General features: G+C 41.8%; 4 protein-coding genes across 9 annotated transcripts in view; 1 reads left to right on the top strand and 3 right to left on the bottom strand.

The window, feature by feature from the left end:
• The window catches only part of kank3 (KN motif and ankyrin repeat domains 3), a 68,871-nt gene extending 67,125 nt beyond the window's left edge, over positions 1 to 1,746 (bottom strand). The window contains exon 1 of the mRNA XM_080733153.1: positions 1,634 to 1,746. The gene's annotated coding sequence lies outside the window, so the exon portion shown is untranslated. The remainder of the gene's footprint in view (positions 1 to 1,633) is intronic.
• A 25,521-nt stretch (positions 1,747 to 27,267) lies between these two features.
• LOC308292524 (angiopoietin-related protein 4-like) lies at positions 27,268 to 33,688 on the top strand. Its single transcript, XM_080734879.1, has 7 exons — positions 27,268 to 27,803; positions 28,348 to 28,458; positions 28,591 to 28,684; positions 31,373 to 31,486; positions 31,683 to 31,778; positions 32,127 to 32,402; positions 32,867 to 33,688. The coding sequence occupies exons 1-7, from the start codon at positions 27,315 to 27,317 to the stop codon at positions 33,037 to 33,039; spliced, it is 1,353 nt and encodes a 450-aa protein (XP_080591005.1). The 5' UTR covers positions 27,268 to 27,314; the 3' UTR covers positions 33,040 to 33,688.
• A 3,265-nt stretch (positions 33,689 to 36,953) lies between these two features.
• Positions 36,954 to 67,955, bottom strand: LOC308282803 (dipeptidyl peptidase 9-like). Its single transcript, XM_080723190.1, has 21 exons — positions 67,833 to 67,955; positions 61,779 to 61,872; positions 58,665 to 58,927; positions 56,491 to 56,603; positions 56,004 to 56,180; positions 54,851 to 55,019; positions 53,620 to 53,730; positions 53,301 to 53,429; positions 52,619 to 52,680; positions 51,578 to 51,678; positions 50,300 to 50,477; positions 49,114 to 49,273; positions 48,349 to 48,428; positions 47,973 to 48,143; positions 45,055 to 45,190; positions 44,267 to 44,412; positions 43,666 to 43,812; positions 42,133 to 42,285; positions 40,382 to 40,524; positions 39,476 to 39,587; positions 36,954 to 38,650 (listed from the first exon to the last, which is right to left on the bottom strand). The coding sequence occupies exons 2-21, from the start codon at positions 61,835 to 61,837 to the stop codon at positions 38,558 to 38,560; spliced, it is 2,703 nt and encodes a 900-aa protein (XP_080579316.1). The 5' UTR covers positions 61,838 to 61,872; positions 67,833 to 67,955; the 3' UTR covers positions 36,954 to 38,557.
• A 2,336-nt stretch (positions 67,956 to 70,291) lies between these two features.
• The window catches only part of dazap1 (DAZ associated protein 1), a 34,819-nt gene continuing 33,021 nt past the window's right edge, over positions 70,292 to 72,089 (bottom strand). For all 6 annotated transcript variants that reach the window (XM_080735532.1, XM_080735534.1, XM_080735535.1 and 3 more), the window contains exon 12: positions 70,292 to 71,284. In XM_080735532.1, coding sequence (XP_080591658.1) covers positions 71,109 to 71,284 — 176 coding nt within the window. In that variant the 3' untranslated portion in view covers positions 70,292 to 71,108. The remainder of the gene's footprint in view (positions 71,285 to 72,089) is intronic.

Here is a 72,089-nt window from a genome sequence, read left to right as displayed (position 1 = left end):
ACATGACATGACAGGGCAACGCAGGGTCAGTGTGCAGTCCACTGGCTCTGCATTACAGTATGATCAACAACAATAAACTCTCAAACCTTTTAATTTAACGCTCTCCCAATTCCTGAACGCATCCTCAGTCAAACTATGCCTAACCCTAACCTTATTCCTGATCTTATAACCCCAGTAAAACTATTCCTAAACCTAACCTTATATTCCTAAAACCTCTGTAAAACTGTGCCTGCTTAAGACAAACCTTATTCCTAATCTTAACCTCAGTAAAACTATGCCAAAACCTAACCTTATTCCTAAACTTAACCTCAGTAAAAGAATACAAGAACTGCTGGGGGGAGCGTCCGAGAAAAAAAGGGTGTTTTGGGGCTAGCCTTCCGGTTACCATCAGCATGAAATGAATTAGACCACGGACGCCCATGCATTTCAGTTCTCAATAAGTGTAAACCAGCTGAACACAATTTTGTTCAAGGTGCATGTATTGTTGAATGCCAAAGAAGTCATCTAGGCTATAGATATTTATTCAATAAGATTTTCATCTGTGGGAAGTGGGAACCAAATCTACAGTGCAAAATCCAAAATGGAACCAATATGGCTCCTAACCATCAACCATTATAGCTGGGGGCCTCCTGGAACCACCTTAAGGACCACTGGGCGGGGGGCAGGGGGGGGGCACACAACACATTGAGAATTCTATAACTCTACAAATGTGCGAGTCACTCTCTTGAATGACACAGAGCCCGCAGATTACAGTATGGTTTAAATTAAGCTAAATAAAATAGAGCTGAGATAAATTTGCCTGCATAATGAAAGACAGGCTTGACCATACAGATGGGATGTCAGCGGTCAGAGAGACAATGGGAGGAGGGGGCATTCCCATCCTTCTATTGTTTTACAGGGGACTTGTTTACTTTGTGAATACAGTCAATACACACACACACGCACGCACGCACGCACCACAACCACTCTGCTGTGCTGCTGTCCCACATCCAACAATGTCATGTTACTTTTAAAATCTGCTTTTGGTCATTTATATAGGCTACTGCTGTTACATGCATGTAGGCCTACTATGCCAAAACGTGACACAAATGTATAAATATGCGTTCCTTAAGCAATCAAAGATTAGGTTAAACAGCTGTTTGACATGTTCTGAGTAAAAAAACGGCATGCAAGGAGTTTAATTAAGTCAAAGAAACCAGCTGTAGGTTGTTATGAATAGGCCTAACTGACACTTCTAAAGAGGTTTACAAACTGGAAACTGCATTAGACAAATGATACACTGTAGGCTGAACGGATACAAACTATGACTGGCTTATACCGGGGGCTCCGAGCCGACCCACCCGCGACACGAATAGCCTGACAAATCAAATGCATCTAATAAAAAACAAAGACATGCTAATGAATAAATAGTTTCTAAAAACACACCATAGTTTACCTACGATACAGCACCAAACAACAACACAAATAACTCAGTCATTCATGAACGCATTCATCTATTTCAATTCATAGCCAAAGACAGAGTTGAGAATCTACTTTCCTCAAATAAGTCTGGTAGAATGTGTGGATGTTAAAAATAAAAAACGTGTTCATTGCATTTGGGAGCAGTGATCAATAGATGAGAGCAGTGTCTTACCTTGCGTCAGTCAGATGTGCGCTGACATTCTTGGGCTCAGCGGTAATAAGGAGGTAATGATACATTTGGGAGGAGGACGGAAAAACACAGTCCTTCTTAACTTAATGCGCGACTTCTCTGCCTCAAGTCTCTTCAAAACTTCACCGATTGGATGACTGACAGCAAAGCCGTCCAATGAGGAGCAAGGGGGCGGCACCGCTGCGTCTCTGACGTCAGAAGAGGCGAGGACTATCCCCCTATTCAGTCAGATGGCGCCAAAATGACGTGTATTTGCCTTCTGTTTACAGTGGTTCTCCAGGTGGGGTCCGGGGACCCCCCCCCCACCCCAGGCAGAGGCCCCTGAGGGGGTTCCAGGCTTCCAGCTAAATGAGGAACAGTTTAATTTCACTGTTATTTCATAGACTAGTTAGGCCAATGATAAGATAGATCATAGTTTCACTCTCTCCACTGTTATCTGCCACCACCTACTGTACAGTCAGTAGACTGTAGCCTAAGTGGTTTGATTGATTGAAGATTGTATTAGAAGGTTGCATAGGAAAAAGTACAGTTTCATGACAGTACAGTCTGAGTTCACTGGTACAAGGTCAACTAAAAGGAGATCCTAGTTGCAGGATCCCTTTATGTAGGCTATCTCATATAGCATTGAAAGACAGACAGATATAATACAGCACTATGCATCGGATATCATCAATAACATCGGATATCATCAATAACAAAAAAAAAGAAAAGGCAATTAAGAAGAGAAAAAATTAAAATATATTATAGTGGAAAAGGGGAGGTAAGGATGTTCTTATAATATAGTCAATAGGCTCTATGCATATACGCCATGTTGTTCTACTTCCGGGTGTCTTCGACTTCCTTCACAGGTGTTACTGATGATACTAATGAAGGCTCTGTTTGATTTATTGCACAGTGGTTGTTTAATTTCAAGGACCCCCATAACTCTGTACAAATGGAATCAACAAATGGAATCAAATGGACCCTTGTGGGTCCATTTGCTTCTCAGAGTTACACACCTGTATGGGGACATTTGGAACCCACTCAAGAACACTTTGAGACCCACTGGTGTAGCAGAGTGTTTCCAGTGATCCAACATGCACAATATCAGCACCCTGACTCTGTTTGACCAGAATGGAACAGAGCCTTCATATAGGTAACACCTGTGAAGGAAGTCGAAAGACACCCAGAAGTAGAACAAAATGGCGTATGCATAGAGCCTATTATAGGTTTTGAGTAGCAGTCCTCTGTAGGTGACTTTTCAGGCAGATTTCGAAGGAAGCTAGGGATTTGCACTCCTTTAGGGCCTGCACTAGGGTGTTCCATATGTTAGTGGTATAGCAGGAGAACGGATTAGAGTCAAATCTGGGTTGAACGTGATTTGTGTTGTAATTGTGGACATTATTGACGTTTAGGAAGTATTTTGTCAGGTAGGCCTACATGGGTATCTTGGTGGTGTAGTGTATCTTGTACACCAGGCCCATTGTAAGATGCTGTACTCTGTCAGCTACCGTGAGCCATCCCGCGCTTATATAGTGATAAGCGGTAAGGTGGGCCAGAGAAGGAAGGCCAAGCAGGACCAAATGGTGGCAAATAGATAGAAGTCTTATCTAACAGAGATTTTCTCTCACGAGGGTCTCGATCTGGCACAAAATGTGGGGTGTCTTACTGGTTGTATATTATTGCTTGTCTTTAAATGTCTTGATGAATTGAATACACAGTCAGGACCTCAATGGAAATAAGCCCTGGGCTTACTGGGTTATCCTTTTAGCATTCTTTTGTATAAATCTGTGCCACAGTGACTTTTTTGCAAACTGTTAATAAAGTATTCAATCAATTAATCAATGAACCATTATTCTATTGGATTTGATAGGATGGTTTACCCACTTTACCCATTACAGGCGAATGGCGATACAGCAGCCAAAATACATAAAGGTAACCTACATGACATGGAAACACACAGTCCCATGCAAGACACTCAAGTATTCCATTACAACAATCATCATCATCATCTGAGTATAGGCTGCCTGTCAGGCTGTCACGCATGATACTACAAGCTGAACAAACAACACATCTCAACGCAACACATTGTGAGCTTGCAGGTGGTGAAGTGAGTGAAAGAGCAAAACATGAGTGTCCCTAGCAGTGACCCCTGGGGGACTCCGATCAACTAGGGTTTTTAACCAAGAAACCTACGAGCAAGTCTAAAGAAATGAGGTAGAGTGGTGTATCTGGTAAATAGAAACTGATGAACAATTACTGTTCTTTTTCACTCTTGAAATTCAACTTTTTAACAAAGAACTAAAATATCACTTATTACAGCCCCTTTAATTTATATCCGAGAATGTACAGAATAAAGGTCAGTAACATTGATCGACCCCTGCTATTCCTAATGTTGTCAGTGGTTCTATTATTTTCATGTCAAGGGCCCCCAGATTAATAAGGATTTGTCCACAGACCCCCATCTGATTATTGTTTTGTACAAGATTTGTGCTGTTAAAATGTTTCAAAAATTCAAAATATTTCGAATTCTTTCAAGATTTTTAAAATAGCAGACCTACAAGCTCACAACATGTCGCATTGTGATGTGTTGTGAGCTTAGATATAGGGTATGTGGTAAAACTGATTTTGATGATATATTAACACATTTTGTGTGTGACTTCTTTTGAGCGTGTGCTTTTGTATAAATCTTGCAACACTGCTTCACAGTGAATTATTGGCAAGGATTCATAGGACTAAAAGCTCAAATGCTTGGACTTCTCTAGTAAAACTTTGCTCCAAAAAGCCTAGTAACTGTAATTGCTTCGATCAAATTATTTACTCATACAACATCTGAAAGACATGGTACATTCAGAGCATGGGTTATGGCCTGTAGGGCAGGGGAAATATGTACAAAATCAAATATCACAATGTTTGACAAAATACATCAATATTAATATATAGTATATTAATATTGTATTATGATGATATCAATTCTTTTAAATAGCCAATTTTCAAGCTTTCTTGTTTTTAAATAGCCGATCTACAAGCTCACAATCTACAATATAAATCGTGTAGGATCACTATTTTCAACCATTTTAATATTGTATTATGATGATATCAATTCTTTTAAATAGCCAATTTGCAAGCTTTCTTGTTTTAAAAATGGCCGATCTACAAGCTCACAATCTACAATATAAATCGTGTAGGATCACTATTTTCAACCATTTTAATATTGTATTATGATGATATCAATTCTTTTAAATAGCCAATTTGCAAGCTTTCTTGTTTTTAAATAGCCGATCTACAAGCTCACAATCTACAATATAAATCGTGTAGGATCACTATTTTCAACCATTTTAAGCATGGAATAAGGCTTTAAGTGGTTAAAACCAAAATACCTTTTCTACACTAAAGTCTGAGATATCTAGTCTCGTATAACACTATCAATGCTGTAATAATGTTATATTGCTCAGACCTAGAAAGTTACCAATATGGTGATAAGGTCAGTGGGTTTGACTGGCCTGGTTGCTGGCCTGTAGTGTATAACCTGGTGTGTGTGTGTGTGTGTGTGTGTGTGTGTGTGTGTGTGTGTGTGTGTGTGTGTGTGTGTGTGTGTGTGTGTGTGCGTGCGTGCGTGCGTGCGTGCGTGCGTGCGTGCGTGCGTGCGTGCGTGCGTGCGTGCGTGCGTGCGTGCGTGCGTGCATGCGGAATCTGAGGATGTAAACATTTGCTGCCCAGACACGTAAAACAGAACAACTTGTATTTCCAGAACATTGTTTTTAGTGCTGGGTTCCTCTGTGCAGACTGCTGACCAGCACTCTGTTCATAATGGCTCACAGGGAAACTCTGTTTTCCAGTCAGCAATCCACCTTTTACTGTTCACCTGAGGGCAGTACTTCAACAAGCTGGAAGGAGTGCAAGCCCAAATTCCACTAATTAAAAATAACATAAACCATGTACTTATGAACATGTTAAAAGTACCATAAAAACATACAGCCCACCTTTCCAACATGCCCCCCCCCCCCCCCTGCAGTGGGAGTTAAAACTCTAACTCTAGTCAATATGCAAGTGCCTTTCTCTCTCCATTGTGCTAAAAAGGGAATAGGCCTAGAATGAGGAACAAAAATCATGTAATTTCTGTCAACCACCGATCTCGAAAAGGTAATTCACGCCCTCATATCATCACGCCTTGACTACTGCAACGCCCTCTACTCCGGTCTTAGCAAGAAAACCTTATCCCGCCTGCAGTTAATACAAAACTCTGCTGCCAGATTGCTCACAAATAAGTAAATAAAAGAACATATCACCCCTATACTGGCTGCCCTGCACTGGCTATCTGTGAGCTCCAGATTAGGGCTGTCACAATTATTACATAATCGTCTAATCGTGATTATTTGACATTATCACAATTATTTTGTCATAATCGTCATAATCGTGAATGTCAGAAATAGTGGAAATAGCCGATCTACAAGCTCTGCGACGCGTTGTGAGCTTGTAGATCGGCTATTTCCACTATCAAAGTTATTTTTTAAGTAGTAAGCCAAACAGAAATGTAATTATCAACGACAAAAACACAATTAAATCGTTAATCGCCAATTATTTGAGTGACAATTAATCGTCATGTAAAATGTCATATCGTGACAGCCCTACTCCAGATGCTTATAAAGCTCTGCATGGGCTGGCCCCTACCTATATTCTGGATATGCTGCCCCCTCATGAGCCAGGGCACGTCCTCAGATAAGGCCCTCTTGAAGGGCCTACATTAAATACTAACCTGGTTACCCGGGGTGATTGGGCCTTTGCCGCCCGGGCACCCAGGATGTGGAATGCACTGCCGGTGCACCTTAGGTTAGGATCATCCCTGCCTCTGTTTAAGTCACTTCTTAAAACATATCTCTACACCAAATGCTTTTCATTATTGCTTTTTCTTTCATGTGATAGTAGACACTTTTATGTTGATTTTCGTGAATCAAATTGTGTTGTGTTTTTGCTTTGTTGTATGTTGTCTTTAACCTTGCTCTGTGCAGCACTTGGTAACTTTGTTTTGAAAGGTGCTACAAAAAATCATTATCATTATCTTTAATGCCTTGCTCTGCATTGAGCTACACAGTTTACATGCATGAGATTAATATAACCTACAGTATAACACTGTGTGGCCCACCAGTTGAGGGCACTGTTGTATTACACATGGAGAATGACTTGAATTCCTCAGTCAGGGCTTCTCAACAAAACCTCTTACTGGAGCGCAATTGTATAGCCTAGTCCCGTTTTGTTGTAACATTTGTTCCATTTAACCAGAGCATGACAGCCAGCTGGTGTTTGTTAGATTTAGTTCTGTCCGTGAAAATGAAATCAACTTGAATGAACTTCCACATTTGAGATCCTGTGTCTCTGTCAACCCATTGATTTGTTACAGAAATAATCCCAAGCCAAGGTGCCAAATATACGATGCTCTGGCGCACAGACACACAGACACACAGACACACACACACACACACACACACACACACACACACACACACACACACACACCCGCACACACACACACACACACACACACACACACACACACACACACACACACACACACACACACACACACACACAGCTCCACAGACTGAAATAGGAGGATATCGGATATGCGATACACAGTTCACATACTGTGCATGCATTAGATAGTTCAGTAAAACAATTTGATTTATAATGAAGTTGACTGCCTGTGATCTGGCATTGTGAACATACAATGAGGCCCTGTACTGTACCTCTCTCTGTGTAGTACCACAGCCAGGCTTTCCCACATGCACTGCAGTGTAAACTGGAAGTTATTCTAGAATCTACTGTATAATTAGGGAATCGAGATTCTAGACCATGGGGTCTTCATCTCTCTCTCAGCTAAGGAGTCCTTGGGCCTGAAAGAAGTTGAAGCAGGGACCCCCAGTCCCCACTACAATGACTAGGCTATATCGATAAGTTCATAGATAATGTCATATACTTATTTGACACACCTTATCAAATAAGTATATTTGTTGGATTTGTGTTAATCTTTATTTTCAGACAGTTAACTTGTTAAACTCTCAGTTGGCTCTGTACTTGGTCTGCTCTTCTCCCCTCTACACCAACTCTCAGAAAATAGCCGATCAGAAAAATATCTTGTGAGCTATTATGTTACCCATCATCACACAAAGATAAGGCAGTAACTCTTAGGTCACCCTAGGGGCCCCGGACCCCCTGTTGAAGACCCCTAGGCCTGATCTAGACATTAACCAGTGGGGCTGTTTAACTTAACCGACACGTGACATTTGAATTGGGTGAAGACAAGAGACAAGTAACACATATTTGAAGCGAACAAGTTCTGCTGCATTCTGGTACTTTTTTACCATGTTATCCTAAATGTTACGTTGATTAACCTTTTTTTGAGCGGGGCTAGCTGCTTCTACATCTGGCTTTGTGTGTATGTATGCATGTCTGTCCGTATGTCCCTCCCTCCACCCCCTCCCACATCCCCACCACATAATAATTACAATACAGCCAACATTATAAAGAAAAAACAAAACAAGACACTGGTGTGTATCTGCAACCAACACTTGTAGAATTGTGACAATGAGTCACTAACCACGACTCTACTCCCCCCCCCTCTGTCTGTTGCAGTAGATATCTGGCCTTGCACCTTAATTCACCTTCATTACATTGTCTCCAGCACATGCGTAGAAACATGACCTGAACACAATGGAACCCGTAGCGTACGTCAGAGCTGGATTCAGCACACATCCTTTAGGATGGAGGAGGCTTCGTGGCCCATGGCAGCACTGAGCTCTCTGGTGGGCCCACAGGGAACAATGGGAGCATTTGGCAGGTCATCTTGACCGGGGCCAGAACAACACTGTGACACTGTATAAATGGATCATAAACTAGCAGCATGACACTGAACCAGAACATAAACACAAACAAGCAACTGGGGCAAAGTCTGACATGAACCACAGGGGGCAGTACACAAGAGAGTAGTAAAAGAAAAAAAACTTTACTTTGCAGTGCCAAGGAGAGCAATGTTTTCAGTTTCAGCAGATCATTTCCCAGAAACGTCCCCCAAAAACTGTATGTGAAAGTATGCATCCGCCTGCCTTGTTACCATGACAACAACATGTTTAATATTCAGTACACGAGGCCGCTCGAATCAAAGTAGCCTACTGTATGTTCAAGGTCTTGGTCAAATGACTCCTCTACAGGTACAGGTACAAGTTGCTCAGTGAAATGTATTTAAATTATACTATAAAAGATAGTTCTATATGAAGTCCTTAAATTGTTACTTTAGAAATGTGCAGATGCAGATAATACTGCATGTTGGTTTGTTTACTGTCGAATGAGAAAACAATTTTGCACGTTAAGCTAATCATCTGGGGGGGGGGACCCCCAGTTTAGGAACCATAGTATAATGTAAGGACCCTGCAAGAGATCTGGCCGCAACTTGCTCTGCTGAGTGAGCTAGCTCTCTTGGCGTTGCCTGTTGCTTGCCTGGTCTGCTGAGTTGGGGGCCCGGGTTCGCCTCCCGCTTGAAGGCAAACTTCCCCACCCAGTCTGCTAAAACGTTACAATAATATTTAATTCTGTTGAATCAATGTGAATGTTTTTTCAACATCTACATTAATCGCTCCTCAGTAATCTCAAAGGTGTTCTGTGTGGAGAGCTCCGACATTTACCAGCCCATGACATCATCTGTGGGCATTATTTCAAGTTAATGGAAACTACAGCCGTTCTCTCCTTGGGACAGTAGCCGTACATACACTTGTTACATAAACGTCAAAATGTAATGTTTAAAATCTCCACCGATGATGTCATCATCACTTAAAATGTTTAAGCTATCCACAACTTACATTTGAGGCACACAGTTACAGAGTGGTACAGAAAAGCTTGTAGATGAGATTTTTGTGATTACAAAAAAAGACTGAAGAATGAAGACCCATCTCTAGTTCTCAAATCGCAGCACGGCACAAAATGACCACTTGTAGATCTGATGTTTTTTGAATAGCCAACATATGAATGGATAAAGTGGTTAAGATGATTGCGATGCTATGTTAACTACTTTAGCTGGGGACCCCCTGGAACCCTCTCTGACAGCAGAGGCGTGCTCAACCGCACTTTGAGAACCACTGCACTAGACTAGGCCTACAGTATACTGTTTCCACGCAGTAACCTGAACTTCAGTTACCTCCAGTCATTGACCTCCTTGCATGGGGATGGAAGGAGGAAATAAATAGGAGTTGGCCGACACACAGAGACCTTTCCTCCAGGTCACCCTGACCTCCGGTTGACAAGGCCACAGCAGGACAGATGTCTCCCAGGAGAGTAGACTCACAACAACTATACTGGGTTACTGCAGGACATAATCTGTAGAACACTTTGTTTATTACTGTGTTTCAGGCACGTGCACACATAGACATCAAAGGGGGCTTGAGCCCCTGCCCTTTTCCGTCTGTAAAAAGTGCCCTCTCCAGACCATGGATGCAGTTTTTACTATGGTGAAAGACATGCAAATGCCCCCTTTCCATGCCATACCTGAAGGCAGCATTCAAGAGAATTGCCTTGTCCAAACTCTCCTGAACTTGAATGCAGCATCTTATGTTGAACAAATTGCCCTATCTTTGTAGGAATCCATGCTGTTGATTGATTGATTGATTGAAGACTTTATTAGAAGTTTGCATAGAAAAAAGTACAGTTTCATGACGGTACAATTCACTGGTACAAGGTCAACTAAAAGGAGATCCTAGAAAAGACTAAGCTTATTTCCATAGGAAACGCCACATCTCCAGAATTGACTTGACTATGCTTAGTTCAGTGTGTTATCACACACCGAAAATAGCCGACCTCCAAGCTCACAACGTGTCGCAGCTATTTCAGCGTTGTCTGCTATTTTCGATATTTCCACCAAAAGGCCCTTTTAGAAATGTCAGCCCCTGCCTCTCTAACATTCTCTGCACGTCCCTGCTGTGTTTGGAAAAGCGCTATACAAATAAAATCCATTCATTTGACAACACATCTACAGTTGTCCTCGTCTAGCTGGATTGTACAATAATTTACAATAACTCATTCATTTGCACACATTTGCCACAATCAGCTAAATATTCCTCCCTGTCTGTCTCAAGACAATATGCAAATGGTATCAGTTTTTTTCTTTTCTTTTTTGAGTGACATTTTTGTATAACAGAGAATAAATATTAAGCATTACTCTTTCCAGTTGTTACATCGTTAAAACAGCAACAAATGCAGATTTGGTTGATCATGTCTGAACACACAAATCAGATCTGATCAATTCCAAGAAACAACAGTGTGGTCAGTCCAATCAGTCCTAAAAATCACATTTGAGACTAATGGGATTTGCAGTCTGAACAACGCATGCTGCTCTTAAACGCACACATGTACAAAGTTCATCACAGCGATGTACAGGACAGTACAGGGACGTCACATACAATTTAGGCATTTGGCAGACGCTTATCCAGAGCAACTAACAAGCACAAGATCAGAATGAGCAGATTAAGAATTAACTCAAGTCAATAAACAAGTTAAATAATCACATTAACAGAGTGCAGAGACAACAGTGTAGGCTTGTAGGGCAAAGAAAATATACCAGGTAAACAATGAACCTAGCTAGCATCCATCTATCTAAATAACATTCTGTACAATTGAAACTATAGTATAGGCTACCAGGTTATCCAAATCCCATGCTTAACATGTATGGTGAGAAACAACAAATAAGAGAACAAAGGACTAAGATAATAGGCAACATAGTAGCCATATCTTGGTCAATCACTTGCATCAATCAAGAAGGGGAACAGGGAATATACATAGTAGTGTTGCAGTTGATGATGCTCCCAACAGGGGGTGCTATAGTGCCAGATCTAAGATGGCAGTGGTGCTGTGGTGGTGTCATTTTCTAGTGAATTGGCACTGGGCACATCTACCAGATATATATACAGTAGTTACCAGCTGACAGTGCTGGGAAGTAACTAAGTACATGTACTCAAGTACTGTACTTAAGTACAATTGAGGTATTGTATTTATTGGAAATTGGAAATACTGGAGTATTTCCAAATTGCAGTACTTTTACTTCTACTCCACTACATCTCAGAGGAACATATTGTACTTTTACTCCACTACAATTATATGAAAACCTTAGTTACTAGTTACTTTGTAGAATTTATTACAAAACACACTAACACACTCACAATGCGATGCGACTCCTTGTGAGCTTCTATAGATCGATGATTTTCGAAAGATTCTTTTATACATTTTGAACTTGTGAAATGAGACATTCTGCACAATGAGTGAATATATTTTGATGCCAATAGCTACTTTTGTACTTTGAACTTCTACTTGTAACAGAGTATTTCTACTTTGCCGTATTGATACTTAAGTAAAACATGTGAGTAGGCTACTTCCATCATCACTGGTTACCAGCTGGGAGATCAATCTCCTTACCAGCGGGGCATCTGGGGGCACGCAGGCCTTTAGTAGGTTAGATGCATTTAGTCAGTGGTCGGCCCTGCCTTTCACGATCCATTTCAGTGGATCTATGTCTCCTCTGGTTTCAAAATACATGTTGACACTTTCACTTTCACGGTGACTATATGACTGAGTCGTATAGTCATATAGTTTCCCAACCTGTGAGCAAAATGAAACTACATGGAATGGAGATGGAAAGGATCGGTTGTTCCACAGAAACCAAGCTGTGGTTTTATTCTGTTACAGCAAGTGTTTCAAAACCCTTTCCAGAAAATCTTAAAAGAAATGTATTTAGTAATTCTAATTCTAATTGAGAAAAGAGATTTTGTACTGTAGATTTTCTTGTGACCAATAAAAACGGGTTGCTGAACCGAAATGGTGCCGCCAACCATATGTTTGGGGAACAGTGTAATAACAATGAAATTACACCTGGAGGTTAACTGTAGATAACGAGTTCTGGCAGAGGCATGCTTCTAAACGATAACAACAATAAGTCATCCGGTACCATATCTTGTTGACCGGGGAATGGTGTGCAGAGTAAAATCCAGTGTTACCGTAATTTAACTCTACGAGAGTGCAAATGGAACACTCAGGATTTCACTGTGTATAACATACAGTACCTCTGGAAGCAATGGTCAGTACAAAATTTACAGCCAAACAAGGTTCATAACATCTGTAACAAGAAAACCCCAGTGTACCTTAGCAACCATTCTAAGAGGGTCGGTGAAGTTCATTCCCACCGAACAGTCAATACTTAATAAACTTGACCTTTCACTCTGTACTTAGTCTGCTCTTTTTCCCCTCTACACCATCTATCTATTTATCTATCTATAGTGACTGCACCTGTTTACGCTTGTATTTATTTGCATTTTGTTTGTCCGAGATTGAGGACGAATAAGTCTGACATTATTGTCTTTTCTATCCTTAACATTGTTTTTTTCTGCGAAACAAATGAATGCCAACTGCCAAGTTATTTTTCTGTTAAACATAACGTCTAATCAAATCAAATCTCTGTCTGTCCGCCCTGAGGAGACCAAAGTCCACGGACAGTTTGACAGCAACAACATGTTTACATCACCAGGGCTCAAGGACCGTCCAGACTGGAGAGGTCATGCTTTGCCCTGGTGCCAAGGTCATCCAAGACAGAAAAACACACTCCCACTTTTTCTCAACCACAACAAAGCATCACAAACACATGCACACATCGAACTGAAACATTACTGAATTTAATCACAGAACCAGATGATAGAAAAACACTGATAATAGTGGAGGATGGGGCTTCCAGCCCAGGAGTCCCTGGTCTGTCCCCCTTTCCCCACTATCCATTTGAAAAGCCCTAGACTGGGTAACTCGGCTGGGTCATAAGGTATATGAGGGGGATACAGTGGAGTGACACAGCCCCTTTTGGGTGTGGGGCATGGCTGCATGCAGAACCTAATGTCTACTGGGTGTCCCTAGGCAGGGGTGGTGTTGGAGTATGGCAGGGATAGGGTTCAATGCCCACGACGTCCTGGACTCCAGTCTCCTCAAAGGACCGGATTCTAACCGACATCCAGGAAAGGGAGGGTAGTATCATATTGTCGTTGTCGAGCATAAACCTCGTATCTCCAAGTTTCAAATTTGTACGTTTTTTCACCAAGTAAAGCCCTGCTTCATCATACAAGGCTGTCACACAGAGGTAGTGAAAACAGCAGATCAACAAGCACAGAACGCCTCGCACCTGTGCTTGTAGATCGGCTGTTTTCACTAGTTTAAATCATTTTTTAAATGATAAATGCAAAACTAACGGTTTTGACGATATAGTAGTGTAGTATTTTTCCCGGTACTCCAACTTTCAGAATGAAAATTGATTTAGCAACATTTTGACATGTGTTAATAATACACACCTTTACACATGTTGGTTTCAAATACAACTTAAAGTACAATCAGAAAGAGTCAGTAGAGTAATACACTAAGAGATGACAAAAAAGGATCTAATTGCAAATCGGATTTTCACTAGGCCTATATTTAAAAAAGAAAACAGGTTCAAAAGGTCTGCCTGTATAATGGCAAGCTAAAATTAGGGACAACAGGTTGAAAGTGGATAATGAATGAATGCTGCAGAGAAGAAAACATGCCTCTATAACGTGTGTGTGTGTGTGTGTGTGTGTGTGTGTGTGTGTGTGTGTGTGTGTGTGTGTGTGTGTGTGTGTGTGTGTGTGTGTGTGTGTGTGTGTGTGTGTGTGTGTGTGTGTGTGTGTGTGTGTGTGTGTGAGTGAGAGAGTGACATGTAGATGGACAGGTGTAGATTGAGATTGAACATTTGGGAGCCGAAATGATACCCTACATAAAATAACTAAATTTGAGATTTCCAACACTAGGGGGTGGCAATTTCCATCCTCTGGGATGCCAGGTGACATCAGTACAACCACTGGTGGAAGAAGTACTCAGATCTTTACTTCAGTAAAAGTATCAATACCACAATGTACTGTGTATAATAATGTACAACCAGTTTGGTATTCTGAATTTACTTGAGTAAAAGTCCCAAAGTATTAACATGAAAATGAAAAAGAAGTACTCATTATGCTGAAATGTCCCATTTTTCCATTTTCTAAATGTTAAAAAAATCGTTTGAAAATAGCAGATCTAGGCATGTTAATGTATGTTTTGTAATACTAATCAAAATCAAAAAGTAACTAGTAAAGTTTTCAAAGAATTGTTGTGGAGTAAAAAGTACAATATTTGCCTCTGAGATGTAGTGGAGCACTTTACACCACTGATTACACATATACATGTAGGAGGAGATTGTAGGGTTTCTGGGTGAAAGTTGAACTTTGAGAGAACGTGAGCCTTCATGGATTGCTGTGACGTACTGTACTACATATGTATAGCACAGCATTCATTAATATAAGACAGCCATGGTTCAATGCACCAGAGAACCTTATCTCACTCAGTAAACACTGAGTGTAGGTCAATATTCCATGGAGAGGTCAAGCAGGGTTTTTCAGATAAAACTGACAGAAATAGAGGCGGCTTTCCAATCCAATCCACTTTCTTTATATAGCACATTTTACAACACAAGGTTAACAAAGTTCAAATGCCCTGACACCATGCATTCAAAAAATTATGTTTATGTAGCGTTTATTTTGGGGTCTTTTCTGTCTTTTATTGATAGCACGCAGTACAGTACAGTGTGACAGGAAATAGGAGGAGAGAGACAGGGAGTGACGCGTAGCAAAAACCCGAGAATCGAAACCGAGAAACTGAGTCGATCATGTTTTGAAATACTTTCACCAGTAATGTATGTATCATACACATGACCTAGTGGGCTAAAAGGTAAATGGTTAATTTATTGCGACCGTCAGGGAGCAGTTTACTATGAAAACCTCCACCGGCCGTCCGTCCGTCCGTCCGTCCGTCACACCTTTGTGACCATCAACAAACGTCACACCTTTGTTGATGTTTAAATCGAAGAGTCTTGGTCAAATACTTCTGTTGGTTTCTGCACTGATCATTTATACAATTCAGCTGTGTTTGCTCGTGTCATCATGATGAGGTCATAAATCAGCCATGCCCAAATATAGATTTTACGGGTTTACATGCTTACTCAGTTATTCGTTATGTGAAAGTCCTATGACGTCTATGATATCTGACATCATCATACATACATTCCCTTTTATGCCCATAAATGGAGATCCCCTCTGTAGAACCAGCCACTGACATCACTGTAATGTCAGGGGAACCAAATCCCTTTTATGCCCATATATGGAGATCCCTGTGATGCCAGGGGAACCAAATCCCTTTTATGCCCATATATGGAGATATGGAGATCCCTGTGTTGCCAGGGTAACCAAATCCATTTTATGCCTATATATGGAGATCCCTGTGATGCCAGGGGAACCAAATCCCTTTTACGCCCATATATGGAGATCCCTTATGTCATCAATATTAAGCCCATATCTGTGAATATCTTTGGGTACCAGATGTCTCCATATATGGTTAAATGGTCCGATATACATCACTGGCCAGAAGACCAAGAAATGGTGCAACCTCGCCCTTTGCTTTTCTCCCTATAGGCATCTTACTGGTAGGTAGTTTAATGAGGAATGCAGTATGGTGGTAGGTAGGTAGTTATGGCCTTTGATGTAAGATTTTCACTTTCTAGGATAACTATATTTGCTATTCCCAGATGATGCCCTTTTAGGGTACCCCTCATGCCCATATATGGAGATCCCCAGGCTTTACTAATTAACATAAGTTTTATGCCCATATATGGAGATCAGTGTCCCAATGTCATCAGATATATGGGCATAAATGGACACAGGCAAACTAGATGGGCTGTATGGATATCCAGATGTGTGATGTAAGTGTTTTATTCCAAATGTGGCACCCCACAGACATATTTCCAGAAACAAAATCCCTTTCATGCCCATATATGGAGATTTCTGATGTCATCAATCCCAGGCCCTGTAAAAAACATGGTTGCTATGGTATGAGCAACTTATGTCTCCATATATGGAGATTCAACTTCAATGAGTAACCATGGCAAACTGTCAACTGCCCGTATGTCTTGATAATTGGTAAAACAAACTTTTGGCCTATTTGTGGAGATAAGCGACCAACGGTCGCTTATCTCCCGATTAGGGAGTCTTACTGGTACAGCACCTTTGTAGAAAGTGCTTTACATTCACCCATTCACACACGGACATGCAAGGCACCAACCTGCTCATCGGGAGCAGTTAGGGGTTTAATCAATGTCTTGCTCAAGGACACTTCGACACTAACCCAGGGGGAGCAAGGAATCAAACTTGGAACCTTTCCGATTCCCAATCAGCTACTCTACCTCCTGCAGAGCCACTGCCTCCCCTAAAACAAACAAAAACACAAGTTATGGTCCTTTAATCAATCAAAACAAATCACCTTTCTGTGTGTATATTAACGTATGTGTATTTTAAAGTTTGTCACCAAGGAGTCAATGACTCAAGCCTTCCATGGAAGAAGGAATACTCCAGAAGTCCCTTTCTAGGTGAAAGTGCACTGGGAGCGGGAGAGGGAGGGGAGGGTTTGTTTAAGGCAAAAAATGTCCTCAAAGGGGAGGGTTTGTTTAAGACAAAAATACCCTACAAAGCCAAGCATGCAGGAACAGGACGATACAGATGCAACGTGTCTGGAATGTGGGTGAAGGTTCAGACGGATGGAATTGAATGAAAGTGCAACCTTAGGATAGTAGATAACAGCTGTCTCTGCCTGGTTACAGTCCAAACTGAATCCTTTCCGCCATGCCAGCATTCATCACTGCTCTGTACTCACTCTGCTGCTCTGCCAAATAGCCATCATCAGCAACCCTTTGAGCCACCCGTGAGTTAAAATATATAACACAAACATTAGGAAAAGAGCCTGCGATTCTACACCTGCTGCAAATGTTTCTCTACCTGCATTTATTTTCTACCTTATTTCTTTACTGCTCTGATCATACACCTTATAGTATATTTGACATGGTCTCTTCTGATCCTAAAACAGTCACACTGAAAACACAGTCGTCCCGGGGGAAATCCAGCTGTATTCACCTGGTATTCCCAAACGTAACCTCAGTAAATACTATGTCTAACCCAAAATTATTTCTAACCTTATCCTCAGTAAAAACAAATACAAGAACTGCTGGTCGAGCCTTCGGGTTACCGTTTCTTCTTGTTATACGACTTTGTTTCCATTTGTATTTCTAAAATCTGCAAATAATGTCCATTAGCTCTATATCATTGCTGTAGTCGTGTTTGTTCAGTAACAGGAGTGTCCATGTCTCTCCATTAATTTAGTAAACAGAACATGCATTTTCAGGTCGGGATACCAATTTTATCTTATCAGGAGAGAGAAGTCATACAGCAAGATACAGGATAAATAAGTTAAATTGGAGGCGATGACGCAAAGAAATTTGCAGACGAAATTGAAACTGGAACAATATAAATCAATGCTGATAAATGAGTTCTGTCTCCAGATTGACTGAAATTGGTAACCAACCTGAAAATGTGTTTTCTGTTTATTAAAGAGCTGGGCAGAAGGGGAGACCCCTTTTACCAAACACTCTACACAGCAATGATTACCATCAGAATATAGAGCTCTGTCTTTTTCACAAAACCCTTGTTAAAACATCATTTACCCTAGCTTTAAGCTTGATTTATAGACTTCTACAAAGTATAAATCAAGCCTTAGTTACAAACCAGCCAGTCAATGGCGTGTCTCTAAAATATGTTGTTGTAGCTATTGGCCTGAGGGCTTCCATGTTGGGCCCCCATCTCCCTGTCTGTCTGTCTGTCTGTCTGTCTGTCTGTCTGTCTGTCTCTCTCTCTCTCTCTCTCTCTCTCTCTCTCTCTCTCTCTCTCTCTCTCTCTCTCTCTCTCTCTCGCTCTCTCTCTGTCCAGCTGTGCATGTCTGATTAGACACAGAGCTGTTGACTATAGTATTCCTGCCTACAGGCCAAACCGATGCACGTGACATTCTCTCATCCTCAACCTTTCACACACTAACCTGCTTGTGAGGCCAACACACGCATGGTGCCTCTCACTCCCAGTGAGTGCCATGCCCTCCCAGGGAGAGGCACGTGCGGTCAAAAAGGATGCAGCACGTTGTAGTGTAGGCCTCCTGTACAGCTAAAACATGGTTGTAATCTATACGGCAATGGCGTAAGACGTAGTAAAATTGATTGTTTTGGAAGTACTGTAAAATGAGCAAAATCCATATTATAAAAAACACTCTGTGTTCAAAATAGGACAAACGTATTGGCAGCAAAATGTACTTAAAAGTAGCAAAAGCAAAAGTACTCAATGTGCAGAATGTTCCATTTCACTTTTTTCCCCTCCCCAAAGGTTTGGCAGAGCAGTAAAAAGGGAGTCCCGCACACTGTCTTCACTTATAAAAATGAATTAAAATTAATAGGGATACAATGTTTTGGTCGCTCGGACCTTCAACATAAAACGTATATGCCTGACGAAGGTCTGAGTGACCGAAGCGTTGTATGACCTTTATCAGGCATATAACTTGATGAGTAACCTTTTATACATTTTAATTAATACATTTTGTGAACACAGTGAGCAGGATTCCCTTTCTCTGCTCTTCAAGTTCATTACTCCAGCGCACCTGTCCGTCTCTGTAGGTGTGCAAAAGGACATTTTCTTCTCAAAGGTTTGAAAATGTCAAAATCTTTCAAAGTATGGTTAGTAGCCTAAGCCAATTCTTCAAGCGGTGCAAACCGCTCCTATGTTTCACTTCTTTTTAACACAAACATTAGCACGGAAAAGATGTTCTGACCATGAGTTCTGATCACGTGTTAGCCAAACAGAACAGACCAATCGAACGCCGTTTCGTCCATAACGTCATGGACACAGTGGCATTCGACTGGTCCGTCAGTCCCAGAGCGAGTTTAACAACAAAAAAAAGCACGGATCAACATAGCACGGACCAATCAAAGGCCATTCTGTCCATGATGTTACTGAACCTCAAACCACACATTCTGTATTTTGTCTGAACTTCAAACAGACACCAGAGGAAAACCACAGAGGATCTGACACAGCAACCACACTTGCACAGATTGTGGTCACTGTCACAGGTCTCTGATGGAATTCAGCTAACAGAAGCTCAAAACCCAGACAAAGTTGCAAAATTAGCACAGTCAAATCAAAAGCTGTTGTGTCCATGATGGCTCAAACCGTCCATGTTGGCTCAAACCGGCGCCGGCCTGAGACAGCAACCACATTTGTCCTTTGATAGAGGACAAGACTGTGGGCAAAGTCCAACATCACAAGCTGTACTTTGCCTGAACTTCAAACCGCCGCCGGCTGAACAACACCAAGGACTGAGACAGCAACCACACTTGCACAGATTGTGGTCACTGTCTCATGTCCCAGGCAGCACCCAGCTGACCCAGAACCAAAACCCAGGCAAAGTCTGAGGGCCAAGTCTAACCAACCCCATATCCTGGACACGTAATGTTAGCCAAAACATTAGAAGCTTCTTCTCACGTCTTTGGTTGATAATTAATCTTAAAAAAAAGCACACAAACACAACAAAAAGAGTATTGCCATGCGTGCCTATCAACACTGTTTTGAGCAGGCGCCCTTGTAGGAAATAATTTGCACCGCTCACTTCGTACTGGTGTGATTTATTTTGTAGTGGAATCAAAAGTACAATATTTGCCTCTAAGATGTGGAGTAGTTGTAAGAAAGAAATACTCAATAAGTACAGTACTTAAGTAAATGTCCTTCGTTACTGTCCACCGCTGCAATACAAAGGCATAGGCCTGTATGTAGTAAGGTGCTACAAAAACAACAATACATGTACGTATAATGTTTCTGTAGATTTAGTGGGGGTTTTGGTTTAAGGGGTGGAGGAGGTAGATCACTTCCCTCCAATTTGTGGTTCATTTATTGTGTCTCAGAAATTCAATCTGGTATTGTACAGTGCAGATAAAGCTTTTCATTTGTTCTCCAAAACCAGATAGATGTGGTTTTGTGTTAGCGTATACTGGCTTGTGTTACATCATGGGTGTCCGTCAATTCTTGCATAAATGTTTCTGTTATGCTCTTATTGTTGATTTAAGATGGGGATTATATTCATGCCTTTTAACTTTGAACCGGCTTATCGCGTCACCATGGCTTTTGAGGTTTTGTAACTTTTTGTAAATCTTACATCTTGATCGCACATTTATTCCACATGGGCAGATTGTTAGTACTGTATATGCAACTTTCCATCCAAACACAACTTGCATATTCATCCTGAGCATCTGTGAGAGCCAGGAAGCAAATGCTTCCTCCAGATGATTATTACAGTGCCAACGCTTTAAACTCGACACGGGTTCATGCGTCAGCACAAAACGTCCAGGACAGGACATTCCTGGAAGGAGTGGTTCTTTTAAAAGAATGGTGAGGGTATACTGTGCAGTATGTGCATACCGTGAGGGCACAGCCATATACGTGTGCCACGTGAATACACTGCATATAGAAAGGGATATGTGAATCATAGACATAGAAAGGTAGACGCATCCTTCGGATAGGGGGCGTATGCATTTAGCAACCAAGGGAATCTTCATCGCTTCCGTGTTCATTGCTTCCGCGTGCGTCACACATAGGGAGGTTGTCAGGCCAATCAGAGGCAGGTGGGGGCGGGTCTTTACGTACGCAGCCTATGAGAACAGCTGAGCCGCGCAACATCGGAACTGACTCTGTTGAATTCAATTGTGGTCCTTGGATAAGTACCGGAAAAGTCGTGCTGTGATTGGCCAGTAGTCACTTTGACTGACAGCGTTCCCTTGGTTTTTCCAGGAAGTCCGGACTAGAACTTTTGCACATCGCTCCAATTAACTGCAGAGGCGACCGAGGCATCTAGCTCTTTATATCTGTGACGTGAATGACGTGAATATACACACTGCAAATACAAAGGGAGCCCACCCAATTACTCACATGTAGCACGTCTTAACTTAAAGGGATATTCCACTTTCAAAAAAACTTTTGGTCATTGTATGGTCTAATCAGGCTTGTATGAACACCCTGAACAGTTTTTAATTTGCTTCATTCAATATTTAGATATTTGATGTAAATGTTACCAGGCCCAACACGCCCAGGCCCTCTCCACATACACACCCATTGTAACTTCAAACTCCATTTTAACCATGATAGATTCATTAAAAACACCCATTATTTTTTCTGGTGACTCATTTTACCTTCCTAATACGTGAGCAGGCCGTGTTTTTTCAATAACCTTTTTCTTTTATTTTTAATAATTCATTGGGAAAATGGAAAACATTAAATACAATAATATTTTATTGAAAATAAATGAAAAAAGTTATTGAAAAAACACGGTCTGCTCACGTATTAGGAGGGTATTGTGAGTCACCAGAAAAAATAATGGGTGTTTTTAATGAATCTATCATGGTTAAAATGAAGTTTGAAGTTACAATGGGTGTGTATGTGGAGAGGGCCTGGGCGTGTTGGGCCTGGTAACATTTACATCAAATATCTAAATACTGAATGAAGCAAATTAAAAACTGTTCAGGGTGTTCATACAAGCCTGATTAGAACATACAATGACCAAAAGTTTTTTTGAAAGTGGAATATCCCTTTAAGTTGTGTTGTCGTTTGTCTGGACAGTTATCAGTCTGGGATATGAGCCCTGAGCAGCACGTAGTCAAAACAATACACCAGGCTTTGCATGTGAAAATTAAGAGTTCCTTTCCGCTCTCCCCCTTCTATTTATAACCACCATTTATAACATACTAGTCACATTAGTGGTGGGTGAAAACCACACTAAAAGGCTCAAGTCAACTCTCTATTGTAGTATCTTCCTCACCATGGCTGTATAATTTGTAAGTGTCTAACACAATATCAATATTTGAAAACTTTCCACTTTTATCTTAACTAATCTTGTATTTGATTGAGATTAACAAAATGTTCTGTTCTTTATTATCTAAATATAGCTTAATCTCTAACCTAAACCTATTTTGGCTAGCATCCCAGAGAAAAAACAGCAACCAATCAATCTAGGTTCATGCCACAAATCACTCAGTTTACTGAGTGAAAGGTTACAAATATTTGGTTAAGTTGTCTGCACCTCATTATCAGAAGATCGAGTGCCTTGGTGTGTGTGTGTGTGTGTGTGTGTGTGTGTGTGTGTGTGTGTGTGTGTGTGTGTGTGTGTGTGTGTGTGTTTGTGTGTGCGTGCGTGCGTGCGTGCGTGCGTGCGTGCGTGCGTGCGATGTTACATGGAATGCCAGTCTTGGTCTGGAGGGGGAGGAGGGAGTAAAAGGTAGAATGTGTGGTGAACTTTCCTCTACTTCTCACAGTGGTTTAGAATGATCACAGACTTTTCACAGCTTTCCTCAGGAACAAGCTTTAACACAGATTTAGCCACAAACCCTCTTCCGCTGCCATACACGACACCAATCTGAGAATTAAAGCCAACTCTGATTGTGTAATGGACTTTGAACCTGGCATTCCTATTTAGATGGAATGTTTCAAATAATTCCAAACAATTGTAGCAGCCAGTTTCACTATCAGTCATACAATGACGTATAGGGCTTAAAGTTAATTAAATCCACAAGTGTAATGAACAAAGAACTTTGCTGTGTGTCTCTCTCCGTATGGCCCAGAGGTTCTCAAACATAGTTTGTTCCAGGGACCTCCATACAAGATTTGTGTTGTTAAAGATATTTCAAAAATGTTCAAAAACTCAGAGAAGGTTGCATCCTGATGTCTATTGTGAGCTTGTAGATCTTCAAATAGCTGATGGATATAGGGTTAAAGTGGTTAAACAGATTTTCAATGCAATATTACCGTACATCATTTTGCCAAGAGGAGAGGACCCCCTAGAACCACCCTCAAGGAGCCCACACTTTGAGATCCACTGGTATAACCTGAAGAATCGTTGTCTCTGTTTTGGCTTGTGCACATTGTGCATGTGCATAGGGGCCCTGGAGCCAAGGGGGCACTGTCACCTGAAAATCAATTTTGATTAGTGAGTCGGAGACACGTTCCATATAGCATCGGAGACCCCTCTGTCCATTTCATCTACTTCAAAATAAAACCATTGTTGTCTTATGACATTAAAAATACACTCTCATTTTGAAAGCCTCCCATTTGTTGGAGGAAATACGATTTCTATTAAAGCCATTTGACAAGCAAAACAACAGGCCTGGATTAAATGTCACAATTTTGGGAAATTGCAAGTGTGGTTGCGCCGACGCTAATCGTGGGTTGCGCCGCTGGGACCTGAGGAAAAGGTAGGGGGGGAGTACCGTCGGAGGCCATGCTACATGCGTTTGAAATTGGTGCTGTTCAGATCCTGCGATGGTGATGCATGGCTTGTTTTTCTTTCTTTCTTTTCAAATCTTTTTATTAATTTTTTCAAATAGCAATAACCCAGAGGCGGGTAGACAATCTCAAATCAGTGGATACATCAGTAGAAATCAATGTACATTATTAAGAGAGTGAAAAGCCCCAACCCCTATCCCCCCTCCCCCCACCCACAATCCCCAGGACGGTTCCACATCAGATTCCAATGAAACAAAAATTAAAATAAAAATGATTACAGAAAGGGAGGAAGGAAGTAAGAAGGAAGCAGGGTAGAAAGATTAATTAAGTTTGTTGCGTGTTGCATGGCTTGTTTTTAAGCTAATTACATTGTCACGTCACCCCTGAGATCGCTTGTGTTTTTGAGAGGATTGATTCCCCCGATTTTTTTACTGGTGCTAGAAGAGGGTCATGTGTGAATTGATGGGTGGAGGTTGTGATTTGGCAGACAAGGAGTGTGTGTGCAAGGAGTGTGTGTGCACTTTGACCCCTATGGGTCAAAGTGGAAATGCTTTTGTCGATTCATTGAGTACACAACCCTCGACATGTGATTGAAATTTGGTGTTGACTGGACGTTTTCGTTCGATTTTTGGATTTTTTGTCAAATAGGCTCCTCCCACTAACTTTGGAAACTGATTACGGACGAACGGTATGGACTATGACAATTTCGCTTGAATATGTCTATCACATGGGTCCAGAGATCATGTGTACCGATTATTCTGAGATCTGGACAAAATATGTAGGAGGAGGAGCAAAACATGTGTTTTGAAGCAAAGTCAAAATGGTGGAAAATCTATAGCCTACGGACACAAATGGGTGTGGCCTATACGCGTAGTTGCATCACAACCCAAGGAATTCAGGGAAAAATACATTTTGATTTTATGACCTAAGGTTTTAGCAGAAACATAAAGTGGGCTGATATAGCGCCACCATGAGGTCGACTGGTGTAAAAAATAAATATATATTTTTGTTATTATGTACCTACCCTCCAAGATTTGAAACTGTAGCCCTTGGGAATGGGAGTCGTTTCAATGTCAATGAGGAGAATTAATTCACTAATGAATTAATATCAATTAAACAATACAACCTCTCTCTATTCAAAAAGCAATTTTGATTATTGCGATAATATTTTAAATCGTGATTTCTTTGGTCACAATAACTGTGATATGAAATATTCATATGGTCCCATCCCTAATTTTTGTTCAATATTCTTATGGCTCTGTTGACCGTTGCACTTGACAATGTAACGTGAAATGCTTGAAAATGTAGCTAGGCTATATTTTGTCCTAAAGACAAGACATTAAAATCCCTAAGCCCATACAGAAATAAATTCCAATGTATTTGCCATTGTAGCCTACCAGAGCCCCGCCATTCTCAAGTTGGTCGGCGTTACAATAACTATTGTGCTGTAGGCTGCATGTGTAAAGAACAAAACAGACCTACAATGTCAATAATTTAACCTGGCAAAAGGGATATAATTTGCATGCTGTGTGCGTTTGCGCTATTTTGAACACTATAATTTGCATGCTGTGTGCGTTTGCGCTATTTTGAACACGCAGTGCGTGCGGGGAGGGGGGTTCTGTGCACAGGGCCCATTTTCACTTTAATCCGCCCATGTCTGTATTTGTATCATGTCACTGTATTTGTACTGTATGTGTCATATCAAGCTAAATGAAGGAAAGATTCAAGGGTGTATTCATCACATTGCTCAAAAATGTGCGATGAAATGTTGGTGTGAAGCTACTCCACCACAGTGTGATAATGGTAATACATTTAGTTACTGGTTAGTGGTTACTTTAATTTAACAAGTATTACAATTTAGTAGCCTACAAATTACTTGTATTCTAACTTTTCCTGGGGGGAGTGGAGTTATTATGGATGCATGCATGTATTAAGACAGTGTTTCTCCAACTTTCAAAGGTCTCCCCTTAAAACACTGCCAGAGTTACAGACTTGGGTATTTAGCCCCCCACAAAGGAAGCCACAGAGTCCCTGGAATCCACTTTGAGAAACAATTCTGGGAACTCAAATAAAGAGAATGGTGAGGATGCTGTACAGTAAACGTGAGTAACGTGAGTGCACATCCATGGATACGTGCGCAACCTGAATACACACTGCATACGTGCACAAACTGAATACACACTGCATACTTATGCAACCTATGCATGATCAAACTAGAAACTAGCTTGACAACAACAACAAACGTGGAGACATTACAGACAGCTGATTGCATCATTTTACATTTACTGTAAGTAAAATGGTGTTGTGGACTGCAGCCAGTTCATATTGAAATAGACTCTGTACTGTACTGTATTTTTACCGTACTGTTTGACAAAGATATCAATAAAACGTGGAGGAAATAATTGTTTTATCCACCATCTACTGTACAGTACATGGATAGTTGATTTCAATCAGAATCAACTATCCACTGATATCAAACTGATTACTATAATGCAGAGGAATCTACCCATTATTGTATTGTATTGTACATTAGATTAAGCAGTCTTAGTTTCTACTGTAGCCATGAAACTCAGATTAAGAGAATGGAGAGGATGCTGTACAGTATACGTGAGTAACGTGAGTGCACAGCCATGGATACGTGCGCAACCTGAATAAACACTGCATACCAATGCAACGTATGCATGCATGATCAAATTAGAAACTAGCTTGACACTAACAAACGTGGAGACATACAGACAGCTGATTGCATCATTTTACATTTACTGTAACAAATACATTGTTGTATTGTAGGTTACAGTATATATGAGTAAAGTAAAATGGTGTTGTGGACTGCAGCCAGTTCATATTGAAATAGACTGTGTACTGTACTGTACTGTACTGTACTGTACTGTACTGTACTGTACTGTACTGTACTAGGAATGTGACTTCTTAATATCTATACAAGGAACATGACTTCTCAATGTGGGACAAGAATAATTAAAAAACATTGGCTTTTCATTTGGGAGAAAGTAAAAGTAATACTAGTGTTAGTTGTACTTTTACTTTCTCCCAGATGAGCAAAAGAAACAAGGTTACTTGACAAGAGAGAAAGCAGGAACAGACTGACTATCACAGCTCAACAATGTTTTAGTAGTTTGGTTTGAAAACGAACCAAAATCCAATCCACATTCAAGCCAAAATCACTCAGAAATCATTCAGTGATCACTCCGTTTACTCAGTAAACTCAGACAGCTCACATTGCGTCATAGCAGTTCCACTACCCCCCCCCCCCCCCACCACCCCTTTCAAACAGCAGCCAATCGCGGCGCTCTCATCCCCCAGCAGCGTGGGGACAGGCAGCCTATATAAACAACCTCCACAGACAGCACCCAACTCAAACACCAACACTATCTCTAACCTGACACACCAGTCCACACACACAGCCAACAGAGAAGATGATGCCTTCGCTCGTTGCAGTCGTACTCACCGTCACCGCCGTGGTTCACGTAGGGAGCAGCTTGCCCATGGGGGAGAGGAAAGCGTCGTCGTCGTCCCCGGGGGCGGCGGGGGGCAGGGAGAGGTTTGCGTCCTGGGACGACGTGAACGTGGTGGCCCACGGCATGCTGCAGCTGGGCCAGGGGCTGAGGGAGCACGTCAACAAGAACAAGGCGCAGATGAGGGACTTCAACGCTCAGCTGCAGCTGCTCAACGGCACGCTGGCCAAGCTGGTCCCCCGCCAGGAAGGAGAGGAGACTCTGGCCAAGGCGGAGGACACGGAGAGGAGGGCGGAGGCACTGGCCAGCGAGGTGAGGTCCTCCATGGAGGAGGCCAAGGCCGACAGGGAGGCAGTCATGTCCAGGATGGACGGGCTGGAGGAGAGGATCAACGGAGCGGCGCAGAGGGAGCGAGAGGCCGAGAGCAATGACAGCGGCTCCTTCATCCAGGTAAGAGAGGAGATGTCTGTGTGGATGTTGAGTGATAGTATGTTTGAAATCAAGTGGCCCAGAGCGGAGGAGAGACCTTATTACACCTATTAAAATGTGTTCGGTTTGCACTCAAAGGATCACCATGGAAATAAGCTTTCAAGCTTTTTGTGTTTTACCCTTTTGACTTGACTGAAATGATGGTTAGGTACAGTACCATGCATGTTTGATTTATCAATAAAACGTGAAGGAAAGAACTGTTTTATCCACCAGCTACATGGATAGTTGATTCCAATCAGAATCAACTATCCACTGATATCAAACTGATTACTAGAATGCAGAGGAATCTCCCCATGATCTTCAGTTCCTATTGTATTGTATTGTACATTAGATTAAGCAGTCTTACTACTGTAGCCATGAACCGGACTTGGCAGCCACTGTGTGAGAGGGGGTCGTATGGGTGTAGGGAAGGAAGGCTAGCTACGTGATGCAGTTATAGGTTGATGAAGTGACACCTGACGCTTTGAAGCTCATGAAGTTTTCCGTGTGGTTTGTCTGTCTGCAGAGGATCCTGGAAGCTCACAAGAAACAGATCGATGAGCTGGCGGAGAAGATCAGGCAGCAACAAGACAAGCTGGAGAAAAACAACCTGCACCTACAGACACTGCAGAGCAAGGTACACACACACCTCACACACACACACACACACACACACACACAGGCATACTGTATGGTAGTGAATCATTCAACTACATTATCTACTGGGGATGGACTTTTTACAACGTGTGGACGTTGTGTTGCTTTTCAGGTGGAGGTGCAGAGGAACGCGAGACACCACCAACACAGAGATGAGGAGGCTGCGCTGAGGGAAAACATCACGGAACACAACGAGCCAAAGCCAGGTGAGATCAAATATTTCATGCCTTCAACAAGTGATGCTTTTACCTTGAAACCACCAAAACATTAGCCGGTCAAACTAAAATATATCAATAAACAAAAGCTGTTGAGTGAAGCCTTAATTTTCTCAGTCATACAGCAGCACTAGTCCTTAACCACTTTATTCTGAGGCGAAACATTAAGCCAAAGAAATCATGGGTATTTCTGGGGAAGATATTCGCTAAAGAGGGAAACAAGAGGGAGTGGGCCTAGGGGTGTGCGATATGACGATAATTATCGTCTCGGCGATACAGCTTTGCCACGATAGGCCATTTCAGAATATCGTTTCTCTCGTGATACAAACAGTCATTTAGAAAAGGCTCTGGAATCTGGATATACAGCGAGTGCACGTTCCATGAGTCGCAGCTCGATTGCTTAATTTATACTTCTATAGTACGGTGGTGTAATTCGCCAAAAAGAACAGATCTACAAGCTATAACGTGTCGCGGCTCAACGTGTCGTATAGCTTGGGGATCTGTCCCCTGCTTTCACGGCCCCTCCCCCGGGCAGCACGCAGACAGGCTACAGAGTGTCTACAGCACTGACTGAGTTGTGTGCAGGAGCTGAGGAGCACCGAGCAGCACGGCACACTGGCCCACGATTTAGTTTCACTTTCACGGGACTTTGTAAAGCAGGGATGCAGCTTGGCCTGCATTCTTTGGAGCATATTTTTCATAATGGATGCATTAAACTAACAGGACGCAAACTACTGTACTTATCCGTCCTGCTATCGCTATCAGCCATCTCACTGCTTGCAAAGCTGTGCTGGAGTCTCCACTCTGGCAGTATTGATGAGATGATTTAGATCACCTTGTAAATCCATGCTTCTGTTTTTATTAACTACAAACAAGTAGCTTTTTGCTGCGATTTGTAAAGTGCTTTGTTTGTTATGTTTTCACCATTGATGCATGCGTGTGTCGTCGCGTCTCGCGGTGAAATCGTAGCGTCTATTTTGCGTCTATTACATAATTGGCTTAGTTATAAAACCATGCCATTATTGTTAGTAGAAAAGCTAAAAGCTAGGATGATAATGAGTGAGTAATTCTCTAAAAAGAAAGCTTGTATCATAACAAACCTCCTGACTTTGGTTGGTCATAAGGTAATTTGTTTTCCCTGAAGTTTCAATGGTAAGGCATGGGTTGTTGTCAACCTGTGGGTCGAGACCCCCAGAGAGGTCCCGCCAAATTGTTTTGAAAATAGCCGATCTACAAGCTCACAACACTCAAAAAAACATTTTAAGGGAACCCATAAAACATTTCTGGGACCCATTTGAATGACCTGAACCATCATCACACCAACTAGTAAATATTTTGAGGTAAAAAATGATAATTGTTTAATCAAAAATCTGAATGTTATCATTAAAAAATCATAGATTAGGCTATCTATCTTTCTATCTGCAGCATAAAAATGAATAGATTATCTATAGAATATCTGTGTGGGTCTAATAATCATAATAAACCTAAAAACTCGCATAAAACAGTATCGTGATAATATCGTGTATCGTGATACTGCATGAAGCATATCGTGATAATGCTTTTTGCCAGTATCGCCCACCCCTAAGTGGGCCTAGTAAGCAAGTAGGTCGGAGGAGAGGCTTATTGTCTTCTTCATCACCCGAGAATGCGGGAGTCTATCTATCCCGTACAGAGCCATGGGGGACTCGGGTCAACTAGGTTTTTAAAAGTCCACCCCTAAAGTAGCAAACAACCTTTCCCCTAGTTTACCTCCAAGCCCTCCCCCCCCCCCCCCCCCCCCCCAGGCTAAACACTATGTTTTCTGGACACTAAACGGTTCCAGCTGTCCAGTGTTTGGAAGTGTTGTTAGTAGTAAAACCTTTATTACCAGCAGCAGCGGTACCACACATGGGGTGGAGTGTGTTTTGTCAACCACACTACTTGAAAGCTATGGATGGCTATTATTACTGATGCTGTCAGATATCGTACATGTTGAACACAAACAAATAACCAACTATACCAACAACACCCAAGCTTCATACTCTACGTGGCAGATATCATAACTATAATAATATAACTTATAACATGTGGTTAAGAAAGATAACACACAAAAACATTTTCTGATCATATAAGGGGCAGTTTAGTCATTTACAAGCATTAGCACATTGTCCCCTGTTATGTGAGGTCACTCCATTCTGCACTGTAAGCAGAAAGAAGAAAGCGAGACCTTTGCTCCTGAATTTACAATAGTTAACTTGCTGGCAGTGTGGCTAAAAGTCACTTCAAAGTTCAGAAAAATTAGGACATAAGCCCAACACACCAACACGTGCTCAAACATTTTCATGTCAAGGACCCGCAAATTGATATGTATGGTAGGCCTATTTGGCCACAGACAACCTTTCTGAAAAGATTCTGAGACAGATGAAGATTTGTGTAACAAAAGAAAAAAATCTTGGAACCATGGAACTTGATCTTTAAGAATGGGACATAAAATCCCAAATGTAGGGCGCTCGGGTGGCACAGTGGTAAAGTATCTGCCACCACCGTGGAGGTTTGTGGGCTCAAGTCCACCGTGTTGCATCCGGCTAAACGAACACAAGTGGCCCGTGTTTGAGGGAGGGAAGCATTCATTTGGCATTCAAACGAGAACAATTTGCCAGCCGTTCTGACATCTCTTTGTCCTCCGTTTTGTCGTGCCAGGTCTGGCCAGAGACTGTCAGGAGCTGTTTGAGCGAGGGCAGAGAGCCAGTGGTGTGTACACCATCCAACCTCTCCACTCCCATCCCTTCCCTGTCCTCTGTGAGATGACCGCTGGTGAGTCCAACACACACACACACACACACACACAATATACACTCTTTGTCTCAGAGCTAAAATGTGTTATTCTCCATTATAACTGAAATATTGCCAACTGCGGCATCAAGATTCTATTCATGCGTTGGACAGGAATATGAAAAAAAGTGGAACACATCTGACCTGGTATTTCTCCTCTTGCTTTTCTCGCCTACAGAAGGTGGCTGGACCGTCATTCAGAAACGTCAGGATGGATCGCAGAACTTTAACCAGCTGTGGCACCAGTATCAGAAAGGCTTCGGCAGCCTGGATGGTGAGTCTACATCCATTCTATAACTGGTGGTGGAAGAAGACTTTTTACTGAAGTAAACCACGTTTAGAGATACATTTGTGTGACCATCTGAAAATGTATTTTCAGTTTATTAAACAGCTGATAAGTCACTGAACAATGCTGCCTTCAGGCATGGCATGGAAAGAGAGCATTTGCATTTCTTTCACCATAGTAAAAACAGCATTTATGGTCTGGACAGATAAAAGACAGATTTTACAGACAGATAAAAGGGCAGGGGCTCAAGCCTCCTTTGATGTCTATGTGTGCACGTGCCTGCTGTTCCACATGATGATGTGACTGACCTGGATGCTTCTCTCTTCCCCCTTGCAGGTGAGTTCTGGCTGGGCCTGGACCACATGCACTCCCTGTCCAAACAGGGCCAGTACACGCTGCAGGTAGAGCTCACCGACTGGACAGGAGAGAAGCAGCAGGCTCAGTACCACTTCAGCATGGACGGAGCCAAACACAACTATGCCCTGCACCTGCTGCACGGGGAATCCTCTCCGGAGTCTCTGGAGGCAGTCGGAGCCTTGGGACGTCCCTTCTCCACGTCGGACAGGGACAACGACCTCAGCGACAACAGCAACTGTGCCAAACTCCTCTCAGGTGAGAGAAACAAACCGACCAACATGGTCTAGTCGTCACACAACAGTAGTGCGTTATTGTTTGGTTGAGGGATTTAAACCTTTTACTGACATTCTACAGTAAGGGTGGAACAATATTGGTCGAACTAAATCTATTTAATTGATTATAAACAATAATTGATTTTAATCAAATAATTTATGGGGGTGAATCACAATATGTATTTTAGCATGACACCGTTGAATGACGAAGTATAATATGGACTTTGTGGTTAATCTGATTAATCGATTTGTTTCTAAAAAAATACCTTTACGGTATTTCCATGCAGACTTTTGAGAAGCTCCCTTCTCCATTATTCAATTAACCAAAAATGGATGGAATAATCTCTAAGAAAAGAATCAAATTTAAACGCCTAAATATCATTCAAAGATGCTGCCGTTGGTTGGATCTTGTACGTGTTGAATGTTAAATATTGTTTTGTTTTGCAGGTGGTTGGTGGTTCAGCAGCTGTGGGGAGTCCAACCTGAACGGCAGGTACCCCAGAAGACACAAGCGGGCCAGAGCACAGCAGACCATGTTCTGGAAAACCATGACGGCACGCAACAACCCCCTCAGAACCACCACTCTGAAGATCATACCGGCCGCCAGCACACACCAATAATCTGTTATTTTCAGCTAAAGCCTTCACCACAATAAGGATGCTGGGGACCCCCTGGGGGCCACACTACAAGCTTACAAAGCAGATGTGTTGTAAGCTCGTAGATCTGCCATTTTACGGAGTTAACAACTTAAACCCTCTAGTCTTAGTCAAACGGACTTGAGTAACAAATACTCAAGACATTTACTTGATACAGTAGGCTACTCAAGTAAATGTGGGCCTACTTACTGTCCACCACTGATTAAAGGCAAATATTTGTACTCAAATGAGTAAAATATGAACAGCAACAAACTCTAAATGCATGCTACAGTCAGAGAGTTGCATAAGGAATCATATTGCTAACTGTGATATGCGTAAATATCAGTGATCTAAGCTGAAATGATCACTATTTATATGCTATGCTATATGTTTTACCTCACTGTCTCAGTGTAATAATTCAGTCTTACTAACTGCTGGAACAGAATTCCCTTTATAAGGGCTATGTAGCACTTCTAAATGATTTGACATGTTTTGTTTTTTTGTGTAATTATTGTCATTGTTTTATATTTACAAGCTTCGACTTATATTCAGACCAAGACTACTGTACAGTTGTTTTTATATATTATATTTGAATGTTAAAAATAAAGAAATCTTGCAAATCTTTGAGACACTACTATGCAATGTATCATTTGGTCCAAGCTTCAGTTGTAAAGAGTACAACAGCTACCCCTAGTGGCGGTAGTCATGGGTTGATCATAGTCAAGAAACAACTAGGCCTATATTACAGTATTTGTTTCACACCATAGAAGCTAAACCCATTCATAATATGTATTGTAAACCCTTCCATAAAGGGGGATACTTTATGTATTTGTGGAAATAAATCATCACATACCATTGCATGCATGTAACAAATAAGTAATGAGAGACTAATCTTGTGGATGATATATAGGCAGGGTGACAGTTTGTACCAACGGGTCCCCAAAGGACCCGCAAAATGATATGTATTTGGCCAGGGATCTCAAAATATTTAGTTCCAGGGACCCCCCAGGCCCCAGAAGCAAAATGTCAGTTACAAATGTTCGCTTAAAAAAATAGACACATTCAAAGATTTGCACACATTTTCACGAATTTTCAAAAATAGCAGATCTACAAGCTGTGAGCTTGTATATCTGCTATTTTTCAATTGCTAAAGTCTAAAATAATTCCAGGTCCCTCCACCTTGGGCCCTAGTAACTCAATTCCCCCCCCCCCTTGTGACGCCCCTGAATCCCCCGCCCCCACCAGTTTTCCAATGCTTATCATCCCAAAGGGCTTTCCAGATTATAAGGTCTGTGACAGAATGAGTAATTCACTGATAAAACTACTTATTGTCTATCAATTACACACCCCATGAAGCCTGGAGTTCATGGAGATTCTGATTTTGTCGCATTCCTGAGCCAATAATTTGAATTGAACGCTTCGGTGTGTAATTCAGTGTTTCTCAACCTTTTTTCTGCATGGGCACACTTTTCATGTCCCAAGAATCCATGGGCACACCAACATAACACGGGGGTGTAAAGATCGCCACTGTCGGGAAGAAACCTTATATCTCCAAGTTTCAAATTTGTACGTTTCTTCGCAAAGTAAAGCCCTGCTTCATCATACAAGGCCGTCGCCCAACAGTAGTGAAAACAGCAGATCTACAAGCACACAACGCCTCGCGGTGATAAATAAAATACTGGCTTTCAAGCAGTTTCAAGGAGCACACTTGACCCTTCTCAGGGGCACACCAAAGGTTCCCAGGCACAGTGGTTGAGAAACACTGGTGTAATTGATAGTGTTTATAGTATTTTTGAGGGATGAACTTCTCTAAAATATCATCAACAAAGAACATTGAAAAACATTCTATTTTTTCCACAAAGCAGCTGCAGTTTACATTTAGTTTAAGTTGAAAAGTGAAGGCTAATTTATAGGCTACTTGGTCAAAGAGTGTCAACAAATACTAGGACTGTTTGTGGAGGAGATATAAGTGGCCACTTAGCCTGGAAACCAGACGAATATGCCAGAGCCAAATCATCAAATGCCAGAGTTGTTTCAGTCCGTTTGGTCGTGCCAGGCAAGTGGCAGTTCTGAACAGTCAGCCGAATCTCAAGAAAGCACAGCCACATAGGGAAAAATGTAATAAATTAAATAAATGAATCAAATAAATTGAACTCACATCATGGGGCATCAAGCGCCTCAAGAGTGGCCGCCAGGGAATCAGAAGGGTCCCACCTTCTCGGTTAGATGTCCGGCTTCCCCTGGCTTAGTGTCCTTGAGCAGTGGTTCTCAACCTGTGGGTCGGGACCCCAAATTATTTTGGGGGTCTCCAGATGATAAACTTAATGTGCAACTTTGTTTTGTCACTCAACAGTAAACAAACCAACATAAAGTTTAAGTGCATAGATAGAGGGTAATTTCTAAAGTGACAATTTAAGGACTTTTTAATACCTCTAAAATGACAAATTAAACATTGGCCAAATTGTCAAATAGTAGAGGCAGAAATTGTGAAAATAGCAGATCTACATGCTCACAACGCCGTGAGCATGCATGTAGATGTGTTATACAAAACGTACTGTATTGCCTCAACTCTTAGTGCTCATCAGGGTGGGGGGGGGTCCCAGTTAAAATATGGTTATTTTGGGGGTCCCCAGTTAAAATATGATTATTTTGTGGCCTGAAAAGGTTGTCCTTGAGCAACAAGGACACTGAAGTCCTTTAACTGCTCCCAGTGAGCAGGTTGGTGCCATGCATGGTTTCATCTGCTGTGCATGCATGTGTGAAATGGGTGAATGTAGAGCAATTGGAGAAAGGTGCTATATAAATGCACCACTTATATGCAAGTGTACTTACCATTTAGCAACCAACCATGCGGGTAAAGACTAGGGTGGGCCGGTAGAACTGAATCCAGGGTTCCCACACATTTTACCAATTAATTTCCAAAACTTTTCCAGAATATTTAACCCAATTTCCAGGACTATATAACAATAATTCAGCTCAATAACAGGTCGCTTACTCCTATGTGCAATGCCCAAAGACAGGTAGTGTATGATGCCAGTGGTTCTCAACCTTTTCAGGCCGTGACCCCCAAAATAATCATATTTTAACTGGGGACCCGGCCCCCTGACGAGCACCAAGAGTTGAGGAATTTTGTATAACGCAGTTCTATTGTGAAAATAGCAGATCTACATGCTCACGTTGCGAGGCGTTGTGAGCATGTAGATCGGCTATTTTCAAAATTTCTGCCTCTAATATTTGACAATTTGGTCCATGTTTAATTTGTCATTTCAGAGGTATTAACAAAATCAATAACCAAAGACTTTTCCAGTACTGGAAAAATATTTTTCCAATTTCAAAATATTTCCAGGAATTTCATGACCGTGGGAACCCTGTGAATCAACCGCCAGTGAGGAACCCCCACCGGTAGGACCTCCTCCCGCCCAGGTGCCGCCCCAGCACGTAGGATTACATGCAATTACCAATATCACCCTCCACGCCCTGCTTCCCTCCCTGAAAACCGGGCAATTGTGTTCACATTTTAACGTTTCCGATTCCTTAACGGTTCCTGTTAACCCAAATGGAACCTTAAAGTTACAAAATGGAACAAAATGGACCCATTACATTTGTACACTCAGTTATGGGGGTCCTTGAAATGTAAAAGTTTGAGAACCACCGGTACTGTAATTGTAGAGCAGACGTGAAGTCCACATAACCAGCTATAACAATGTGATAAAACCAGTTCTGGAAACGATTCCAAATGTGATGGAACCGATTACCGTTACTCTATATTGGATTCGATTCGCCCGGATCCCAACCCTAGTAAAGACAGACAATACTACAGACGGTGCAGTTAATAAAACACTTTAAAAATGGATAGATTTATTTTTTTAGACCTTTTTATTTTATCAAGATACATTATAGAGACAGGAAATTGAAGCCAGAAAAGGAGAGACACGTGAGACATGACAACGGGAGTCGGATTCAAACTCGGGTCGTCTCGTCCCACGAGAAGCATGTGGTCCACGGCGCGCTGCACTGGCTGAGCCACCAGAGGGCGCCCCATAAGAAGTTGTTTATCGTCACATAGGTTTTCATTCATTTCATTTGGGCAAGTCTGCAATGTCCTCTACAAGGCACTGTAGTCTGCCAAATGTGGCTTCCATTGTATACTGTATGACCTAGAGCTGGGCCATATAGGGCAAAATCTAATATCACAATATTTCGGACCAAATACCTTAATACCGTTACAATGACCCAACAGGTCAACTTGATGCAAAATTGGCAGCAAAAAACAAAACAAAAACATTGTGGCAAGATGTTTAAATAATTCAGCACTTCAGATGCACATGAGATGAAAGAGCTCAGAAATACAACATTTATAGACTTGTGAAACAATAAGAAATCGATAAAAAATATTCTCTTCTCAACAATACACACTTAAAATATTTGAGGCAGCACATGATGGTCCGTTTTCTTTTCTCTAAACCATTTTTGCAACCACAATGGCACACCGCGTGAAAAATATATTGTTTGTCATCGTAACAAATCAACTATCAGAGCAAAGAGGAAGCAGAGAGTAACTGTAAAGTGATTGCATGTTTACATAATTCTCTTTTATGCGTAAAAAAGTAGCAAGCATCTCACGCGTTGTGATTTTCATTCGCTGAAGGCTATCCTCCGTTTAAATCAGGCACTGCCGCTGTGCATCGAGTCGGTCCACGAAAAACAACACATTACATGAAAATCCAAATGTAAACAAAAACCACCACCGTCATTGCCCAGATCCTTGGACAAGGCCTTCCATATAGGTTCTTTTACGCACAGTGTTTTCCGTTTGAACTGACTGAACAAAGCAAGTCTCTAGTCGTGGTGAGCATGGCTGGGTGTGGTTTGGCGTAGCGGTACGGTACGATCTAAATCTCTCACTGTGCCAAACGGTGTGGGTGTTAACCGGAACGACCCCAGCGTCCGAGACACCATCCATACCAAAGACAGCAGGAGAAACCAAAGACAAACAAACTTCGACTGATTTCCTGATATCTGTGTCTCGTGGGCATAGGAGACCAGAAGTAGGAAGGCTATGTCTCTTTAACTCCAATGGAGAAGTGGATGACCACACCCACTCAGGAGACCTTTTGATACTGGCCCTTATCTTGGCATATCAAGGATCTTTGGATGTACTGCAGCGAGATCACACCGTTGTTGTTCTTACCGACGACGATCGGAGGAGGATTTCCACGTTGTCTGGTATTTTCATCCGCCCCTGAATGTGGGGTTTACAGAAACAGCTTCTGTCTGAGTCGTACAGGACAAATGACAGCCGTGTTGGACTTGGATGTCCCGATCACATTACAGGAACCGGCGGCAGCCAATGGGGGACGAGAGACGGACGACAGGGACAGACAGGAGGAGGAAAACGAAGGCGTGGAAGAGATCAATGAGGGCAGGAGGAGAGAGAGAGAGAGAGAGAGAGAGAGAGAGGAGAGCTTGCGTCTGATCGGTGTGGACTGTGGAGTGGCAGAAATCACAGGTTCTGCTGCAGGAAGTGAAGGAGGGAGATCTCATAGTGTTCCCCGGACTCTGGGCAGCGGATGCTGTGTCTCTCGTTGGGGTAAATCTGGAGAAGGAAAGATCAGGAGTGCCAACAGTTAGACTCCAACTGTTAAGAGTCAAAATCCCATGTAGCTGTCTGCCGAGCGTAGAATAGATGCAGGATGGATATTCTGCATCTAGCTTAGAGCTTAAATAAGAGCTTAAATAAAATCTTTGCTTCTGGGGGGCCCTGGAACAAACCATTGTGAGATGGGGGCCTGCGGCCAAATACAAATACATTTTGGGGGTCCTTGACATGACAAGGTTTGAGAACCACTGATATAGCAACATACGTTTTTATCAGAAAACTGTTAGGATTTAAAATGCATTTGTAGAATCGGCCTATATCAGTGTTTCTCAAACTTTGTCATGTCAAGATCCCCCCAAATGTTTTGTTCCAGGCACCCACACCAGAAACAAAGACTTTGAGTTAAAAATGTTGGCAATAGTCAGTACCGGTTCAGAACTCTGGACAGACAGCACCCTCTGCTGGTCTGGATTATATCACCATGTGTCCACAACATCATTTCCCTGTCAGCTTTCCTACTAAGGTATTTGATATTACGTATTTGTATAAGATGGTAAACAATAACAATACCTGTCCATTATAATTGTTTTTAAATGTATTGATAGCGTTTTATTTTAGGGCATGTAACACATAGGCTATAATGGCTGACACAGTTGGAGTACCCAGTTCGATTCCCTGACCGGACAAAGACACAGTGAAAATAAGGAAGAAAAGCCTGCCAAAAATAACTTTCAAAATGACTAGTACCAACAGCCGACAAGCTTTTGGCCAGAAAAGGTTTAGAACCAGTGATGTAAGGCAACATAACAAACGTAACATTACCTGCAGCTGGTAAGGCTTTCCAGCTCGTATCAGTTGTGAGACCAGGAAGTTGGTGTGGAAGAAATGAACGTTCTCGTCCAGAAACCCATGGAGGATCAGCAATCTGTTAGGCCTGCATGGGAGAATACAATTGTTTAGCATGTTTATTTAATCCATCATTTCAAGGTGTGTGATGATTGATCATCAGCAGTCTTCTAACATACAATCCAGGAAGCCACATAGTACAGTTACCTCTAAAACACAGCTAAAAGTGTAGATATTATTGAAGGGGTATTTTTGTGAGGAGTTTAGTATTATACAGCAGGGGTTTTCAAAGTGGGTGACGGGGCACCCTGGGGTGCCGTGACGGCAGTCCAGGGGTGCCGCGAGATAGTTTGATTATATTTGGAATTTATTTGGACACTTGAAAAAATATTTAGTATCATTTTAAACGTGAAGAACAAGAACAAAAGTTATTTTCAGTCAGTTCTAACCAATTAATGGTTATTATCTAAATGTTTTCCTTGCATACATAATCACAAAAATATCGTCACTGTTGGGCAGAAACCTCGTATCTCCAAGTTTCAAAAGTGTACGTCTTTTGGTAAAGCAAAGCCCTGCTTCATCATACAAGACCGTCGCACAAAACAAGTGAAAACAGCCGATCTACAAGCACACAACGCCTCGCGATGCGAGGCGTTGTGTGCTTGTAGATCTGCCGTTTTCACTAGTTTAGTACATTTTATAGACGATAAATACAAAACGAACGGTTTTGGACATACAAGGTTTCCACCCGACAACGACGATATGCTATAAATATAAGGTGCTGGGAGTGAAAATTATAATGTAGGGGTGCCTCGGATTAAACAAATATTTATGGGGTGCCCTGAGAAAAAAAAAAAGTTTGGGAACCCCTGTTATACGTACTCATTAGGCAGCTTGTTGACGTGCAGAGCCACAGAGCCAGTCTCGTAGCCCTCCTGGTTGTTCTCGGGAGTGTCCATGTAGCGCTCTGTGTAGCCGGTGTCATAGGCCATCCACAAGGTCACCGGTGCTCCAGCCACCGCCACCTAAACAACACATTGAATACTTTATTAACAAGATTGGAAACGGTACAGGTAGTACGGTCAAAGGTTATGCTAAAAGGTTAACAAAAAACATTGTAGCTTGAAGATCCACTTTTCTCACCATTTGTGTGTGACTCAAGGTATCAAATAATCAGACCAATCGATGTGGCCACGTATTTAATCGAAAAAGTAATGGATAGAACAATGGGTAACAATCAGGGGGCCAGTTGTCCGGATTTAAAATTACGCAAACGCGGAACTAAGACTTCCTATGATTGGCCGCTAGTTGCGCTGTTCTGGTACCAAAAGCAACATGTTCTCCATAGGATTCCATTAATTTACCCCGAACTATTACGTAAGCAATTTACCCCGAGTGAGAGGACATTATGCTCTCATAATGTCCGCAGTGAGGGTGTTATCGGACGAGGCGCAGCCGAGTCCGATAACACCCTCAATCAGGACATTATGAGAGCATAATGTCCGACCCCGAGTGGTAAATAGCTTTTCTACCACTTTTTCCCGTATACATGAAAGAAAACACATAGTTGTAACTTGCAAGGATCTTAAGTTACAATCATTATTGCCTATAAAACTTCCGCGAGACAGCAGATAGTTCCACAAACAACATCTTCTACTCACCAACAGATGGCGCCAACTCCATACTAATCCATGCGTCTAGCTTACAGCTAAGCTAACGTCAGTTAGAAGTACCGTTCCGGCCGTAAATAGAGGCTGTTCGCTTCCAGAAAGGCATAGGTTCAGAGAAAAGGGGCTTTAAAGTTGGCGGATTGCATTGGATCCAAATAAATCGGCGACTATAGCATGCACGTTAGTAAACATAGGACCGTTGCCACCGTCATTTGTTGGTTGGGGGAAAGGTGTTCCGACTACCTCCTGAAGTCCCCGGATGTACACTGAGGCGCATTGATCTCGGACACACAACTTTGCGGCAGTTGTCCTCTCATAACCTCCGGAATTTAGCCAATCAGAATCCAGTATTTGAACACGTGACTAGAAAAAGTGGTAGAAATTTGATTTTCTTACCTTAATAAACATTGTCATAAATACTTTATGGTTCCTGTCGCTAGTTTAAAGCCTCGTTTCAATCACCATGATATGCTTTTTGTGAAAATATGTTCCAATTTATGTTATAATTGATGTTAAAGCAGGGTATGCTGTAGGAAGGGCTTGTGATCATAGGCTTGTGATGATTCTTCTTCGTGTGCTTAATTAGCCAGTAGCTATGCCCCTCCCAAAAAGCTTTTGTCCAATGCCAGCTTAGAATAACTTCCTGCTTGCCAAGGTTTGCCTTGGCAACTGCCTTGGCAAGCTGCCGGTTGCTAAGCTAGCATTGGACAAAAGCTTTTAGGGGAGGGGCTAATTTTCGGCAAGCTCAAGACAATGTCCCATGTATCCCTGCGGTTGCACGTGACCGTTGGCAGCCAATAGCATTCCTTGGGTAGTAATCGTTACCATGATGGCGACACCCATACAAGGGCAAAAAAGGTGTCATTTTCGCAGCATAGAAACCAATGGGTTCCCACCGTCTATATTTTTTACAGTCTATGATGGTACCAATATAATGGATAGTCGGAGGCCTAGTCTTCTGACCTTGAAGATGTCTGGCTTGCGGATGAGGCCCATCAGAGACAGGAAGCCTCCATAGGACCAGCCGTGGATGGCCACACGACTCATGTCCACAAACTTGTACTTGTCTGCAATGTACTGGAGACCTTCCACCTGGTCGTCCACCTCGATCGTACCCTAGAGTCAAACACAACAAATTACAACAGCTACAGTTTTATAGTGTTACAATTCACATTTTGTCAGCTATTTTATTTCGTTTCATCACTTGTTGGTGCGGTTGCCCCTGCAGGGCAACCAGACTATAGCACTTGTCCGACTTTATTCCATCTTCTCCAAAGTAAACTGTATTTTGCCACGCTACTACTCCCACAGTTTTGGTGGCACACACTTGGGCCATATGTCAAATCGACCGGCTTCATCGAGACACACATGCGTGCTATTTTGCAAAGAGATACGTTATATATAGTTTAATTTATACAAACGTATTTGTGAACTTTCTCCATTGACTTTAACACTTTGCAAGCCACGGGGAGCCCCTTAATATTAAAACCGGAATATACCGGACATCTGAGCAAGGAGTCTCAGCTGCGCCGTCTTTTACCGTACTGGGTCATTAAAAACGAAATAAATGATTTTTATCCGAAAATCGGCGATCGTCTAACCTTCCCTAGTCACCACTCGTCCATCGATAGCGCATGGCTCGTCTGACATGAAGCAGAAGTGACGTCAGGTCCATTCCTTGCAGAGGCTTCCCAGCAGCCGTCCATTTTCTGTTTATACGTTAGTGCTAGTATAGCAGGAGCGCTGGGGGCTATGCGAGCAAAAATGCTCATATCTACTCTTGAGTCATACGTGGATTATTTGAGCTGACGTTTACGTGAACGGATCGCGCACGCGAAACGCACGGGGATAAGATGCGTCGGCCGAAACCCCCACTCTAAGCCAATGCAGATTGAAGAATTTCACTGGGAACTGTGGTGAGTATACAACGGGGATCGCGGTATGGTAATGGGGGATGAAGACCACGTGATATAGCGCTGAATGTCTTGTAAAATGAATGCGGTTCAGATCATAATATAATAATAGAAATTTCACGGCTAATCAACAACAAGCCATTCTATTTCGGCTGGCAAAGTGTTAATTACAAATCTTACTTTTCCCAAATATGGAGATGGCTGACATCATAGATGTCTAACCATCATAGACCACCTGAGACTGACACAGTATGTCCATATATGGGCTTTCCAAGATATGGGCATAAGATTGATACCATCAGGGATCTCCATACAGTATATGGGCATAAAGGGCCAAGGACTGACAGAGATCTCCATATATGCCCAAAGGTCAAATTAGCCTTTGTGATATTGGGGGATGAACAATTAGCTCAAGAACAGATATACTATCAGTATAATATAACTTTTATGCCTTTTCTCATTTGGCTGATCAGCTGTAACACTTTTAACCCCATTTTCCCTTTTTTATTTTTTTTATTCTTGTACGTAGTTACTGCACTCTATGGCCTGAAATATGAACCCTGCATCCATCCGTTATCATTACCATTCTGTTCTTCACTGCTCCTTCAAACTTGAGTCCTCTCTGACAGGAGCCTCGTCCATCGATGACCAGCACCACGTAACCCAGAGCGGCCAGCGTGTTCAGACGGAGGTACTTCACTCCTTTATACGAGTTGTTCACCAACTGGACCTAGTACCCAACACAGCACAACATGCAAATATACCGTTTAGCGCGAAACAGAAAGCAACAATATCTGATGTTGTGGATGAAAGGTGTGCAACAGTTTACCCAATTGATTTAATCAATTTTTTAACAAAGTATAGATTTTAATAAAAGAATCTATGTCGGGGCAGATCTACAAGCTCACAACGCGTCGTGATCTTTTAGATCGACTATTTCCACTATCAATGTTCTTTTTTAAGTATAATGTAAAGTTGTCAAATATGTCAGTAATTTCTTTGTATATTTAGGCTATGTGTCATATCTAACATGTGCAACTTCAAAGCCTAAAAGCCAAACAGAAATTTTATTGTCAACAACAAATACACAATTAAATCGTTAATCAAAATTATTTGAGTGACAATTAATGGTCATGTAAAATGTCATAATGGTGACAGCCCTAGTTGTTGGTCAGCGGGTTCACCTGAGGCCCGCCGTAGACAAACAGGACGGTGGGGTGCTTCCCCCCTGGCTGCAGGTTGCTGGGCTTGTACAGCATGCCATAGATCTGGAACCCTGCCTTCCCTGTGAAGTCAAAGATCTCTGGAGGGCTGTAGTCTGGTCCTGATCCTGAGAGAGAGACAGAGAGAGAGACAGACAGAGAGAGAGAAAGAGAGAGGCTTAGATGGTTCACAGTTTGCATATTATTTTGGGGTAGTTGATGCTTTATTTTGTCAAGACTTCAACCACAGTAGTTGATGCTTTATTTGGTCAAGACTCAAGACTTCAACCACATGAAACCTAAGGTCCTATTTTCGGCTATTTTCAGCCAAGAGATTTGGTGTATATGTGTGTGTGTGGGGGGGGGGGCTAGCATAGACCCCTGGGGGGACTCCGGTCAAAGTATATAGGGTTTATGTGTCAGGAATACACATATGTCACATCACAAATTCACAATTAGGGTTAGGATCTTTAAGGATTTTAACGATTCCGGGTCCTTAACGGTCTGATTCTCTTGGTGATTGGTCCTTGAAATTAAAATGTTTGAGAGCCACTAGTATTGTAACTGTCTGGCAGACGTGAAGTACACTATAACTAGCTCTGACAGTGTGATCAAACAGGTTCATGGAACGGTTCCAACAGATTTCAGGTTCCTCAATGTTGGATCCGCTTCCTTTGGTTCCCGGATCACAAACCCTAATCACGATATTACAATATCTAGTCTAATCATGACATGTAGTGTTATTATACTGGTACCAGATGGGTACTCACCACTGGACTCCAACAAGCTAGCCCTGAACTCCCCTTTTTTGTGCATGGCGTCGTCCTCGCCGCCGGTCATCCTGAAGACGTGGACTACGGGCGGATCCTTCACGCTGCTGTAATGACTGATAAACATGTCAAAGCCCTGAGGAGAGGAGAAGAGGAGACGTGGTGAGAGAGGGACCAGGTCAAAGGGAGAGGCCTCACACCATACAGCGACTAAAGCACAAGGTATCTGTGTCATTTTACATAATGGTGGAACGGTAGCAGATATACAAGCTCATAGCGTGTCACTTTCTGCAGCGCTATGAGCATGTGCTGTTAGCATTTGACATTTGTATAATCAGCCTCAGCTCTTAAAGGTGATACACCATGAAATTTCACTTTTCCTATTTTAAAACCTTTTTTTGGGGTCCCACTAGCACCTTCTATCCTCACAAAGTCCCATTTCTGACCGTTGTGTCTTTCTCTGGTTTTGGGAAGGCGGAGGTTAAAAGCATCCCACGGGAGAGAGGCTCTCTATTCAGGAGTGGTAATTTAGCCTCAAACCTTTTGAAAAACGTTTTTGGGACAAACAATATGACATAAATACTTTTTAAATGCATGGTGTATCACCTTTAAAGGAAAATGTCGTTGTAATGCAAGCGAACGGGCTCCGGAAGTCCCACGAGAGACGAGATTTAAACGCAAGTTCAAAGTTCACGGATTTAGGGCAATAATGGCGACGGATACACGCTCTAGGCATTATATGCCATAGGCAAGTAGTGAAAATGGACTTTCGAGTGAGATAAATAACCCAGAGATAAATTCAACCCAGCGGTATTGAGCCCTGTTCGGGTAGGACGTGCAATCCAAAATGGAATATATTGCTTCTTTTGAATAAACAACTGCTGGACCATCATTTTGATGACCAAAAAGATACTTTTAAAAAGGTAGGAAAGCCGTTTTTCCCAGACATTCTCCTTTAATGGGTTAATATGGCTTGAAAATCAGTTGAATGCAAAGGTTTTTTTAACTGTTGCAGCCCTAGTTACAGTGCCAAAAAGTTCAACTTCTGCTGAAATTCAACCCAGACAAACAGCTGTGGCCTGGCCGACACAGACTGCTACTAACTGGCTGCTTCCTGCATGATCACACTCACACTCACACGACACACACCTCATCAAAAGCACAACTAGTCATCGTGTGTGCGTGTCTGTGTACTACAAACCTAAAAGTTCACTAGTTATTTTCCAGAGTGCTGAATAAGCAGTAAAAGTGCAGGTGTGTACAGTGGAGGCTGTCTAACCTGCAGCCAACTCCATCCATAATACCCCTCCACCCACAGTCCCATCCCGCCGCACTCCCCCCATGGGCTACACTCCTGCTCTGACCTACATATAAGAATGGAGATCTGAAACTACACAAATACCAGCTGGAACGTGCTAGAAGAACATCTTAGAACCTTTACTTTGGCGTTGTGTCGTTTTGAGAATACATAGTATTTTGGGGCGCTTCTCTGGGCCTTCATTCGACAGTTTCAGTAGAGAGAGAGCTATAAAATAATTGAGAGTATGGGAGATGCAGTGTAACGGTCTGGCCGACCCGGGGGTCTAAACTTGGGACTCACTGTCAGGCGTTAGAGCCTAGGTGTCATGTACCCTTACCACTTGGCTATCGCCACATATCGGTTATTTTTCTTTTCTTTTTAAGCACCACAGTGAAACAAAACAAATGTTTTCGCAGTAAAGTTGAGAGCATACACCTTTTAATTCTGTTCTATTCAACAGACAAATATTTAAATTACATGAAGAATGTCAGTCCAAGAGGGGCCAGCTATTACTGTACAGTATATGTGTAATGTATTGGTAGACAACACTTGATGTAGGATGTGTCTGCATCCATAAAATGTTAAGCATTTTTACAGCATGGCTCTGCTGGAGTGTAGCATCCTGTAAGAGGGTCTGTATGGTCTGTCTTGTTCATCTGTGTTTTACACGTTTTATACTTTTTGAAAACTGGAAGTCGATGGGGCCGTGTCCAGGCTGAAACCTTGACCTAGTTTGTAGTCATACCATCACAGATATGTGTCAGATGACACATGGAGTCCAAGATCCACAACGGAGCCATGTTGTTCCCAATGGCTACCATGAGATCCACACAATTGGATTATTTATATTTTAACTCTTTTACTGCTTCGGACGTTCCCGTTCGCCCCAATTTTTACCCAAGCGCGCTGCCAATACGGCTCGTTCTTTTTACCTTGTTTGATGACAGTAAGCTGATAACTGGTCGCGCTGCCGTGTACTGTAAAAAACATCTCCCGTAACGCTGCTCTCAAAAATCCACCACCCGTAAACAATAATGGAGTCCCAAATCACTTCCTGGCTGTTTTCTGTGGATCTGATCTAGAAATGCATTTCTATGATCTGAATGGATGGCAAGCGGAGCAGCCCAATTCACATTAATTCTTTGTATAAGGCTGCCCTCTGCCGCCAGCTTGGTTAAAGTACAAATAATACATCCAATGAAAAAAGTGTTTGGAAATAATTAATGGATCATTTTCTATAACATCGCAAAGGTAAGCTGCTTTTTGCTGGCACCAGCCCCAATGGCAGTAGAACTGTTAAAATCAGAAATCTCAGACAATATCTCGTCTTATAAAACAAATGACAATATGGATTTAACATCAATATGTTGCCTCGCTCTAGTGACACGTGACAGATCATGACCTGCATGGATATACCGTCACATCAAGCATTGTGGCGCGCATCAGTGATTCTCAACCTGTGGGCTGCTTGTTAAGTGGTGGGCGGGCCGCGAACGCTTTTTGAGATTTTCAAGCGGTCCTGACCCTGATCCAGAAAAGGTTTGAGAACCACTGCTGTAAATAGGAGTAGCGTAGCGTGCATCAGGCTTTGTCCTGTGTGTTGTCCTGAGGTGCTTACCGGGCTCACGGAGACGGAGTGGGAGAAGCCAGCCTTGGTGAGTCTGACGATCTCCCCCGGAGAGGCGTAGTTCACCACGTACAGGTGGTGCTCCAGAGGCGTGTCCTTGGTGCCCTGGAAGTACACAAGGTCCGTCTTCTCATCCACCCAGATGCGCGGCGTGGTCGAGCGCTGAAACCACACACACACACCACATTGGTTAACAACCAATAGGAAAGAAGAGCTGTGGTTGATCGCACAAGCATTTCACTTTCAAGACCACAACAGAAGAACAACATGGGAAATGTACAGTATGCATCTGATGCATTGGCTACAAAATAAAAATTAACCAATTAAAAATAAACAGCAGCACACACTGAGCTTCTTTCCATGTTACCTTTGCACCGTGATTGGCCAGGACCTCCCATTCTCCACTGGTGAGTGTCAGCTCCTCTTTGACTGGACACCTGAAGTCATCTGAAGAGAAGAGAAGCAGTCATATTTTATATAATGTGGATGTATTTGATCATTGCTGGTTTTGACATCTATGGTGCCTTACTGCCTTTCCACAGTTGCAGACGGTGCTCTTGAGCAGGGCATTGAACCACACACTTGTTCATTTAGGGTTACTAGTACTGCCTTTGTCCCCATGATGTCCCCCGTCCCAAAATGATCTTGTGTGGCGAGAATGTGACACACATGATAGCAGCCTGCAGTTAATGCTGGTGGCATTAACTTTAGAACCAGCTTGGTGACAACGGACCTTCAGTAGTGTGTGCATGGTGTTGCCTTCAGCATGTGTGCGTGTATTAGGGGTGGGCGATATGGAAAAATAATATTTTTCCAAGCTGTATCACAATACACGATTGTATCACGATTCTTTTTCATGGTTACTTTTTCAAGTTAACAGTACGGGTCCATTTGGTTTCATTTGTATACTGTCAGAGTTAAGGGGAGACCTTGACATTTTAAAGTTTGAGAACTACTGATTTAGACCAAAATGCAGGTTTAAATGAATTCTGCAATGAATCTCTGTATTAACAGCAACTTGTATCACAATATAAATGATATCTCTGAAAAGGCATATCATGGAGACATAGTATCGTCTCAACGATATTTATCACCATATCGCCCACCCCTAGCGTGTATTGTGTTGCGTTACCTTCAGTGTATGTGAATGCGGGGGTCCAGGTGAAGCTGCCCTGTTGTAACTGGGAGGTGATTTTATACAGATGACTGAAGCCAGTCTTGGACTCGTTCACTGTGATGAAGGTGAACTCCTCTTCACTGGTTTGGATGAACGGATGGAAGATGTCATGAACCTGCAGACATTTTTAAATGTGTAAAACAGTCACAAAAAGTGGACAAAAAGAATGCAGTTACAGCTGCTATTTTGTAACCATCTGGTGTCAAGTGTTCTCAAAGTGTGGGGTCTGGGAGACCTGAAGGGTCCTTGAGGGGGTTCCAGGTCCTTGAGAGGGTTCCAGGGGTCCCCAGCTAAATTACAAACATTTTAAACACTTCTTAACACTTTCCTCTGTTTGAAAATGAGACGTTCATGACAAGAGTGATTTTTTACACAAATCATTTATCTATTTCTTCTCGGGTCAGGACCCATGTGGCTAAATACATATCATATGAACTAAGGGGTACTTTACATGAAAATGTACTAGGGATGGACAATCAACCGAAAACCTATCAAAACCGACACAGATTTAACCTCAACTTAAACTTGCTCATTCATGTTAATAATGGAGAAGCTTTTATCATTTGTGACACTGTGGTCACTAATGATAAATTAAATCTCTGGTCTGGAAAATGGTGTGCAGGCTCTTAGTTCTATTGGCCCAGCACCCACCGTCGATGTGCGTGTAAACAAGTATGCTTTGAATTAGGGGTGGGCGATATGGAAAAATACAATATCACAATATTTTCCCAAGCTGTATCACGATACACGATCTTATCACGATTCTTTTTCACGTTGGTTTTTATGGTTATTTTTCAAGTTAATTGACAAAAACTAGACTCTCTGGGTTCCTTTTGGGAGGTACAAGTATGTAACTCTGACAGTATACAAATGAAACCATTTGGTTTCATTTGTATACTGTCAGAGTTAAGGGGAGACATTTTAAAGTTTGAGAAAATTGATTTAGACCAAAATGCAGGTTTAAATTGAATTCTGCAATGAATTATTGTATTAACGATTAAACAGGATTTCTTACAAGGCTCCCTCAATTGTATCACGATATATACGATATCTCTGAAAAGGCATATCGTGGAGACATTGTATCGTCTCAACGATAATTATCACCATATCGCCCACCCCTACTTTGAATTGAATGACTCACATTGATCCAGATGTCGGAGGTCTCCTCGTAGACGATGTAGGGCTGGACCCCCTGGGGCAGAGCCTCCAGGCGGGCCGTCCTGCTGGCCTCGTCTTCACCCACGGGGACGAAGAGAGCCGGAGGGAGCAGGACGATCTGCTGACGCTGCTGAGGTCTGTCCATCAGCGTGGCCCAGGCACTGAGACAGAGACAGAGAGTTACTAGGGCCAAGGTGGAGGGGCCTTAATTATTTTATACCTTAGCTATTGAAAAATAGCAGATATACAAGCTCACAGCGCGCTGCAAGCTTGTAGATCTGCTATTTTTTTAAAGTTGTGAAAATGTGTGCAAATGTCAAAAAACATTTTGAGATGGGGGTCCGTGGCCAAATACATATAATGTTGGGGGTCCTTCACATGAAAAGGTTTGAGCACCACTGACATAGAAACACATTTTCACGATTTTTCAAAAATAGCAGATCTACAAGCTCGCAGCGCCGCACCCCTCCCCCTATGAAGAACATTCATGGGGGGCCCGCAGTGAATCCTTGTACCCAGGGCACAAAATGTGGTGAGACACCCCGGCTGAGAGGGTCGGAAACACTCGGCTGACGCCTCGTGTTTCCCAACGCCTCTTAGCCGGTGTATACTACCCCGGTAACCACTCGCCTCTTGTGGCTTGCTTTAGTATAGTAGGTGTTGAGCGACGTTCGCGACCCCCCAAACATTGAATCACCATTGCACCACTGGTAAAACCACCAGGGATGTTTGTTTATTTCTGGAACACAGTTCTTATATGATGTGATCTAAGATTGCCCGATGGGAAGTTCAATACAAAAGATTACTCCAGCGACAGTGATGTCAGACTTCGGTGCTCTATATCAGTGGTTCTCAACCTTTTCGGCCGCGACCCCCAAAATAATCACATCTGGGGACCCCCCCACCCTGACGAGCACTAAGACTAGAGTTGAGGCATTACCTTTTGTATAACAGGGTTCTATTTCTGCCTCTAATATTTGACAATTTGGCCAATGTTTAATTTGTCATTTTAGAGGTCCTTAATTTGTCACTTTAGAAACGTGCAGATACCCTCTATACACTTAAACTTTATGTTGGTTTGTTTACCGTTGAGTGAGAAAACACTGTTGCACATGAAGTTAATCATCTGGGGACCCCCCAAAATAATTTGGGGACCCCCCTGGGGGTCTCGACCCACAGGTTGAGAACCACTGCTCTATATTTACGCCTATAATGACGTGCCTGAAATAGGGAGGCCAGGTTGAATGTAGGAGAGACTCACTATTTTCCATCTTGTGTCCATCCAGCTCTGGAGATGTACTCTGTTCCAGGGAACAGGGTGGTGAAGGGTGCAAGCAGCTCCTTATCCTGAGTGCTCACAATCTGAGGGACAAAACAGCACAACGTTTCAAACTAGGGCTGCAACTCATCCATTGTTTTCTTAACGATTGCATTACTTTTTCAATTAATTTAATCGATATGTGCAATGTTTAGCTCTTTTTTTTTTTTATATACGGTTAAAGCGATTAGTCTGATTAACCACTTAACCAATGTCACGTTGTGAGGTTGTACATATGCTATTTTCGGTATTTCTAACTCATTTGTTACCCAAATTCCATTCTTTTTATTATTGTCTAAAGGCAGTTTATTGCCAAAAACACAAAGTGGCCCGTAGTCATGAACTTAAGGGATATTCCACTTTCAATAGGGAGCAGTGGAAGGGCCTCTCTCCACACACACACCCATTGTAACTTCAAACTCCATTTTAACCATAAATGGTGCATTTATATAGCGCTTTTATCCAAAGTAACCATGATAGATTCATTAAAAACACCCATTTCTGGTGACTCATACTACCCTCCTAATACGTGAGCAGGCCGTGTTTTTTCGATAACTTTTTTCATTTATTTTTAATAATTATTTGGGAAAATGGAAAAAATGAAATACAAAAAAATAATTATTAAAAATAAATGAAAAAAGTTATTGAAAAAACACGGCCTGTTCACATATTAGGAGGGTAGTATGAGTCACCAGAAAAAATAATGGGTGTTTTTAATGAATCTATCATGGTTAAAATGAAGTTTGAAGTTACAATGGGTGTGTGTGGGGAGAGGCCCTGGGCCTGGAGGGCCTGGTAACATTTACATCAAATATCTAAATATTCAATCAAGCTAATTAAAAACTGTTCAGGGTATTCATAAAAGCCTGATTAGATGATAAAATTACCAAAAGTTTTTTTGAAAGTGAAATATCCCTTTAACCATTTAGCATGGCATCTGCTGCCGTTTGCAATAACTGTATCTCCAAATACAAGTTTTCTCACTTTGCCTTCAGAGTCCGTTTTAATCTCCGTCAGTTTGAGAGTAACGTCTGGATTCTTGCTGCCTGGAAGAGAAAAGTATAGGGCAAAGGTATAAAGCCATAAGCCTCGAGGTTTGCTAGTTTGACCAATTAAAACACTCTTTAATCTCAATATAAAATTAAGTATATATTACTACTGTAGGACGTGACTTTACTAGCATCATGGTGCAAAGCAACAGAATTTAAGGTACAAACCAGCCCAAGATTATTTGCACTTTACTGACACACTTTAATGACTTTAAAGGAGCTATAGTCAACTTTTTCTTGAAAAACGGATGCTAAAATAAAAATAATATTTTCATAAAAAAATAAGCTTCATATATGTGTTTCTATTCAAAAATGACCACAAAAAGCGTAAAATAATGATATAATAATCATTTTGGCCATTGTCAGACCGACACTTTGTTTACATTCTAGTCTATAGACTAGGATGTAAACAAAGTGTCGGCCCTACAAAGAAAAAGTTGACTAAAGCTCCTTTAAAGCAACATGATATTGATATGTACTATACTGAATGCACTTCATGTATTTTAGGGCCTCTTCAGATACTGATTTTAATATGCTAGGCTTTTGTGCTAATCCCGTTATTCTTTACTGATGGTCATTTTCTTCTTGCTCTCCGAGCTGCAAATGTGCATGCTGACCTGTGCGAGGGTATCTGTAGGTATCTGACTTGCGTTCCTCCAGCATGGGCGAGGGGACGTGAATGATCTCCACCTCGGTTTCATCCACTTCTTCATACAGGATCCGCAGGGTCTTGCCTCCGTCAGAGTCTGAAACATACAGGGAACAGATTCAAACCAACATGCCTGAGGAAGGCCTACACGGCCGAAACCTTGCCTACATTAAAACTCCTCTTGAACGTGCAAGTGGCAGTGTGCAGGTACAGGTATATCTTTTAAGATTGATCTCAGGGACTACGATATAGAAATGCATGTCTAGAGTTAGGACAAGCTTATTCACCTTCAGCATTGACCGGTGACCACCAGTAGCCTGAGAATCGATCAAACTCTTCCTGGATGACGAAGGTGGCTATGCCAGCAGACTTCCCATCATCCTTTATGTTCTCCAGCCCTGGAGAGAACACAGACACAGATGGAAGCTTGACATTATGCTGACTGACCATGTCATGTGATATGTGCCCTACTAAGGCGTGCGTTTGTATTTTTAATAGGATCCTATGAAATTAAAAATCCTGTTTTAAGTCAGAATTTACCTACTTTAAGGGAAAAATAAACACTTTGCGAATCAACACAACACATTATGTAGATCAGCCATTTTCAAAAAAAAATTAGTAAAACAAATTATAGACTACAACAAAGTATAATACAGGTTTACGTGGTTAATAGACTAATCAATGTATTAATTATTTAAAAAAAAGTATAATATATTTTGTGTTGATGTGTAAAAATAAAAACGCCTGCTTCTCAATTATTCAATTGTCATACATGAGCAAGATTAGGTCGTTTTTGATTAATTGCCCAGCCCTAGCCAAAGTCGGCTTGTGGAGGTAAGCAGTTCCAGCACAGAATTCAAGACTCCCATTTCCCTGGCCACATTATCCAGATCTGACTGATTCCGAGGCGTTCCCAGGCCAGCGTGGAAATATAATCCCAGCACTTGGTCCTTGTTCTGCCCTGTGGTCTCATGCCAACTGGACATGACTGGAAAACCTCCATGGGGGACTCCTGAACAACCTCATCTACTCCGAGTCGACGACTGAGCCTCTCCCTCCATCCCTATGTGAGACGCCAACCACCTTCCTGCCGCCCTCCTGACAACCCTCCCGTTTTGTCCCCTTTTATTTGTGTTCTTTCATGACACATTTCATGACCACAGGCGAGAGAGTAAGACTTAAGAATGACCAGTAGAGAGCTTTGCCTTCTGGCTCAGCTCTCTTTTTGTCACAACAGTGCGGTACAGCGAACACATTAGCGCTCCAGATATTCTCTGATCGATCTTAGAGTAGAGCAAACATCAGAGCAAACATCAGAGCAAACATCAAGTAATAGAACTGATAGAACCAAATGGAACAAAACAGAATAGAGCTGATTAGTGTCTGGTAAAGTTGACTGACGGTTATTAAATTATGGAAACATTGGCAGGTAAACAACTTTCAGGAGGAGGCCCTTGTGACAGAAACAGAAACATTTTGGTGAACTTTAGGACGTGGTGATTTTGCTGTTGTTGTGACCTTTATGGCAGTGTGTGAGTCTCTTCTCGTCGCCAGTGTCGATGTTGGTCACCCAGAGGTCCTTGCTGTGGATGAAGGCGATGAAGTTGGAGTCCCCTGGACAGATCTTGGGGTCCATACGGGTGCCTGTACACTGGCTGTCAATCTCTGTTGGGTTCATCGGTTTCGTCTGCATCACACACACACACAATTAATAACTTGGACCAGACCATTGGTATTAATAATAGTCAAATACAAATAAAACAACACTGTTTAAAGACAACATTTCCAAATACTTTTATAGACGATAAAAAGTAAGGAGGAGCGGTTGGCATCATAAATAATAGCTGGCATAATACTACTCTATGTGGTTCTAATTACATGCATCATTACATTTTATATGACCTGGTGATATATTCCATGCATGTCAACAACAACAACACACAATCATCAACTCTTTTTACAAGCTCTTTTTCTACTAAAACTAAAAAAAGTTGCGTTTCTGTGGACACTTTAAGCAGCTTATAAAGCAGCTTTGTCATCGCCCAAAGCTCTTCTCAACCCAAATGGAAATAAACACTTCACTTATCCGTACTAACCGCTTCAACAATGCTGAGTAAGACATTAGCCGAATAAAAACAGGTCTTTCCTGCATGAATTTACGTATCAAGAAGTTCCACATTCTCTTGACTACTTTCACTTTGCATTAACTGGTTGTTCTACTGAAGGCACGGAAGATTACACAAGTTGAGTTGAACTCTGTCAACCTCTTTCAACATGGACAGGATCAGGACGTTTTCTGTCTTTCTTTTTTCTGTCTTTTTTCAAAGACTAGGCTTGCTGAGATTATATAGATCACGATGAAACATGGCATGGGTTTCACTTTGAGGTACACTGACCTGATATGTCAGGGATCTGTTCATATTTACAGCTTACTAAGAGAAAGCAAAAATACACAGGTAAGACATCCTCTCAGCATTTTAACCACATTGGTATAGGATAGGGAAGTATTGCCTGTTAGGAAGCTGTCATCTGTTCGTCATTTCCTTAAAAAAACGGAAGTGGGGGGGTAGGTGGGACATGCGCTTTACTTTACCCCCGGTAGTCACGGCAGTAGAACAGACTGTGCCGTTATAAACATTAACACCATCAGTGTTGCAGGGTGTGAACTCACAGTGAAGCCCGGCTGCGTCTCGTGGTCGCGGCAGTAGAACAGGCTGCTGTTGGCCTGGAACAGGAAGAGGCCGCTGTCGGCGTGGAAGTCGTAGGACGTGATACCAAACACCCCCAGACGCTTCCTCTCTCTGAGCAGCTCCTCTTCTCTGGAGTACTGGCCATGGTGGGGGGTAGCCTGAGAGGAGAAGAGAGAGTGAGGACATCCCATTTTAAATCAGGGCTGTCACGATTATGACATTTTACATGACGATTAATTGTCACTCAAATAACTGCGATTAACTATTTAATTGTGGGGTTTTTTTTGTCGTTGACAATCACATTTCTGTTTGGCTTTTAGGCTTTGAAGTTGCACATGGCCGATATGATGCATAACCTAAATATACAAAGAATTTACTAACATATGTGACAACTTTATACTTTATAGAACATTGATAGTGGAAATAGCCGATCTACAAGCTCACAACACGTCGATAGAGTACACTCACCTGGAAATGGTTCAGCAATGATTTCCATGTCAGCACCAGCAGGCCACCTGTCATGATGCTCTTAGGAACGTCGGAGTACAGGAATGTGTTTTCTCTGCTGTCGTAAGGCATTCCTGTATGAGAGAACATTGATATAAGAAAATATTTTCTACCCAGCTCTTAAATAATCAGAGTCCCCAGAAGTTCTTTTTTTCGCCACTGGGAGCTCTTAAAGCAATACATTTTCAGGTCGGCATACCAATTTCATTCAACTGGGAGAAAAATAATTAGGGCTGGGACTTTAACTGATTAATTGCGATTAATTAATTACAGAAAGTTAACGCGATTAAAAAAATTAACGCATTTTAATCACACTTAGTTTTTGCTTAGAGATACGTTGTTGTTGATAATGTTTTAGTGAATTAATGTTCACCATTGACTTGAATGGGAAAATGTAAAAACGGCAACCACACTTTCTAGTTGATCTTTCTGTGGTTCTCGGAAGATGCATTTCTCAGGTTTAGGTTTCAGTTTAGGTCACGATGTCGAGGCGTACGCATCCCTATATAAAAGAAGATATTCAAGGGCTTTATGGTACAGACCAGTAAGTCCTTCAGACATCTACGTCATTTTCGCTCTCCAGCTATTTCAGCCGGCAGATTCGTCCCATTGGGACACTGGCAGGCAAACTGCAGTCGAGAGTTGGGGGAATACATTGCAGTCAATGAGAGTCAGGTCGACCAGCTTATGAACAAACACTATTTATCTCCGATTGCAACCTTTGTAAATTACTCTACCGAGGAATAAAATAAGACATATCACACATTTTATTGAGGTATCTAAAGAGTAGAGACTGTCGGTCATAGACAGCCTGACAACCAAAAATCGCGATACTGCCAAGCCAGAAGCGATACTTGGCGCTGTTTAGATGACTCGATAAAATTATAAAGCGTGCACAAACTGCACATCGAAAAACAAATGATTAGAAAACAACCTGTGATACCGGTATGTCTTCTTTTATATTGCTGAGCCGATTAGCTGACAAAAGGTACCAATAGTTTAGAAATAGTGTTTGTTCTCATCAACTCCAATGTATTTCACAGAACTTCTGGTTCCAGTTTTGCATCCCATGTGTGTCAATATGGCACCTGACTGGGCCGTGATATTCTGGACAGATATTCCATCATTCGGTCAGTATACTGACAAATCTCCTGGTTTCTGGTACTCCTAATCCTGTGTTTTCATAACTGCGGTACTGCCATGATAACTGAAGTTTCTCAGAAGGATCAATAAAGGTGGGTATACCATCCGTCTGTCCATCTATTCTTCATGGAAACCTTTAATTAAACCTGTGTTCACTCCACTCTCTCCACATATATCCACCGACAAATTCAAGCGGATAATAAAGACAGATACATAAAGACAGGGGAGGTTCCCTAGACTAGTATTTAAACGTCCCAAGCATCTGCTAAAGCGTTGTTACTGCCATCAACGTGTTAATTGTAGAGAGGAAATAAAAGTGATTTGTCACCATGGAAGCAATAGCCACCTCAACAGTAAAATGTTTATTGTGGTTAAGGGGGGCATTGCTTCCATGATGACCAAGCGCTTTTATAAAAAAGAAAGTCACACACAATTCCAAAAGCATTTCCACTGTGGTGTGATGTTTCCCTATTCTGGCCGGGCAAACATTTGGTGAAAATAGCACATCCACAAGCTTGCAACATGTCGAGAGTTGGTGGATGCAGAGGAGAAAAAAGGAGGGGACCTCGGCTCGTATAGACTACTGAGGGACTGGGCTCCAGTCTATGAAAACACAAATTGACATGATCCAAAATACACTGATGATTGTGCTGTCAAACAATATATGGAATCTCTGAAAAGGTTTGTGGGGGAACCTGCTTCATCTCTCGCTCAACTAAGGGGTCCTTGGCCTGAAAACATTGAAGACCCCTGATCTAGGGTTTAAGTCGTTAATACTCAAATATGAGTCTGTGTGGGACAGTGTGTGTACGAGACAAATAAATAAGTGTTAAGAAACTTTTGGTACGAGTATAGTATATTTTGATGCGAATACTTTTGTATTTTACTCAAGGCAATTTTGATTACCAGACTTTTACTTCACAGAGTATTTCTAGTAAAAGAAATGTAGTAAATTTTTGTGCAAACGTGTCCAACCGTTGTCCCAGACTCACCGAGGTAGTAGAGGCGATGCGTGTGCTTGCTCTCCGGGTCCTTCTTGTGGACGAAGCGGAAGTCGTGCGGTGCCTTGCTGACGCTCATGCCGGAGTACTGGCGGCCCGAGTGGATGATCTGCCGCAGGTCGTTCCAGGCGTACTTCTCCACCTGGTACGGCGGCGGCGCCACGTCCGCCATCTCCACCACCTCGGTGCTGTCAGAGAGCTCCTCCGTCCCGGTCATTGCTGCTGCGGCTGCCGTGGCTGCTGCTGCTATGGAGCTGGACGGAGAGAGGCTATGGGTTAGAGCTGCTATGGAGCTGGACAGAGAGAGGCCATGCGGTTTAGAGCAGTGGTTCTCAACCTTTTTAAGCCTGCGACCCACTAAATAATCATATTTTAACTGGGGACCCCCCCACCCTGACGAGCACTAAGAGTTGAGTCTTTGCATTTTGTATAACACGGTTCTATTGTAAAAATAGCAGATCTACATTCTCACAATTCGTCATTTTAGAGGTATTAAAATGTCCTTAAATTGTCATTTAAATGTGTAGATAGTATACCCTCTATGCACTTAAACTTTATGTTGGTTTGTTTACTGTTGAGTGAGAAAACAAAGTTGCAAATTAGGTTAATCATCTGGGGACTCCCCAAAATTATTTAGGGACCCCCAGGGTCCACAGGTTGAGAACAACTGGCTTAGAGCAGTAGTTCTCTAGGGATGGGATGCTATGAAAATGTCACCATTATTGTGGCAAATATTATTGCGATTAACGATATTATCGCGATCATCAAAATATGCTTAAAACTTAAAATGCCACTTGGACCACCGCCGGCCCAGCATCCCTATTTGGGGGAATGTTGCACGGAGCCATAAAAAATGTGGTAAATACAATAGGAGAAAGCCATGGCAGTTGATCTACATCTATGGCAGCATAATTGTTAAAATCTCTGCGATACTTATTGTGAGTGTTTCTTTATCACAATAAACAATAATGATGATTATCATAATATCGTTCCATCCCTATAAAGGACACCCAGTTTGATGTGCATTAGACCAGGGGCATAAAAAGATACTTAAGCCATATTACAAAAATAGATCTACAAGCTCATGTAAATCTGCCATCTTCATTTTTTTTTTTTTTTTCGGGAATTGTTTTGATTTAGTATGATTATTTAAAGTTGTACCATGTAACTTTTTTTATAAAACAAATCTTAAAATTGTCCTAACTGTTAAATCGCTAAAGTTTTAGAACACCCACTCCGTTATTTTCAGCTTCTGAAGCCTTCTCTTTATATGTTTTCTATGATCCTGGCCGTGGACCGGATTTCGCGCCAAAATGACGTAATCTGCATCATCTGTATACGTTGTGTATACGTTGCCCAATCACATCGCCGATCATGCACACATGGTACACTACCGGCCAATCACAGCGCATCTTGAAGTGGGGTCGCCATATTTGTAGTCGCCCGTGTGTCTCTTTACTCAAAAGGTAATCTCGCCTACCAGGCAGGGTGAAGTAGTCCGTTTCTCCGGAATGCCTGAACGCACAGGAACCAGGGACCCCTCTAAAGATAGCTCTCGGCGTTGTGGAGGCAGACGCGGGGGTGTGAAGGTACGAAAAACGGGCGAAAGACGCGAACGCGGTTTGCTATAGGGCTACTGACCACTAGTTGAGCATCTTACACAGTATAGCTTTAAAATACATTTCTGCCACTATATGCACGGCATGTCTAATCCCACAACTTTATTATGCTTTGTATCCTGTATTCCTGACAGCAAAATGGTGGCGCTTTGATTTACACCTGTAAACCTGTGATGTGACAATAAAACACAGAAACGCATAAAAACGCTAAAAGAAGAATTTTGTTAGCCTGGAAGTCTCCAATACCTCCCTCACTCAATCTGGCTCAATGATGTGATGTACTTTTTAAGTCTAGAGAAAATCAAGTTTTCTCTTAGAGGAACTACTGAGGGTTTTTACAAAGCATGGAGACCCTTTATTGAACATTATAATTCATTAGAATAGGAAAATATAGGAAAATATTTCTCAGGTGTATAATGGACATGATTGGTGGCCGTGGCGGACAGTGTCTCTTTCACTGACGGACTGTGACCCATGATGTGACCCACATTTTTGTTTTGTCTTGTTTTGTTTTAGCTTTGTTTTGTTTTGTCCTTTGTTGTTTTTGCTTTTAAGCTGTCATTGTATGTTATTGATATGTTTTGTACTGTTGAGTGATGGTTGTCCTGCTGTGTGCAATGTCTCTTAAAAAAAAAAAATCAAACCTCGGTTCGAAGTGGAGCGGTGAATCTGTGTGTGTGTGTGTGTGTGTGTGTGTGTGTGTGTGTGTGTGTGTGTGTGTGTGTGTGTGTGTGTGTGTGTGTGTGTGTGCCTGCACAACAGCGCCCCTCCTTTAACTTGTGTGGCCACTCAAGGTATTGCCAGGCTACAGACATACCCAGCCAGCCAGCCAGCCAGCCACATAGCCAGCCAGCCACAGACATACCTGTCTATTGGGAGTGCTTTCACCACTCCAAAAAAAAGGGGTAACATAACATTACGTATAATGTATGGTATATCCAATAAAAAACTATTTGAAAAAAAAAAATCAAACCTCGGTTCGAAGTGGAGCGGTGAATTTGAGCAGCTGTACCCTATGTAAGTGAGTGAGTGAGTGTAAACTGTGCCTGTGAGTGAGTGGTGAGTGTGCCTGGCCTGCACAAAACAGCGCCCCTCCTTTAACTAGTGTTTTGTGTGTGGCCACTCAAGGTATTGCCAGGCTACGGACACGGCCAGCCACCCAGCCAGCCACCCACCCACATACCCACGGACATACCTGTTCATTGGGAGCGCTTTCACCGCTCCAAAAAAAAAGAAACGCATAAAAACAGATGTGCTATTTTCGCTAATTTCTAAGATGGTCAAATGGAAAATCAAAAGGTTCAGTGAAATGTATAAACAATATATACACTGATTGATTGAGCTTTATTTAAGTGTTGTGCTTCCAAGGAAGCCCAGCCCATATGGACTTACAGGACACTTTCACTATACAAGCGAATTCAGCTAAATCAAGCTTTAAATGGACACACTCAGGAGAACATGAACAAGCGATCCGTTTGATCCATACCTTTGTTGACGTCTGTCTTCTGTTTGGTCTTCTAGTTTCACCCTCTTTACTCTATGCATCAACTGGCCAACGACACGGGACAAGGCTTGGCAACCTGTAACATGATCATGTTAAAACATGAGACTGTGCCTTTGAACTGGTGCAAAATCAAACAGTGGTCCGACATTGCACAAAGCAAAAAATGATATTTAAGGAAATAGCAACACCTTGGGACAACCGAGCCCAAACAAAAAGACATTGATAGATGCTAAATGCTTGTAACAAAATAAACAGTAACATAAACCATAGTTCAGTCTTCGAAAATATCTTAAACGATCGTGTCCTCCTTATTGCCCCACTTTATTAAAACGGATCCGAACAGAACCAAAATCCCAATTCGTAATTCTGTCGAAAAAGCAAGACCATAACGCTAGGCGAAACCGGTCAGGTTGTTTCTACCGTGGAAATATCCATAGCCAAGTTGTGGGCAGCCGTCTCTGGGTTTCTTCGTCGAGGCTCTGGTATGTAGAACCATAGCTCCTCAGAACATGGGTGACCAGACTGCATATGAAAGGAGTAGCAGCCGCAGACCTCCTGTCAAACGGCACGCCACTGTCACAAGTATGACAAATGTTACGCCAATACTCCACATTTTACAGGCCGTTTAGAGGGAGTGTTCACTGTTCACATCATTGTTTGAGGCCTAAATGTGTTCCTAGAAGTCAAGTAATCCCCCCTTCAAAACCTGAAAGGGAAGCTATTTAAATTAAATAATCGCAGGTAATGGTTTTCCTGGTAATGTGCAGTTGTTGTTTGTCAGAATTGGGCTATAGGGCATAGCAGTGTTGGTGGTGTACTGGTGGTGCCACAAAAGAAAAAATATATATAATATATATTTGAATATTTAATTATACAACATACAGTACATTTAATAAATACCCTTTGTTTAGCGCTTTTAAATTTTTTCTTTTCACAGAATCAAAGGTTTTATGGTCATGATTCAGCTGGATCCTGGATGGCTTGATTCTAGGCTTAAAATAATTGATATAAATATTTTTGTAAAGGTTTATGGGAAAAATTAAGGCAGATTTTTTTAGTGGCACCAGCAAACCACACCCACTGACATGCCCTAACAACAAAGAATGAGTGGTTGGATAGAGTAGGTCTTGCTTTGATTTGTGTCATGAGCAATCGCGGGAACAAGCTCCCTTTAGACAGAGTAGTAGCGGCCGTCAGTCTCGAGAGACCATGGCACAAGCGCACATGGATTAGATCAGATGGTGCTGAGGGAACATTTCTTAGTGTGGCTGTATAGTCCCACTTGCGAATGACAGTCTCTATGGCAGTGATTGCAATTGAATGTGCTGCTGTCGCCTGCTGACACTGATTGAGGTGCCGTTCACCGTGCTCTACTTTCTGCTGCTGCTTGACTCAGCACCGTTTCACTTTTCTGATTCCTTTCCAGATCGCCTGCCTCCCGCTGGCACGATCGTTTGCACTATCCTCCCAGTAACCCTGGCCACAATATGCCTTCCGGTTGGTTCCAAGATTTCTAGCGGAAGTGCTGCGTTTAACGGAAGTTACATCATAAGGTCTGTTTACATTCCCCAGCGAAAAAACTAAAATAGATTGTAACTCTTAACTCGCTGTTAATAGGTGTAACATCGCCCGAATCAATGTTTTTGTTTGTATATTGTTTATTGCGAGCGCAACCGGGAGAAGTACAACAGATTTTTTCCAGCGGGGACCACGTTTGCAGGAACACTGCTCTGAAAAAAATACAACTTCCAGGAAAATTCAGCCCCACCTCCTAGAACTGTCTCTGCCTCATATTGTCACCACGCTTTTCTCTTCGCAGATGAGAAAGCCTGGCTACGCGAGGCTACCTCCCAGAAGTATAATATGGATGAACAATTTAGGGCCTATATAAAGAACAAATTGGATCAGGCTACCAGTGCTCACCATAGAGTAAAGGTCTTTACACACCGGCGAATTAGCGACGTGTCGCAAAAAAGCTACCTGAAAATGCAAAGTATTTGCCTTACGCCTTTTCCTATACACACCAAAGTGCGACACGAATATGCGTATAGAATTCGCCAAATTCAATTAAGTTATCTGTTGTGTGAATTGTTTGGGGCTGGCATCACACAACCCATCACATCACAGCAGGGAGGACACCACGGGTTCCAAGCAGCAGACAGGCAGTCCGCAGCAGTACTTTACTTGTACTTGTAGGTATTTGTACTTGAGTAGGCCTATGTCCAATTTCCAGTACCTTTCCTACCTTTCCTTCAACTCCAATACATTTCAGATCCTATAGTATTTTTACCCAATATTTATTTTAAAACATTTGCAGATATAAATTATAATAAAACATACATAAACCATACTTTTACCAGTAAGAAATTCGAGAACTTTTTCCACCACTGACGGCAGTACTAGCAAGCAGCCACACACAGACGAGACGACACAGAGAAGGAGATTCACACTGTTCCCCTCGGGCTCAATGCAAAGGGATGGTCCTTCGACCATGTCCTCTCTCTCTTTCAATAGGATAGAGTTAGCTTGAATTGATACAGAGAGAGAGGAGTTCGCCTGTGAATGTTCGCTAAGTTCGAAACAAGAGCGAATAAATAACAGCCGCTTTTTCGAAACTTTTTTAGGCTAAAAAAAAAGAATTATTCACAAATCGCAAACTCAACCCTGGTGTGTAGAGGTATATATAAACTATAGGGGGAGTGCCCCGCTGCCAGCTAATCATTTCAATGAAAAATGCGCAGGGGTGTTTGAAGCACCAGGAAGACTGCTGCAAGTACCCTAAATAAGGAGTTGGCCTATTTATCTAGGCCAATACTCTTGGCCAATAGCTAGCTACCAGGCGACTTTTTATTCCTAAATGTACTTGTACAACCACCTATGAAGTACCATGATGACCACAGTCAAACAAGCTGCATGTGACTATATCTTAATTAATTAATGCAGCAGCCGGATATTATACAAAATACATATCATTGCGAACTTGCGGTCGGGTGGAAACCTTGTATGTCCAAAACAGTTACTTTTCTCGAATGTTTTGTTTATTTTAGTCTCAAGCTCTTGGTTCTTTATAAAACCAACAGACACACTTAATCACTTTCATTTGAAACAACTTAAAAACGAAATGGGAGCAGGTCGATATTTCGACATAACATTTGTTCTACGTCCCAGTATTTCGACGCGGGTTAATGTTAACCTGGTGAAATGCTAACCTGCCGACGCTGGTGAATGTTAACCTCTATGCCTATACCTAAACTAACCCAAACCCTAACCTCAGTAACCCTGACGCTGGCGAGTAGCTAACCTGCCGACGCCCATAGTTGAAATAATGGGACGTACAAGAAATAACAAGATTTCCCCTAACGAAATAGCAGAAATCGCTATTTATGTGACATGTATGTGCCATATGATAAAGTAGGGCATTAACCCATTTAGGCCTAGAATTATTGAATGCTTTAACCAGTGAAAAATAGCAGATATACAAGCTTCGTGAAAATGTGTGCAAATCATTGACTATATGTATTTTCAAAGCAAACGTTTGTAACTAAAATTTTGCTTCTGGGTGGTCCCTGGAACTAAATATTTTGAGATGGGGGTCCGTGACCAAATAAATATCATTTTGGGGGTCCTTCACATGAAAAGGTTTGAGCACCACTGACATAGTAGTCTCTCAAGAACAGACTAACTGAGCTCCAGTTAAGTGAAAAGGACCTTTTCTTTGACGATGGTTGGCCAGATTGCTGGCATAGAAACATAGGTTTTTCAAAAAACTTTAGAAGGATTCAAAAGACACTTATAGAATCGGGTCAAAATTCTAATTTTCAAAATGTGAGCTTGTATATCAACATCGGCGATATGGGAACTAAAGGGAGCATATAGGATGGGATTCGTATGCCCTTATAAAACATAATGTGGACATAATTATTGTATTCTTTGATTTTGGGTTACAATAAAAATAAGCCTGTTTTGTGCTGTTCTCTATGAAAACACTTGACCCACGCATAACTATTTTCTGGGGGTGAACAAAATGTCAAAATAGCAGATCTACAAGCTCACAACAGCATTGTGAGCTTTTAAAAACCCTTGTCCCTAGGCAGACATAAGACAACCCCTGTACAACACTGAAAGAATTATTGAACCACCCTCAAATTGATGCAAAAAGCACATTTGTTGCAGGACAATTAACAATAGACCATTGATGTCTCAGTGAGAAGTGATTTTTGTGACAATAGCGTTTGACAAAGAAAAACTAAAAATGTAAAAGCCCTTGGGGTGCACGGTGGCCTACCGGTCTAGGCGCATACCACATAGGCTCTGATGCCTGACATCAAGTACCGATTCTGACGACCTTTGCTGCGTGTCACACCCCATCTCTCATCCCAATTTCCTGTCAGTCTACTGTCTTATAAATAAAGGCATAAAAGCCCCAAAACAAATCTTTAAAAAAAAAAAACGATTTTATACTTCTCCTATTTTGCACAAATTATTATTAGATGGGGGTCCATGACCTGAAAAAGCTTACAAACCACTGGTGTATGAGAGTGATGAAGTTGTTTAATTATTTTGGTAATATTTATTTTCGCAGACGGTCCCTGCCTGCGCCCTGCCAGCTGTGAGTGTGAGCAATGTTGCCATGTCTGCTTATTATAAGTTACTTTGGGCTTGTTTTTCCGTAAAGTTGCTTGTAAATATTTGTACGATCAACACAGATTTGGCTCCAACAAGGGGTTGAACTCGTTCTCCTGCTATGCCACAAAAACGGAATGCCCTACCAACACAATGCGTCACAACACGTTTTCAAATTGCTGATGTACAGGTTTAAAGGACTCATGTAGCCCAGAGCCATTTAAGGACAGTTATGTCACCTCCGCTTGCTTCATTGGTGAATAGTAAGTGCTGAACCGGAAGTTTACAGAATGCTTTGGATTCAATGAGCATTTGTCACTATTTCGAGTTACATGAACCACGTGACCGGCACGGTTTTCTGGGTTTCCTATACAAGGCTCTGATGTAGCCTAACCTCGCATCACCAGATTTGAGGAGGAAAGCCTGGTATTCATTCTAAAACTAGCCGTGTGATCCGGTTTAGAAACAAATACATTAAAAGAAAAAGTGGTTCCAGCGGTTGTCCACCTGATGACTACAAAAATTACAACATGATGTAACGTTATTTCCTTAATAATTAGAATCAATTAGGCCTGGGTTATTCCTGCTAGTCTCGCTACGAGACGAGTTAGAATAAAATATGACCATACCAAACTATTATTATAAGAAATGAAACGATTATACCAATTTAAACAAAGTGTAAACATTGGAGGTGCACCGGTGAGTGGTTTTGGCCGCTGGTTCAGCCTGTAGTCCGACCGATGACTGCAACATATGACATTAAAGTTATTTCTGCTCACAATTGTAATGATTGCTTGGTCCCAGGCTAGATGCAGCCTAGTCGCTTATTTTCATAGATGTGGTTGCTTGTTTCTCCATACCTGGCAACAGTGGCTGTGCGATGAGAGCACATGCAGGGACCGTCTAAAAACGTCTCTCTGTATACAGTGTACACAGTCATACAGAGACCAATGTTAATTTTTCTAGCTCCTTTCGATAATTTAAAAGAAAAATAAATCGCCGTATAATTTTCGCTGTATGTCGTCGCTACAACAGTAAAGCGTCGTCATGTGTTAAATTACGAGCAAACTTGTCAGGAAATGTGTGAATACTATTTCTAACTTTATAAACCCGGAAACGGCCACTTCCCTTACACCAGCTCCGCTTCATTTCAGCACGAAAACGAAAGTAACAATTTATAAAAGAAACTCCACGCGGATAAAAAATAATGTTCCTAGAGCTGTAAAAATTACAGTTTGTATGGCCTACGTTTTTGTTCTAACACGTTACTTTTTATATTAACTCGAATTCGTCTCAATGAATGAAAGGAGAAGAAAGAAAAGTAGCTCCAAGTTGAACCGAAATTGAAATAACGAAACCCAACAAACACCGCATTATTATTAATACTAATAAAATAAGGCGTCGACAACTTACCAGCTTTAAGATGTTATTACTGTGGTCGGGTCCTGTGTCGAATGTCACGGCTTGTAGGCTTAAAGAGAGACAGAAAACAAACAGCAGTAACCACAGTGACTGTCAGTTGCAGATGAATGTTTGTCTACTAGCGACTAGCAGTAGCAGCAGAGCGAGCTATGCGGAAACAAACCCAACGACCCCTCACCCGGATATGACGGAGCTCCAGTGGTGAAAAAAGTACTACATTTCTTTACTTATTACAAGTAAAATGTAGGAATTAAAAGTATTGGCGTCAAAATATATACTCAAAGTACCAAAAGTAAAAGTACTCATTATGTAGATTGTAGAATGTCCCATTTGATTTCACAAGTTTTCAAATTTATAAAATGTATAAAAGTAATTCGAAAATAGCAGATCTACAAGCTTGTAGATCGGAATGGCCAAAATGGTTGGCTGAAGTGGTTGATGTATGTTTTGTAATTATTGCGACCGTAGGTCACAGTTTACTGTCAGAACCGGGCCGGCACAGCTTGTCCGTAACGCCTGACACTGTCTGTGATTCCCCTGACAGGCTGACACATCACTGTGACATCAAAGTGATGTCAGATACTCAGAGCAGGGATTTCCATATATGAGCATAACCAGGTGACATCACAGTGGTGTGGCTGGTTGACTGGTTCAGACAGGGATCTCCATGTATGGGCACAAAAGGGATTGTATGTTGTGAATCTTGTGATGTCATGCATGGGAACCACTCTATGCCCATATATGGAGATCCCTGATGCCATCAATATTAAGCCCATATCTAACAGGACTTCATATCCATACATGGGGAACTGGTCCGATATACATCACTGGCCAGTCGGCCAAGACATGGCGCAACCTCGCCCTTTAGGGCGAGGTCGCTTGTCGCCCTGAGGCATCTTACTAGTAATTATTGTAGAGGAGCAAAAGTACAATATTTGCCTCTGAGATTTAGTGGAGTAGAACAAAAAGTACTGACAAATGGAAATAGGCCTACAGTAAAGTAAAGAATAGCCTACCTCAAAACTGTACTTAAGTACAGTACAAGTACTTAATTACTTTACACCTATGTGTAACTGTAACCCAAACAGTGGGTCAGGACCCATTTGTGGGTTGTAGACAGATTTTTAGGGGTCCCTTTGTTTTTTGTTTCCTACATTTTATTTTGTAATTATTATTATTTCAAAACATTTAAAAAAAAAAAACATTCCCCAAAAAGCAATTTTTTTCACGAATTAAAAATGAATTAAATTATTTGAATCATTCCCCAGTTCAATCCCGGGCTCCCCCAGAGTTTAATAATGTCAAATTAGAGTCTTTGAGCAAGACTGAATCTCTATTGCTCACCGGTCAGCAGGTTGGTGCCTTGCATGGTTTCCTCCGCCATCTGTGCATGAATGTGTGTGTGAATGGGTGAATGTAATGCACATGCATCTCTGTAAAACGCCTTGGATAAAGGCGCTATATAAATGCACCATTTACTATTTATTGGACAAAACAAAAGTTATATAGTGCTGCTTTAATTGTCATTAAGTAACAAATAAACCCATTCTTGATTACAGAAAACTCTAAACTATAACATATTGCTGCAATGAGTGCTACCGTAAATTATATAGAATCTATTTTACATTTATTGTAGCAAAGAAAATATCACGTTCTTCCCTTTCAGTATCCCTAAACCAGTGCCTATCTATCCATTCCATTCATGTTATCTGTTATTGAGTGAAGAAACAGAAACAAACAATATATTAATACGTTTCTATTCACGTCAGATGACTTCCGGCCCACTTCCGTTCTGTCAACCCTCTGGAACAGCTTCATAAGCATCCTCTCTATTATGTCAACCATGTTTCATCTGACATCAAACTCACCTTTCAATTTTAAAGTAACTAAATTCGGAGCATAATCTTTATCTTCTTACACTACTCGCATCCCTAGAACCCTCGCATCCCTATTCTGGGGAACATTAACCGAAAATAGCAGATCTACTAGCTCACAACGCGTTGCAGAGCTTATAGATCGGCTATTTTCAGCGAAGAGGTTTGGTGTACAGGGAAAAAAGAGAAGCCCAAGTAGTTGTTAAATGTCTGAAAATACTAAAGATGAATCCAGTATGTAGTGGGTGTCCCTGCTTCATCTCGCTCTCTCGGCCTGGCCTGAAAAAAACATTGAAGACCCCTGATATAGAGAATTTAATGTTAGATTTGTGTACTGTTTGCTGATGTCAGTATGCGAGAGATTAAATTACCGTACTTTGATTGTTGCATGTTTGTGCAATGACCCAGAGTTGTGATGTAAGGAATGGAAGGGTATGGTTTGTATGCTGTTACCTCTGGCAGTTAGTAAGTACTCAAAGAGAAAGCTAAGAAAAATAAACAAACAAGCACACAACAAACACCAATAAAAAGTGCCATATCTTTAAAACATTTAATTTGAAATAAGTTCTCCTTTCTTTTTGCATAAGTGCAAAATGCACCCAAACAGCCACCTGAGGGAAGTCTAAATCTTTAAATAAAAAACAAGCAAAGTGTACATTTATAGTACAAAATTCTCTTTTTAAAAAATTGCACAGTTTGTGTATAATATATATATATATTCATATTTTCCATTTTAAACAAACTTTAAAATAAAGGCTCAGAAAGTAAACATAATCCACCAAATGAAAAATAAAAACCTTTTTTCCCTAGAATTTAAAGCTGAGGAAACGTTAGACACCCTGTTTTCAACTCTGTGTCCACCATAAATATACATATTTATATTTATATGTAAGTCTCTTTACATAATTCTCTGTGCTAGTGTTTGTCCAGACAATCAAAATTATTGCAAAGTAGTAAAGTTCTACTATAAAACATGGGGGGAGAGGAGGAGAAATAAAAGCTTCCTTCGCCTCAGCGCTCCATAAATAAATGCAGAAGAAAATCTGTTCTTTTATGCTTTTTTTTTTTTTTTCTCTTTTTTTTTTCTCCGTAACAGAAGTTAGTTTGAATCCCTGGTTTCACAAAAAGGTTTGTGTTTTTCCATTTCACAAATTTGTGTGTGCATTAAATATTCCAAAAACAACAATCAATCCAGAGCTCCAGTTTTTCTTTTTTTTCCCCCTATTCCTTTTAAGCACTAAGAACACACATTAAATTTCTGTTCTCTCCCTCTCTCTCTCTCTCGCTCTCTCTTTTCTTTTCTGAACGCTGTGCGCATGTCTTGTCAGCATGTCTTGTCATTTGTCAATGTTGTTTTTGGAGGGAGGAGGTTGAGGTGTTGGGGGGGGGGGGGTCAGCGTCGATATGGGTGGAAGCCCTGTACGTTGTGATTCTGCCCTCGGCCGAACGCGTTGGCGGCGTTCTGCGGGGGACCCGCGGCCTGTTGTGCTGTCGGCGCCCCGTACGCTGCCGTCTGCTGGTTCGGGTCTGCGAAGGTGTGGGTAAAACCACTCAGGTCCTGACCGTAACCTTTGAGGCAAGGGTGAACATTGGATGGTAGAAAGGCAAGTGGAAGAGGGTGAAAGGGACATATAGATTAGGGGAAGCGGGGATAGGGAGGTGCAGATTAAGGGAAGCGGGGATAGGGAAGGGAGGAAGGAGGGAGAGATAGGTGGGAGGAGAGTAGATGTGAGGGCTTCCCATCGTCAGAAACGTCAAGACAACATATTAAGGACAATACTTACTGGTCTATGAAGAAATGTGTTCACACAGGATAAGATACATTTATTTATACTTCCAAGCCTTGATGTGAAGATTGAAATATTGTATTCCTTTGCATAAGCCCTTTTGAATTGACATTTTGACTAAAAATTAGGAAGCAAAACCCAGTAAAGTCGAAATGTAAAGGTGTTTTAAATGTAATTCAAGAATATTTGATGCATTGTAACAGCCATTTCAAATCAATAGAAGTTTTGATCCAAAGGGCTTCATAAAAGGAAAACAATGTGGAGATTGTCTTGATTGAACAATTCTAACAAGCACATAAAAGTTCTCATTTAAACACTAGATGGCACCAATTCCCTGCAAACTGAGACAGGGAGCAAGCATGACAACCAGGAGAGGGGGAAAAAAACTTTCTCATCCATAGGTCAACTGGCCCAGTGTGGATCCCAATTACAATGTTCAAATTCTGCAGCCGCAGTCATTATTTTACCAGACAAACAGCTTTGTATGAATACAAAAGGAAACCCAGCTGATGGAATGCCAAAGTGGCTTGAGAAGAGACAAACTAACTTGCCTCTGTCAAAAGACTAATGGATGGCATTCAATTCCC

Source organism: Nannobrachium achirus (genome assembly GCF_963921795.1).
Source record: "Nannobrachium achirus genome assembly, chromosome: 1".
Classification (NCBI taxonomy): domain Eukaryota; kingdom Metazoa; phylum Chordata; class Actinopteri; order Myctophiformes; family Myctophidae; genus Nannobrachium; species Nannobrachium achirus.
Note: the sequence above shows the minus strand (reverse complement) of the source record. Positions and strands in the feature narration are given on the sequence as shown.

Excerpts from the sequence above, each read along its gene's own strand:
- LOC308292524 (XM_080734879.1), top strand. The coding sequence starts at position 27,315 with ATGATGCCTTCGCTCGTTGCAGTCGTACTCACCGTCACCGCCGTGGTT. Across the intron at positions 28,459-28,590 it reads TACAGACACTGCAGAGCAAG|GTGGAGGTGCAGAGGAACGC; the intron begins GTACACACACAC and ends GTTGCTTTTCAG. Across the intron at positions 32,403-32,866 it reads CTGTGCCAAACTCCTCTCAG|GTGGTTGGTGGTTCAGCAGC; the intron begins GTGAGAGAAACA and ends TTTGTTTTGCAG.
- LOC308282803 (XM_080723190.1), bottom strand. The coding sequence starts at position 61,837 with ATGCATAGAGTAAAGAGGGTGAAACTAGAAGACCAAACAGAAGACAGA. Across the intron at positions 56,181-56,490 it reads CATTGCTGAACCATTTCCAG|GCTACCCCCCACCATGGCCA; the intron begins GTGAGTGTACTC and ends TTCTCCTCTCAG. Across the intron at positions 39,588-40,381 it reads GTCAACAAGCTGCCTAATGA|GCCTAACAGATTGCTGATCC; the intron begins GTACGTATAACA and ends TCTCCCATGCAG.